General features: G+C 38.4%; 2 protein-coding genes across 2 annotated transcripts; one reads left to right on the top strand and one right to left on the bottom strand.

Annotated features, from left to right (window-relative positions):
* The first annotated feature begins 31,971 nt into the window (after positions 1-31,971).
* Positions 31,972-54,902, top strand: si:dkey-72l14.3 (Glyco_hydro_56 domain-containing protein). The gene is made up of 7 exons (XM_047352371.1): positions 31,972-32,329; positions 44,653-45,262; positions 45,557-45,805; positions 49,345-49,491; positions 49,584-49,670; positions 50,862-51,056; positions 51,376-54,902. Exons 2-7 carry the CDS (start codon positions 44,696-44,698, stop codon positions 51,751-51,753), a joined length of 1,623 nt encoding a protein of 540 aa, XP_047208327.1. The 5' UTR covers positions 31,972-32,329; positions 44,653-44,695; the 3' UTR covers positions 51,754-54,902.
* A 1,224-nt stretch (positions 54,903-56,126) lies between these two features.
* On the bottom strand, positions 56,127-65,767 carry borcs6 (BLOC-1 related complex subunit 6). The gene is made up of 7 exons (XM_047376329.1): positions 65,665-65,767; positions 63,623-64,224; positions 63,240-63,426; positions 62,971-63,153; positions 61,302-61,465; positions 60,971-61,054; positions 56,127-59,897 (listed from the first exon to the last, which is right to left on the bottom strand). Exons 2-7 carry the CDS (start codon positions 64,211-64,213, stop codon positions 59,772-59,774), a joined length of 1,335 nt encoding a protein of 444 aa, XP_047232285.1. The 5' UTR covers positions 64,214-64,224; positions 65,665-65,767; the 3' UTR covers positions 56,127-59,771.
* Positions 65,768-72,089: the final 6,322 nt, after the last annotated feature.

Raw genomic sequence — 72,089 nt, 5'->3', positions numbered from 1 at the left:
TAGAAGAGAAAGACAACTTTCCAGTCTAGAGTATGAAAGAGAGCACATACAATTAGTCACAGTAGAAGCTCAGCCAGTAGCTCTGTCTAGGAGCGAGACAGGGTTAAATACTGAAAGACAGGGCCAAGTGTATCATCTGTATAAGGTGCCACAGCTAAACACAGAGCCAGATCAGATAGTTTCTAGAAATAGAAAAAAACAGAGTGAGAACATAGGGTTAAAAGCTGAAATAAAGTAGGATGAAAATGTAGCAGACAGAGTGAAAGTTATCATTATGTCCTCCATCAGCCTAAGCCTATAGCAGCATAACTACAGCAATAGCTCAGGATAGCCTAAGCCACTCTAACTATAATCTTTATCAAAAAGGAAAGTTTTAAGCCTAGTCTTAAAAGTAGACAGGGTGTCTGCCTCACGGACTAAAGCTGGGAGCTGGTTCCACAGGAGAGGAGCCTGATAACTAAAGGATCTGCCTCCCATTCTACTTCTAGAGACTCTAGGAACCACCAGTAAACCTACAGTCTGAGAACGTAGTGCTCTGTTAGGAACATATGGAGCAATCAGATCTCTGATGTATGATGGAGCTAGATCATTAAGGGCTTTATATGTGAGGAGGAGAATTTTAAATTCTATTCTAAATTTAACAGGGAGCCAATGAAGGGAAAAATAGGAGAAATATGATCTCTCTTTTTAATTTTCATCAGAACTCTTGCAGCAGCATTTTGAATCAGAATCAGAATCAGCTTTATTGCCAAGTTCGTACATACAAACAAGGAATTTGACTCCGGTACACTTTGCTCTTTGGTTTTGTTTTTGTAGGCTGAAGGCTTTTAACTGCATTTTGTGGACATCCTGATAGTAAAGAATTACAATAGTCCAGCCTTTAAGTAACAAATGCATGGACTAGTTTTTCAGCGTCACTCCTGGACAGGATATTTGTAATTTTGGCAATGTTCTGGAGATGAAAGAAGGAAATCCTAGAAACCTGTTTAATATGGGATTCAACTGACATGTCCTGGTTAAAAATAACACCAAGGTTTCTTACTTTATTAACGGAGGTCAATTTAATGCCATCCACATGAATTGATTGACTAAGCATTTTCTTTTTTCAAGATTCTGGTCCAAAGACGACAACTTCTGTCTTGTCTGAATTAAGAAGCAGAAAATTTTGAGTCATCCAAGTTTTTATGTCTTCAAGACATGCTTGTAGTCTGTCTAACTGGTTGGACTCATCAGGATTTATGGATAAGTACAGCTGGGTATCATCAGCATAGCATTCTAAGAGAATATTGTGTCCGACTGTATCAGTTGCAGCACTGATGAGCCCTGAAGGGAACACTTCCTTAAATAATTTGGTTGGGATTGGGTCTAACATACAAGTTGAAGGTTTAGATGAAGCTAATATTTTTGATAACTCAGAAGGCTCCACAGGATCAAAACCGTCCAAACACAGATCTGTTTCTACAGTTACCTCCAATGCTGCCTCACTTACTGAGGTTGAAATAATCATGTTTAGGAGTATGCCAATGATTTTATTTTTAATAGAATCAATCTTATTTAAAAAGAATCCCATAAAGTCATGACTGCTGAGAGTTAAGGGAATGGATGGCTCAACAGAGCTATGACTTTGTGTAAGTTTAGCAACTGTACTAAAGAGAAACCTATGATTATTCTTATTCTTTTCTATTAATGAGAAATAAGCTGCTCTAGCTTGGCGAAGTGTCTTTTTATACAACAGTAGGCTATTTTTCCAAATTAAGTAACCCTCTAGGTATGTAGAGCGCCATTTTCTCTCCAATTTTCTAACACTGTGCTTTAAAGTATGCAGCCCTGATTTGAAACAGGAAGCCAGTCTCCTGTGGATAATTACTTTCTTTTTCAGGGGGGCTACACTGTCTATTGCACCACGCATTGCGGAAGTAACATTATGATCAAGAGAATCAATTTGTGAAGGGAAAGAAACAAATTCATTGCCCTCAACTGTTTTTTTCTGCGATAATGGTAAAATAAAAAATAGAACAGATTCTTTAAAGGTTGTTACAGCATTGTCTGATAATGTTCTACTATAATGAAATATTCTTTCAGGTGGGGAGAATTCAGTTAAATTAAACTCAAAGGTTATTAAAAAATGGTCAGACAGGACAGAGTTATGAGGAAAATATTGTTATTTCTTTACACTCAATGCCATATGTCAGCACAAGGTCCAGAGAATGGAGACAAAGGTGGGCAGGTTGTGGATGGATGGATGGAACATTAAGACTCGTGTGTAAGAAATGAGTTTGCAACTGACATTTCTGCCATAATTTGATCCAGTTGAGCAATCTGGCTGCCATGTCCTAAAATAATCTAGCCTAATATATTTGTATTTACCAGGGTGTAACGAGATCTCACCACACCACCATATTTCTTGTCAAAGTAAAGCTTGTATCCCAAAACGCTACTTAGTTGATGTCAGCCTGTAATACTGTGTCATAGTGTGAGTTCTGATACCTGGATATGGTGTTTGACACCTTGTTGTATCTATATTAGTGACTCCTATTTTGACATAAGACAGGAAATAGTTCTTCTGTTGACCTATGGTGTTGATGGAGATAACCAATTAGGACTTGTCATCATTCTAGATGAGAACACGCAGTAACCAAAACATACACAAGCAATGATCATTGCAAAAATACAGCGCCAAGCTAAATGTTAGTCACTTTTATTCTAAAGTTAGTGTCTACTTTCTAGCCTCCTATAAGCACCTAAACAATGATTTCACATTTTCTAAAATAATGTGGACTGAATTAGATCATGTCTCGTTCACGATCTAAAATATTTAGACTGATAAAAATCTGAATTGGAGAACTGTACAAGAGATTCTTTAAAAGATTCTGACCGGATTTATGAAACTTTTTAAAATATTTGTAAAAATACTAAAAAGGGTATTTTCCATTGCTTTTTTAGGACCACTTTAGGATTAGACAAGCAGAAAAACAATAATTTTGTGATTTCTGAAGCCTTTGCTTTCTTCTTATAAACAAACAAATTACCATTGTTTTCTGAAAAGATAGGGCTAAATTCTTATCACATCTTTGTGATCATATAATATTTTTGAATTGGCAACTCATGAAATTCATGTAATTAGCACAAAGTTAAATGTAAACTTTCACCAGTGTGAATTAGGGTGAGATTTTAACATTAAAGACATTAACTATATTTATATAATCTCTGGTTTATTTATAGAATACATTTGCAACAGAATTTAAACAGACTTTTCTGCTAACATTTGATTAAAATGTAAGGTGTGTCTTTGTAGTCCTTTTCAGTATCAGCCAGGTGTTTAAAAATTAAGAAGCTTTTCTATGGAGGCATGTCGGCTGTTTATTTGGGCTGACACAACAAAGAACTAGATTTCGGTGGTTGCTGGTCATTTTGCTTCTTTAATTGAAGAATTAAACAATGACAACTTATTTATTCACTACTTAATAAGCTACGTTAAAACACTCGGTAACATGGCTTCCTAAATACCATCGTTAGCATATATTATGTTATCTGCAATGGATGTTCAAAATAGGGATATGTTAACATGGGCAGCTGTGGTAATGATTTATATTTTGGGAATATCACCACTATGTTGATAGTGCATGTTTTTAGAGGTAAACCTTCCATACTGCCAGCACACAACATGTGTACAAATGGCTTCTATCCACTCTATCCTACAGCAATAAAAGTATTTGTTGTGTTGCACATGACAGAAAGGACATGGTAAAATGGATTTTATACAGCCTACCTGCTCACAGTACCTTCTCAATAAACCCAAGCTAAGTCATAAACCTGCTTGCAGTTTTAAACTGGATACTGAAAAATCAACATGAAGCCTACATTAAAACTTTAAAATTTGCATGTAAAGTTTATGAAGATACGTTAGACTGGTTTTCTTCCGTCCACCTACATGGCACATCACTAATGAGCAGGGTTTTGAGATTTGTTACAGACTATGCGCTACTGTAATGTTAAGAGACCAGATTGATGATTACAGCAAATACAATAGAAGGATATGTGATGACGGTGAGAAACTAAAAGCTTCTACACAACAGTGAGGTGCCCGATGAAGACCTTAAAGTCTGACTTCTTGCTGGATGCACTGCCGAAGTTGAAGGAGAAGGTCCCCTTAATAAATGATGATCCCACTATACTCTGTCTGTACACTGAAAACTAAAAGGTTTCATGACCTGGGGGCAAAGCAGACCTATTGAAAAGGCACTGTGAAAGGTCATAAATTCATAGATATCAGCAGAGGGAGAGCTGTAGCTTCTCCAGTTCCTGGACAGTTTGTATGTATGTCTGAGGTGTTTTGAAGGTCAGTGCAAAATGCTCAGCATGCCTGGCTGATCCAGCCAGAGGACTACCAGTTCTCAAGCTGCTGCCCTTTGCAGCAGTCAGAAGATTCAGGTAGGATTTCCAACCCAGTAGAAATGTTGCATTGTCTGCTCCCTTACAGTTTATTTTCAGGCATCAAACTCAGCACCTAAATACTTTAAAAAGTACACATAGACTTTTCCTTGAAGCTACTGCAGTGTAATGTATAAGCAGTTGTAGACTGGAAAAATCCCCTAGGTGTCACATTACATTCAGCTTCTGCAGACTGATCACGAATGCCTAGATAAATCTCCTGTTTAGAAAAAAAAAAAAAAAACACTAGACAAAATAAAAAAATGAAGGAAAAGAGGGACAATAGGGTCGGTCGCTGTCATCCCTACCTTGACAAAGCTTCAGGTGAAGAGTAGAAGAACTGCAGAATGATTATTCACTCCTGAGTGGGAAGTTTCTGTGGTAATGAGAGAAACCAAGAGCAAACTGATCGTTGTTGCAGATGAGAAAATATCTTTATTTATACCATAGCTCTTGATTAGTGTACCAAAGCTTTTCTTTGTGTGGGCATTTAATCAGTCTACAGTCCAAGAGTCCAAGAAAATACATAGCAAGTGACCAACCTTAGTATTATTGTTTTTTCCTTACTTCTTTGATTAGATGCCATTTCCTTTTTACCCTTAGCTTTGATTTCACATCCCCTTCTTACTGGGAGCTACATTTGCCAGTGACACAAATACCACTGTTGGTCAAGTCAAGTCAAGTCAAGCTTATTTATATAGCGCTTTTCAGCAACAAGGCAGCTCATCTCCAGGGACCAATGGGTGAGATGAGGGCTTCACCTTGGACAGGTCAACAGTACATCACAAACAAACACTTGCCATGTTGCCCTGTGGAAATGTAAATTGTCTGAAATCCACTAAACTTAACTAAACTTCATACACTTTCTTAATCCATTTGATCATTACATTAATAAAATATATATCTTCACTCAGCAAGTATTTGTTTGCTGCCTTGTTTAAGTGTGAAATATCTTCCTAGAAACATTTGAGAAACTTAAGAGCAACACTCTTCAGTGCTGAAGTCGTTACTGATGGAACAAAACCTTAACTTGACTATTTTAGGTATCACTAAAATGTTTTAAATCAAGTCAGAGGAAGCAAAAAAAGTACAAGTTTCAAGAAAAAAATAAAATAAAGCTTTTTTCAGCAGAGGGATGTTGGCTGTTCATTCAGGATGCCACAACAGGAAATGAAGACATTAGGAAAATAACAGGGGGCTGAACGTATGTTAGCAGAGTAGCTCTAAAGTGAATACACACAGAGACTGTAGTTTATTGGTAATGCTAACTGTGCTAATTGCTAATAGAAGATGCTAAAGGCAGATTCAAATGTCACCTTTATAATCATGCTGTTTTGAAATATTAGTAATATCCTGTTTAACTGCTGATCAACTGCTCTCTTTCACCCACACAATACGCTACTTCACCTCTGCTTCTAATATGAATAATTATTAATTGTTCACAACAAAACGGTTGCTTAAGGCTAATACTTACAACATATAAATGAGCGATTTACCAATCAAACACATAATAGTAAATCAGAGCTTTTGTCCTATAAATGCCAAGTTGGACACAGCTGTTGTTTTAAAATGATTAAATTTTAGCCAGTTTCAATTTGATTATCTTGTGCTTTATTTGATATGTTGGTTGATTTAGGTTTTGTTTAAAAGGCTTTGTGCTACAATATGAGATTTTCCCAAGTGTCGAATGACACAAACAAAGTCACACATGAACTTAAATGCTTTTGTCCTTGACCCAGCTCTGACATGTGGTCCTCCTTCCCTTGGCTTTTCTGACATCATTTATCATCAAACTAAAGCCTTCTTGCACGATGTTAATATCCTTTGAAAGGACATGAATGGACCTCCTCCTTCGCATCTATTCTCACCCTTTTCAAATTTGATCTGGGCTCTCCGTGGTGCATCGAGGCCCATCAGTGCATACAGTAGTTCCCTCTACATGACAGTCTCTGAAAGGCTTTAAATGCATCAACAGAGACATCGCCCCGGTTGGTGTGCAATGCTAAATGAAGCTCCTGGAATTACATTTTGGATAAGAAACTTCAATTGTGCCTCTAGTGGCGCCGTGATGATCCCTATCCCAACTTTCCAGTGATTTTGAGGTCACACTACTTGCCTTCAATAACATACAATCTGCACATCAGTAGACAAATGTTAGAAACTAAAGGAAAGGATAGAATTGTTGTTAGGTGGTTACATTGTACCACAAGGAATCCACCTGGTCCCCATCATCATCTCCCCATCAAAGAAGAAAAACTACAGTTTGTTTGTGTTACATTTTAAAACAATTATTGTCAATCCAAATCAAGAGGCACCAACCACATGCCGGGGTTTTGTATGCATGAAGTGACAAAACAATAAATATAATAGCTAAGACTAATGTTAATTGTGTAATACGTGTTAATCCCATCAACTGTATTGATAATGAAAGCACATTATCTAAAGGTGGATGGTTTTATCTATTAATTTAAATATATAAAATTCTATGTTTATATTATATAGATTATTAACATAACAATGGTTAAACAAATTAAATATTATGAGATTGTTTCATGGTCGTCCTGAAATGTCCTTACCAAAGCAAACCTGACATACCTGAGATTCAGTATTTTGAGCTCTTTTTCTCTGTGGTGGCCTGCTGTGTTTGCGGTAAACAACATTCCTTTCCATTTCAATCCCAGGGAGGAGGGAATGAGCCATTAGGCTCCAGAAGCCAACCAGTTCCCTACTGTCTGTCTGCGAGCGACGAGCTGGCAGGCAGGCAAGCAGGATAACAGCCTTCCTTTTCCATTGACTGGGTGGCTTGATGTTGCACTCTATGGTAGAGGATGCCAACAAAGTGGGCATGGAAAAGCCTTTGGGGCCCAGACAGATAATAAAAAAAAAAGTGTAAGCCTTGTAATTTTAATGCTACTGTGAGTTTCTTTTGTTTTGTCTGAAATGTTTTTCTGCACCAACAATGTGAAGGAAAGCTCGTCTTCAGGAGGTGATGACTCATGTCACGCAATCGGGCTTGACAAATCACTCAAAAAGTTAAGACGGACTGACAGCTCTACTCTACGCTTCGAAAACAACATCATCATTTGTTTTCACACCTTGGCAAAAAAGTCTAAATTATTTAGCATGGACATTTTCTCAAGTAGTACTTGTTCTTAGTTGCATTAATGTGAAGTCTGATGGGAAAGGTGAAAGATATAGCAGTAATGTGCTGGAGAAAGGCACAGATGAGCAGAATGAACAATCTTTTTTACACTCAAAACTAAAGCATAATTGACATGTTTGGCCAGGTAAAAGAAAAATAATACATAATTTATTTAATTTAAATATGAAAAATATACAAAGAAACTAAATTATGTTAATACTGATAAAGAAGGGTCTTCCTTCAAATTTTGCTGTCATCGTGTTTCACAGTGTTGGCATAATAAAAAATGCAAACCTGAGACAATGGAGCCAGATTTTGTGTAACATTACCTCCGTGTCTTTTACTACTGGTATAAATAGTGCATGTGTATTGGGATGAAGGGCGTGGAATTGTGGGTGTAAAGTGACTTGGTAGACTATTGTTGCTGTGATGTCAATAGCTTGTAGTTTTGTTCTTTCCATTTTTAGAGATCAAATAGCATTTGTGAAATACATTTTCATGCTTGAAGAGTACCCCCAAGTAGTCAGACAATAATTAGCAGGAATAATCAGATAGTCGGTCATGCTGCCACATTCAATTATAGTTATATATATATATATACGCTGGTGGGACTATGTCTCTCGGCTGGCCTGGGAACGCCTTGGGCTCCACCCGGAGGAGCTGGAGGAGGTGTCTGGGGAGAGGGACGTCTGGGCGTCTCTGCTGAGTCTGCTGCCCCCGCGACCCGGTCCCGGATAAGCGGAAGACGACGAGTACGAGTACGAGTATATATATATAGTTATATATATTAGATAGAATATTCATTAGCACACACAAAATGTTTGCATAGTGTTGCATGAAATTAAGAAATTATATTGTAATTGCCGCAATATTTGTGTAGCAGTTCAAGCTGTGGAATTCTTCGACGTGTCTAAAGAAATCTGTAGCAGCCTGGTTTAGTAGATGAACAAATTATGTATGCTACAGAGTTAACAATGTCTACAATGTCTAAATGTATGTATCATAAAAAAAACGATGTTTTTGCTGTCAAGCTAAAATGAGTGAGGACCGTTGAATATAGTACAGTCAAATATAATGAATTAAAATATGCATTCCGACGAATGGATGGCAGTAATTTGTACTACGTTGGGTTTTATTTTAGCATCAGGACTACGATTGTCACATTGCTAAAATTTCAAATTCATTACCTATATTAAGGAAAATACTTAGTACCATTTTAATACTGCTGAGAATTTTGCTTAAGGCATAGGCTTCCCAAATGTATATAAACAATAGCAGCATGACTAATTTTATGGTCTAAATTAGTGCAAATCTAATAAGCAATAGGCAGTTAAATGTCTTGTATATAGCTGTGATGGATGTACATTGGATTTAGCTGAACAAGTAATTTGAAAACAGTTTTCTTATATGTGTAAACAAGACTGTGGTCCATACAAATTTATTCACCAGCTGCCCTATTCAGTTTTTGATCTTTTTACATCATATTTTCTTTGATCAACCATAGTCAGGGCAGTAGGTTCTGGCCTATGTGTGTCATCTTCTGCATGGGTCTTTAAAATAAAAAAGACATAAAATACTTAACACTGTTTGTTAATGTTAAAATGTGTAGCATGTATAATGTTTTCTTTAACGTTGTAATCATAGCTGATTACAAACTACCAGCAAAGGATGCTGGTAATTCTGGCCCTTCATCATTGCGTACCTTTGTAGTTTTAGTAGTCTTATACATGATGGAGCTGTCTGTTGTCGTACCAACCGTGCGTCAGTTCTCACCCCCATGTGGACAAAATCGTAATGGATCTAGGAACAACTTACTAATATTTAAACAGATGACATCAGCTTATGCCATCTGACATGTTAAATATTGTTGTAGAAACAGATGTTTCACTGACCTTTTGTCTGAGTGTGGTCAGGACTGCTGTAGGAAGGTGATAACCAACTTGGGAAGATGATAATGGCCCAGTTTGTACTAGTTTTGACACAAATTAATATCATCAAAAATTATGTATTTTTAATCGATTATATTATAATCAGCTGTCCAGCTGGATTCAGAGACATTGCCTTGCAGATTGTAAAAAAATAAAAAACACAGCAGTGTCTTACTAGCTAATTTCTGCACATGTCCTTGCAAAATAAAATCCATTCCATTATCTAGGTTAAAAACAATATCTGCAAAACACAGCAGTGCAGTTGTTTTTAGCTGTCAGTTCTTAGTTGGGCCCAGCAAACGGTCTGTCCCCTAGCCTCTGTCTCCATCCGTCCTCACTTAGTTTACTCAGTTGGGTTTAGTTTACTTAGGGTTAGTGGTTGGAAGCTCAGCTCCTCCTGCATAACAAGCTATCTATTATCTCCAATAAATCAACAACAGTTACTTTTATAAAATATATATAATTTTATTATATATATATATATATATATATATATATATATAGCGAGAGAGAGAAAGAAAGAAAGAGAGAGAGAGAAAAAGAAAGAGAGAGAGACATCAGCTTTGCACAGCTGAGACTTTTGGACTCAGTCAGGTCTGTTACGGGGTCCTCAACGGACCCAGTGGGTGCATAGAGGACTTGGCTATGGTGACAGTATTTACCTCTTCAACATCTCCGTGGTGGTATCCCAGTCAGCGATCCAGCTGGGACAGAGGCACTGAGCAGCACAGGGAGCAGACGTTTGGAGCTGAAATGATTGTAGAGCAACACTGCAAAAGGCCAAAGTGTGGGCGAATGGGTGGCACTCTGCATTCTGGCAGTAAACCTGACTGTTTGTGTTTATAGAGTTGTGGGCCACTCTGGGCCAAACAGTGAAGCTCAACAAAGCATTTAAATGTTGCCAAAGTCCCAGATGGCATTTGGATTTTTTTGTCTGCATCAGGTTTATGTTGAAATTGGTGAAATAAAATGCCAAATAGTATTTATTATTAAAAACGTATGCACTATTCATGCACTTGAGGCCACTATTATTGCAGCAAACAAATAGCGTGCACAGACTAGATCCTTTAAAAATGTTTAATTTATTCTGCCTTCAAGTTCTTTTACCTATATAATTTTTTCCTAAAGTGTCATCTCCAGTAATATAGTTTCAGCCATCTTTTCGAAGTACAGCCAGTTGACCTTTAAATAAACATTTTTTGATAAACCTTGAGCCAGAGTTTCTCTGTCCTGTGTGCAGAGTGTTTTTTTAATCAGTTGAGATCAGTTTATGATCAGTTGTAACTTTAATTATTATAATTCTTTTTACATGGATAATGTGTGTGAAGTTGTTCCTTAAATGGTTTCAAATTCTCATGCTTTAATATTTTACAATGATAGTTATTATGGAGTTTAAACGAAAATTCAACATGGAAGACTCACCATCACCTCCAGCTTCGTCTAATTATTCCTTCGTGCGGCTCTGCTCCACCAAGTGTCAAGTCTGCATTTCTCCCCGGCTAATCATCCTTCAAGGCTCCGCTTTAAAAGATCTTCATCCATGGAACCCTCCGTTCTGCAGCTGAACTTTGACCCTCCTCCACCCCATCTCCACCATTTGGCTTCCAAACTCCTTCCAAATCTCCTCAGGCCTCCGCTCCACCACCAGGATTGGATCCCAGGGGGGAAGACATATCTAAATCTAACTCTAAGATGTTCATTCAAGCGCATGTCATCCTCAGCATTCTCGTCTTCCACTGGGGTCCGAGCGGCAAAGAAATAAACATTCACTAATAAACTTTTCTAATTGCATCCCTGTCTTCTCTCTGTGAGTCTTTCCAGGTTGAATTGTTTATACATATTTTAAAAGAACTATTTTTGTGTATTAACGTCTTCCAGGATTTTCTGAGGTCTTGTCTAAAATAAAAGTCTTCTCCTCGAGGAATGTCACTCAAGCCTTAACATCTCAGTGGTGCCAGCCAGCTCACCGTGTCTCCTCCAGATTGGAGCAACATCTCTGACCGAATATTCTGGAAGATAAATCTTTTTCTACCTGGGTATCTAATGATACTTCATTGTCAAGCTTAACTTCCAACCAAGAGAGATGTGATCAACTTGGCCTGGTGAGTGTTCATTTGTTATGTCAACACGTGTCTGTTGAGGGTTCCTGCAAATTTTTATGAACAGACTTTTTCCTGGCAAAATCCTAAAAGATGGGGATTGTTTATCCTTCCATTAGAAAACTCCTGCAGCTAAAGCCAGCAAGTAGACAGTTTTTTATTCCTCCTCTCTGCCCTTTTGACAGAGAGAGCGATGGTCTGTTTTTGTGGGCCTGTTTGCTGAACTGGCATTTCCAGTCAGACATGAGGTGGGAATAATTCTATGTTAATCTGCTGATCTGGAACTGAATCAGAATGGTTGTGGAATGAGAGAAACCAAACCCTTTTCCCTTCTTCCCTTTGAGCTAGAAAGCAATCAGACAGGTCAAAGGAGACTTTCTTACACAGGTTTTCTGAGGATCTAATAAGATTCCAATAACCATTGGAACTTAATCAGTTAAAAATCATTACATCATGCTTATTCATAATTCAGACATTTACTTTTGTATTTTTCAGCAGTATCAGTGTGTTCTTCACATATATATATATATATATATATATATATATATATATATATATAATATATATATATATATATATGAAGAACACATCAATCAACAAAATGCAGTGAATAGTCAAAAAAGAAATCTAAATCAAATCAATATTTGGTGTGACCACCCTTTGCATATAAAACAGCATCAGTTCTTGTAGGTACATTTGCACACAGTCTTTGAAAGAACTCAGCTGGTAGGTTCTTCCAAACATCTTGGAGAACTAACTACAGATCTTTTGTGGATGTAGGCTTTCTCACATCCTTCTGTCTTTTCATGTAATCCCAGACACACTCCATGATGTTGAGATCAGGGCTCTGTGGGAGCCATACCATCACTTCCAGTAAGTCTTGTTCTTCTTTAGGCTGATGATAGTTCTTAATGACTTTGGCTATATGTTTGGGTTCGCTCGCCTAGCATTTTGTAAATTGATAAAATAAACAATCATCATTTCGCACTCTTTGTTTACAGCATTTTTCACACCTGCCTAAAACGTTTGCACAGTATTGTTTATATATATATGTTTATATATATATATATATATATATATATATATATATATATATATATATATACAAAACATTGTGAAACAACTCCTGAAATGGTTGTCAACAGTCTTGAAAGAGTTCCCAGAGGTAGGAAAAAAAAATATAGACAAACCATTAAATGAGGTGTGCCCAAACGTTTGACTGGAAGTGTAAATAATTTGAAAATACATGCAAGTATATCCTGATTAATAATATAATAGTGGATTTTTTTGAGAATCTTTAGATGACGTGTCCTTATCTCTGTAACTAAACTGTAGCACAAAAAAATAGAAAGAAATCTCCTGGCCTTTGTGAGTTAGTGGAAAAAAAAGTGTTTTTGGGAAGGACAGGAATTTAATTCAGATTAATAAATAGATCAAAAGAATGATTAACTCAGAAATAGAATAAATGAGACTGATATTTAATATACTGATAGTATAACTGTACATCCTGCTAAAATGCACTCCTTTATGCAAATTTTTGTTTTTTACCAACTGATTCTTATGGTGCCAGGCTCAATAAATAATAGATTACAGTTGAATATGTGTGTATTCAGTACTGGTATTATATATATTACAGAATACCAGTACTGAATGATTGTAGTGACAGTACCAAGCTTCTTCCCATGGTAGAGGTTCACCATGAGAAGGTCAACATATGCAAGTGACAGCAGCATCCACAGGGGAAAAGAGGTTCCCTAAGAAATAACTACCTTTTTGTGGTAGATGAAGAGCTAACAGATGCAGGGCTCAAGAAAGGAACTTCTGTCTGACCTTTTCAGTGCTTTAAAGCAAATAAAAAAAACATCTTGTTTGCTGGCAAGTGTTTCGTATCTGCACAGCAGAGATGGGCAGTGCGGCCAAAGCTACAAACGGACGGGAAATTGACCAAATATGCATTGTGCTACAGAGCACTTCAGCGGCGTCATGCTACTCACTGTGAGAGGATCTTAAGCTTGTTTTGTTCCCCCCCTGCAGAGGCACACTGGTGCTACCTTTAATGAAATGCCCTAAAACATATCTCTGTATTGTTTGTTGTAAATTAAGTAGAGACAAAAGCAGTCTCCTGGCACCCTGCTTAAATGTTTCATGCAATCAGCATACATAAATACAAAAACACTTTAACAAATTACAGACTGACGCCAGCGAGCAGCATCTGTCAGAAAGTTTTTGCATGTCTGCTGTTGACGTGCTTCTGCTGAGCCTCTTCATCAAACACACAGATGGGGGATCACTCGCCTGTATCTTTATAACACTGCATAGCCTCTTGAAATTCTCAGTAGGCTTTTATTTAAACTGTGCTTTCTTTCCAGCTCACCTCATCTTTCCTGTTTCTTGTATTTGGTTTGAATAAATTTGACTAATCTTTTCTTGCCTTGGATCTTGTGCAGTAACATCATGCAGGTCATGTAGAAGGCGCAAAACAGTGCTTCAAGAGTTTATGAATTAGCTGAATTGTCTTTTCATGTAACACATCACCAATCACTTCCCACAAAGCTATTGCAAAAAAACAATCTTTATTTTCCTTCATCACAACCTCAGTAGATCAAGTCTTTGTTTCCTTGTTGGTTTATGCCCATTTGAGCAGTTACAAGCCAGTAAGAGTGTATTCAACAGGAAAATATGTTTCCAGTGCAGTGAGTTCTCCCAGTGGCACACATCACTTTTCAGTGCCCATCAGTGGGAGTGAAAAAACCAATACAGCCTCTGTGGCAACCCAACTGAACAGTGATGTATAAAAAAAAATTACAACACTAAAACGAACACAAAAAAATCATCACGTAGGCAATCATTCAAAGTTTTCAGGGAAAGTGAATCAGGGCTCTAATGTTATATTTTGATACTGTTGGTTTTCCTTTATGCTAAGTGGTGTACACATTTATTGCAGATGTTTGACATCTCACTCAATTTTCTTGAATAACTCTCTCAAAATGTATGGACTCCACAGGACCCCTAGAGGTGTTTTTCCCCAATATCAGATACAAGTGTTGGCATCAGATCTTTCATGTCTTGCTGTAAAGTACATCAAAGCTGTTTTTCCAAAAATTCCCTCAGAAGCGAGATCAGGAAGAGATGTGTGCAATTTAAAGGCTAAGTAAACATTTCCACCTGCTTAATATATTCCTAAAAAATGTGATAACATGTTTTGCATTTTGTATTAGAATGAAGTCATGAAGCCACTGGAATGTGGCGCCTTAGTGGTTATGTAAAGGAGTAAAACTAGCTAGAAATTACTAAATTAGTTTTGGGTTTGAATTGTTTTAGGTGATGGACTTCGCTTGGATACCCCATAAGAATGCCTCTCTGATTCTTCAAGTGAAATTGCCCAGGACTCCAGGTAAGGTCATATCCACTGATTAGTACTCAGATCATTCCCTTAAGAAGTTATGTTACGCTATGTTCCATATAAGCTTGGTTGTTTCCTAGCTGTAGACTCAAAAGTCGTAGTCATCAACAATGGCAGTGGCTTAGGTGACCCGACAGTCTAAAGGTTGGCTGCTCTATCCTAATCTACCAATGCCACGTCTAATGCTGTATTTATTTCCAGTCCTCCTTCGCCATAAGCTAAAATGTTGTGCATTCATACCAAAGATTAAGGGTTTCATGATTCTTTTAGGCAGATATGGGCCAGGGCTATCTGGCTTCTCAAACTCAGACTATTAAGGAAACACCTCAAACGGATGGCTACATGTTGCCCATGTAAAAAGGGGTATGTAAAGTTCTCGCAATATTAAATGTCAGTTTTTCTCATCAAAGTGAAGTTTGTCTCACAAAGCGCTACCCATTTGCTGTCATAATGACCTGCCCTGGTCGTGGATGTAAAAGATTCAAGTTTGAGTTTGAGATGTTTGAAACTCTTATTTTTAACTAGAAAGAGAAGTAGTTCTTGAGCTGCTCTGTTGTGTTAACGGAGTTAACTAATTAATACTGTTTGTGGGGTTGGGGAATCAAGAAATCCCCTTCCAAATTGTTTGTGTAGCTGGATTTTGGGTACTCTATTGAAAAAAAAAGTTTTCAGAGTGACAGCACTATATAAGATCTGTGAAAACACAGTAACTACCTAACTTTGCAGAAGATGACATTTGCTTCGCAGCTTCCTGTAGGCATTAAACTAAAGTGTTCTTCCTCAGTTTTTAATTAGTTTAGTTTGCATTTTGTCACCTTGTATAAATGCTGAGAAAGATCAAACCTCAGCTGGATTAGTTTTATGAATTTTTAGTTTTATCTATTTGCCAAAACACATAAAGGAATTTTAAATCCCACTGAGCAATAGAACAAATTTCCACGTTGAAATTCAACGTAGACGTCATTTAGACATGAATCACTGTTACGTCTATGCATAGTTTTGATTTAGATTATATACTTCATCTAGGTTTAGACCAAATGCAACTGCCTGTTCAGTAACAATTTACCTACTTTATTTCGGACACTTCAGAAGAAACAAAACAGCCAGACAGCAAAACAACGAAGCAGAAGCAGCAAAACAAGTAAGTATAATACCAAAATGTGTAAAAAGACTACTTTTGAGAGACAGAAAATGAGAAAATAGTGGCAAATTTGATGGGATTCTTATATATTTGTCTTGTTGGTGAATTGGTGAATGGAAACAGAATGATTTTTAATCAAAACATTTCAGATGAATAGGCTGTGCACTTTCTACATCACCAGAAAAGTTCAGTTGCAGGGGTCTGCACCTGTAGCTCTTTGGGCCTCTACTGTGGCCCTTATAAAACCAAATAAGACATGTATTTAACTATAAAGGCAATAAGAACGGGTGGACACTAAATAACAACTGTACAATATGCATGTGTAAAAGGCATTTTTGTGTAAAAACATTATCAACATGACAAGAAAAGTGATCCATTTACTATTTAGCATGTTTAAAATGGCTAAAATGTATCTGCTGCAAGCACTGTGTATTCTGTTATCCAGAAAATAAAGAACTAAAATCCATGTGTTTAGTATACATATTTCACCCTGGTTTTAATAAATCTAATAATGTAAATGATCAAAGCTTGAATTATCCAGTCTTAAACCTTTTTATTATTCACCTTTTATGTCTTCATATTTGTCTTTCTGTCCGTTTTTGTACTTAATTTCTAAGCTTGAATCAATACATTGGCTGTTAACAAGACAAATAAGACAAAGTGGTTTACAAAAAGTAGTGCCAGCATTTCTTTCATTCCCCTCAGGGTTTAGACCCCATCACCCCCAACCCCCGTCGTCCCATCTCAGAGACAGCATTGCGTTGCCGTTCTGTGCTCCTAAAGAGCTGAAACTGTCGGCTGGGGAAGCGGTGAAATGGAAAAATTTAATCGCATTAAGAGAAAAACCTTCTCTTTTCATTTGTAAATTCCTGGGACACACTTTTTTTCCATCCTTATTCTCCCCGTTTCACTCACCTCTCCCTCTCTCTCCTTGTCCTTACTCTGACACGGCTGCTGAGCTCACTAAACATCCGCCTTGGCTTCAGCGCACACATACAGTACATGTGAGAACACACACACACACGCATGCACACGCACACACACACCCGTCAGTCTGCCTCTTTTCACTCCATCCAAGGATTTGACATACCAGGACGGAGGCCTGTTGGATCAGCACATGCACCAAACACACACACAGACACACACTTTTGTGATTCCTTCCCGTTTCCACTTAAATGAGACAGAGATCAAAGAACATTTCTCTGACTCCTCCTCTGCTCCCTCCCTCCATCTTACTTTACCCAAATCACTCAGTGTACTTCATGTTTTTTCCCTTCCCCCTATTCTCCCACTTATTCTTCATTTATTGCAACTTTCCCTCTCATTTTAAGTATGTTTTCCCTCCCTAACACCTTCCAAAAACTTCCTTCTTCTATTACTTCTAATTAATTTTCCCATTCTCCCCCCCATTCTTCCCTTAAGTACTTTTTCTGAAGAGCTGTGTTCCGGTTTCAAATCGTGTCCACATCCGCCTTCATTGTGATTCAGCTTCACAGCAACGCCTATTTTTCTGACAGGACGCACACACACATTCTTCGTTCCGATACTACCCGCCGTTCCTCCATGCTCTCGCAGATTATTGACCTCCTTCCCCAAAGCACACACTGAAGAGCCTCCTCTGCTTCCATGGGGACGAGCCCACCTGAGGAGCGCTGAGGATTAACAGAGCAGTTCAAACAGTGCTGTGAGCAGTTTTTTTCTCCTTCTCTAACTCCTTGGAAGGAACCCCCCTCCAACACAAAACCACACACACACGAAGTGCAGATTGATTTTTATGTAGCTTTCTTAAAGGGGAAGACTAAAGCGACTAGTTCTCTCTCAGAACACACAGCAGAGATTTAAAGTTGCAACCGTCACCTTTAAGCCTTCAATCAAAAGTTATTTTTTAAAATTTTCATTACAGTCTTAATTTGAAGTTAAATTAAAAAGAAAGCTTCCTTTTCTCCCTCAAAGAAACCCTAAATTCATTTGAAAGCAGCACAAGCAACTTAAAAGCTACATAAATTCGACACTAAAATAAAAGTTTTTCTTTCCTCTCTCTTTTCAACCTTCTTATGCATATCGTAGTTTCAGATGTAAGGAGAAAAGATGCGGGTTTCCCCTTTGCAGATTCTCTCCTTTTTTGTTCATCAGCTATAAACTCAGTGGCTGATGTCCTGCTGAATCTGATGGTATCTATTGTGTGCAGAAAAAAAGACCAGTTAGCTTCACATTCCTGCTAGATACTGTCACTGCAGGAGCTACAATAGAGGTGCTTTCACAAAGCGAATCTTTTAGTTCAGACCCGCAGTGTCAGCCAAACTGTAATACCTCTCACTCTGCAGTGTGTGTGGGTAGGTGTGTGTTCTTCCATTCGCTGTCTCTCTCTCTTTCTCTGTTGCCATCAGGGGGAGCTCCCATGCAATGAGTTCCCTACGTGTTTTCCACATCACCACCAGTCTGGTTGTGTCAGGAATAATCAGCTAAAGATGTCATGTTTGTATGCACCATTTTGGGCTCTATACCAAAGACGATTTTTCTGAATCTTTGTATAAAAATATTGATATTTTGAATGACCTCTAGATAAATGGTAAGATTAAATATTATTTACGTCGTCACAATACAAAACTTTCAAACCCGATATGAATTCTAAGAAAAATATATATCATTTTGAATACAGCAGCAACCTTTTTTTGAATGCAAAGAGTTGTTAATAAAGATCAGAAAAATATAACTAATTACTGTGTTTATTTTTTATGTTATTAATTAGGGCAAATCATTAGTTAGTGAGAAATTCAGCAGCCAATAAAAAAGTAAAAGTGTTTCTTTCCTTTATGGTAATAAGAGATTAATATCCTTTTTGGTAGCGTGTACCTTGGATTCAGTTGTATATTAATTGAAAAACTATTTTTACAGCAAAGACGAGGATCTCCTTAATACAAACAGTTTTTCTTTAAAGTGTAAGACAAAGATCAGTATCATGCTGATATATTCAGTCTTTAAGGGTTGTACTCTGCCTTGTAGCCTCCACTCTTTGGCACAGCTAGCATATAAGGTTATCAGCATGCTTTGGATTTTCCTGCTCGTCAGCTTCATAGGTAAAATGCCTCCAAACAACACTTTTGTCATTTCAACAAAACAGGGGGCACAAAGGCCGTTCTCTGGATCTACTTACCATGTTAACAGAGTTTTGAACTTCCACCAGCAGCAGCAGCAGCAGCTCACCGATTCTCAGCCATTTTTGTTCAAGTGAGACTTTATATGAAGGGAGAGGTCTGGGTGTCTTTGTGTCTGCAGGGCTACTATTTAAAGTTGTTTGCCAACTTTAGGAGATGAAAATGGCTCAGTTTGGACTGATGTTGAAGCAACTATGTATCTTTAAAAGATTCTTTGCTTTTTAGTATTAATTTTATCAAAATAACGATTAATTAGACAACCCTATCCGCTACTTTTATCTGTACCATTCCTATCAGTCACTGATAGGAATGTCCTGATCTTTTTATTTCAAAATGTTTAACAGTGATTCAGTGAGAATTTGTCCAATTTTCAACTTGACCAGCCCATACCAGTGGCCAACTGGTTGGAAATTAAAAAAATGTAAATGCACCATCTCTCATCACCACTAGGTTGCATTGACAACAACACTTATTGCTGTGTGAACTGTTATAAAAGGGTAGAAGACTCCAAATGAGGTATTTTCAGTTAGTTATCCACCAAACCAGTAAAACATCAGCAGATCATGATAATTAATTCTTCTCTTAACGTTGTGTTTACCTTTGCTTTACCATTGCTGCTGGTATTGTACAGTATAAGAGATCAGCTGATTTGAATAGTGAAGCATTCACAAACATCACTTTTTGTTTAAAACAGCGCTAATAAATGAAGATAGTGCTATTACAGAATCTGTCTGCAGGGAAAAAATATGATTTGTGAAGTTAAACTGTCTCTTTTCACTTTGATTCTCCACAAACAGATTGAAGAATCAAACATTTACAAGGATAAGGCTTTTATAGTAAAGCAATGATGAGGCTATGACCTAGTTTTTTAGAAACAGTTAAGAAATTTCTCTGGCAACACCCTTGATTAAGCACCAATTAAGATTACCTTAAAAAAGATGCGACTCTGGTAAATCTGAACTGGCTTGATACATACAATGTAGCTGGGCATGGACCAGTTACTGGTATCATAGCACACTAAGGTTTTTAAATGATTTAAGAATCTGCTAAAACTTTGAAGTGCCGTTCTGATGGTTTAAAGTCATTTTAACGAGAAAGTGTGGGGGTGAGTAGATTTTTCTCCAGCTCAGTAGAGCAGCAGTGTGCAGCCTGAGCTGCAGAAAATCATGATGTGGAAACTAAAGGAGTGCCACCTATCACTGCTATTAAGGTTTGAAACTACAGCTGGTAAGATACAAGCAGCATGTCCGTTAAGCAGGTGAATGCTGGCTTGTTACCCTAGCAAACAGACTAATTAACCAGCTAATGTTAGTTTGTCAGACTTATAGTATTACTCTTTAAAGAAGAATGACAAAAATTAATAATATTATGCGCAAAAAGCATGGCAATTTGAAAAGTGCTACTAAATCTGGGCTGGGATTATTCAGTTTTCTTTTTTCTGGTCTTTGCCCACTCTAGGCATCTGTTAAAAAATTTAAAAATACCATCCTGTAAACAACCTATATTTAGCTGACTTGTATTTAAAACATCTTCAGGTGAAACTCATTGGTTGTCTTGAATACATAAAGAAGATTCTTAAGTGCAACACACATTAAACAATACATACCCCTATTATGTAATAGCATACACCGAATGTTGAAAAAAGAAGAAGAATGAATTATTAATTTAAAAATGTATTAAAATAAACAACCCACACTACTGCTGTCTGGAGACTGCATGTCAAGATGCTCAGTGATCATTTTTGAACCTTTTCCATTCAGAAGCATCGAAGCTTATGCTAAAACTATTCTTGGATGAAGTCCAGTAACCTGCTTAGTATCGGTGCATTTCAGCAACACACATGCAGGATGTTTAAGGTGCCAACTGATGTGTGCCATTTACACCACTGCCATCCTGGAAGGCATTTATTTTTATTTACTCTCAGTGTGTCTGTGTATTAAAATTAGTGATGTTTTTGATATGGGCCACATGGGCAGTGTCCCAGGGGAGCATTCGAAATGGGAATGCACAAGCACAAGACAAACAAATATGCCAGTTTCACGTTTTCTATTGCTTTTATGCATGTATGATCAATGGGGAACTGGCACGCCTGTTTACTGGATTTTACTGCCAGATTTGAACAGTCCTGCTTAAAACTGCCCACTTGTAACTAAATCAGTACAGAGCTACAATGTCAGGTCTGAACAAGGCCTCAGTGAAGAATTATAATCAGATCCATTAAGGCAACATTTAATGAATTTCCAGACAGAAAAACAGAATGGCCTGAGGCTGTGAATGATTGCCACAATCTTATCTGACTGAAAAGCAGCTGTTTAAAACAAAGAACACAATTATGTGTGCATCATTAATAAAATATATGAATTCGGCACCCCTTTACGTGTAATCACTAGTTGGTTTTGAGATTGCTTTGTATGTTTGTGACCATATCAATGCATGGTTTTATTACTCCATATTCATTACTTAAGGATAAAAGATGAGTTGCTGTCCTCCCATAGACCAGCAAGTATACTTTTTTTAATCTCTTATTCAGTCTGTTCTATTGAGTACATTATTAAAATTTTAATTAGCTTTGAACCCAGAGAACTATTTACTGATATGATTTTTAGTATTTAGTAATTAATCAGCTTCTCATTTTATAAACTTTAGCTCATTCTTTGCTGTAATTTTCATACACATAATACTGAATGGTGCAAATGGCATGTTTTATACAAATGAGTGTTCAGATCCATTCATAGCTTAATGTCAGAAAGAAAATGAGGCCTGCTCAAAATTTTGCAACAGCTATTAAATAGAAATCCATATGTGTCATATATATGATATATAAATATCAAGAGAAACAAAAAAAAAAATCAACATTTTGTGGTTTTAGTCAGATACACAGTTTACAACATCTTCTCTTAGTTCTGAACAGGCCTTTAGATCACTTTTGTTACAACCATATTGCATCACCTCTTCTTTAACACCTTTTAAATGCTTGGGAATGGAGCTTTGAAGTGATTAAAGTTTCATACTGCTCTTGATTTAAATAGGAAGGTTTTCACCCTCTTGCATTATACAATTGTAGTTATAAGTGGCACCAAAGGAACCTTTTAACTTTATTGAGATTTATCAAAGTAATTTACCAAAAAAATGCATCCTATATTATTAGCAAATGCAGCATTTCTTCATATTTACTGTATATACTGATAAGCAAATCATTAGCTATTATTGGTGTATCATGCTCCTAAAAAATGTAGGAACGTTTTTGATATTTCCATCTCCTTCAAGCAGATAATGTGATTGTAAGGTTTGTTTGCAAGTTAGATGAAACACAAATTGACCTCTTTTTTCCCCCTCCACATTAAAACTGCATGTTTGGCAACGTCAGTACCTGTCATCAAATGGTGAACAGCAGTCCACAGCAAAGCACGGTGGTGGCACCATCAAGTGGCAATATTTGTCTTCAGCTAAGCCCCAGGCCTTTTCTTCTGATTTAATGTAATGATGGATGATAGTAAATATTTGCTAAACTTGTTTCAGACTTCTAGATAATTCTAACTAAGGCTGAGGTTTGTTGCTCAAACTACGACAAGCAGTATGTAGGTAAACGATGCTTGATTGATTTACAAGGAAACATTTACAATAGAGATGTGCCAGTCACAGATTTCTGGCCAACTTCCAATCTCAGTTTTTTGCAAAGCTCTGATTCCGATTTCTCTTTGAGAACTTTCACTATTTAGCCTTCCCAATTTAAAAACATTTTAAACTGTGTTTAGCATCTTATAATTGTGATGAGCATAATTAGATTTCATAACAAACATCAGACTACCTGTGTTTTCCTTGAAGAACGCAGTAAACTGACCAGCCCCCTTAGAAGTCTAACTATAACAGCCTGAATGAAAGACTGAAATGCCTCTGTAGAAACATAGACTTCATCTTTTAACACTTCACATATACTGAAAATGGCTAACTTTAGGTTGTTTTCACTTAGCAATAGCATCCACACCAAAGAGGGTTTTTGTTAGCATAGCCTGACAGTGCTTACATTTGCTTTTTTTTCAGAACAAGATCTGAGCTGTGATTGGTTGTTAAAACAAACAACAAAAAAACAAAACAAATACACTGCTAGTAATGAATTGGAGAGAAATTAACTGATGATAGAATTGAGACTGGATTCAGAAATGTGTAAAACATGATGATAAAACTTAGCAAAATTAAATTAATTGTCACACAGCATCAAAATGTTTGAATCTAGCTTATTTACATGCTCTTAAAACTTCTAAAACTTTTGACCAGTAGTGTATATGCTCGTACTCAACGTCTTCCGCTTTATCCGGGACCAGGTTGCGGGGGCAGCAAACTCAGCAGAGACGCTCAGACGTCCCTCTCTCCAGACACCTCCTCCAGCTCCTCCGGGTGGAGCCCAAGGCGCTCCCATGCCAGCCGAGAGACATAGTCCCCCCGGCGTGTCCTGGGCCGCCCCCCGGTGGGACGTGCCTGGAACACCTCCTGAGGTAGGCATCCAGGAGGCATCCAATACAGATGCCCGAGCCACCTCAACTGACTCCTCTGGATGTGGAGAAGCAGTGACTCTATTCCAAGCTCCTCCCGGAAGGCTCCTCACCCTATCTCTAAGGGAGTGCCCGGCCATCCTGCTGAGGAAGCTCATTTCAGCCGCTTGTATCCGGGATCTTGTTCTTTCGGTCATGACCTAAAGTTCATGGCCATAGGTGTAGGAACGTAGACCGACCAGTAAATCGTGAGCTTCGCTTTTCGGCTCAGCTCTCTTCACCACAACCGACCGGCACAGCACCCCCATTACTGCGGCAGCCGCACCGATCTGTCTGTTGATCTCCCGCTCCATTCTTCCCTCACTCATGAACAAGACCCCGAGATACTTAAACTCCTCCACTTGAAGCAGGAACTTCCCTCCAACCTGAAGAGGACAAGCCACCCCGGTCGAGAACCATGGCTTCGGATTTGGAGGAGCTGATCTTCCCAGCCACTTCACTAGTTTATATGTGTATATACAGGGGTTGGACAATGAAACTAAAACACCTGTCATTTTAGTGTGGGAGGTTTCATGGCTAAATTGGACCAGCCTGGTAGCCAGTCTTCATTGATTGCACATTGCACCAGTAAGAGCAGAGTGTGAAGGTTCAATTAGCAGGGTAAGAGCACAGTTTTGCTCAAAATATTGAAATGCACACAACATTATGGGTGACATACCAGAGTTCAAAAGAGGACAAATTGTTGGTGCACGTCTTGCTGGCGCATCTGTGACCAAGACAGCAAGTCTTTGTGATGTATCAAGAGCCACGGTATCCAGGGTAATGTCAGCATACCACCAAGAAGGACGAACCACATCCAACAGGATTAACTGTGGACGCAAGAGGAAGCTGTCTGAAAGGGATGTTTGGGTGCTAACCCGGATTGTATCCAAAAGACATAAAGTCACGGCTGCCCAAATCACGGCAGAATTAAATGTGCACCTCAACTCTCCTGTTTCCACCAGAACTGTTCGTCGGGAGCTCCACAGGGTCAATATACATGGCCGGGCTGCTATAGCCAAACCTTTGGTCACTCATGCCAATGCCAAACGTTGGTTTCAATGGTGCAAGGAGCACAAATCTTGGGCTGTGGACAATGTGAAACATGTATTGTTCTCTGATGAGTCCACCTTTACTGTTTTCCCCACATCCAGGACAGTTATGGTGTGGAGAAGCCCCAAAGAAGCGTACCACCCAGACTGTTGCATGCCCACAGTGAAGCATGGGGGTGGATCAGTGATGGTTTGGGCTGCCATATCATGGCATTCCCTTGGCCCAATACTTGTGCTAGATGGGCGGGTGACTGCCAAAGACTACCGAACCATTCTTGAGGACCATGTGCATCCAATGGTTCAAACATTGTATCCTGAAGGCAGTGCTGTGTATCAGGATGACAATGCACCAATACACACAGCAAGACTGGTGAAAGATTGGTTTGATGAACATGAAAGTGAAGTTGAACATCTCCCATGGCCTGCACAGTCACCAGATCTAAATATTATTGAGGCACTTTGGGGTGTTTTGGAGGAGCGAGTCAGGAAACGTTTTCCTCCACCAGTATCACGTAGTGACCTGGCCACTATCCTGCAAGAAGAATGGCTCAAAATCCCTCTGACCACTGTGCAGGACTTGTATGTCTTTCCCAAGACGAATTGACGCTGAATTGGCCGCAAAAGGAGGCCCTACACCATACTAATAAATTATTGTGGTCTAAAACCAGGTGTTTCAGTTTCATTGTCCAACCCCTGTATATATATATATATATATATATATATATATATATATGTATATATATGTATATATATATATATATTCGTATATTTGAGTTTTTCCAAATTAATTTTTTGAAAGCATTTTACAGTCTGTAAATATTTACTGTACTTTACAAAATTGTTTGTAATTTTCTTCACTTTTTATTCATGGGTATTTATTATTGTTTCTATTATTTATTTATTCTTCCTAATACTACCTTACTAGGGGTGCACCTTTAACCTCCTGACGCTTAAACTATTTAATTCTGCCCTAGGGGGATGATAAAGTTAATCTTATCTCTATATTAATAATTGTATGATTTTTATAGAAGTTTATGTGCCCATTTACTCAATTATTAAGGAAGTGGATCCCTGCGCGATCAAGCCGGTAGCATTTTATTAATTCGCTGTTATTCATTGTCCGCAGAATATCTCTCCTTTCTATTAGTCTTTCAGCCATCTTCTCTGCTTAAGACACTCTTAAGCTCACTAAATGTTCTCCTCACTACTCTTAACATCACCTCACATTAAGAGCTCTCTTAAGGCCTACTGTGCTTTGTGAATTTCTTTTACCGAGGGAAAATTCTAAGAAAAATCATAGAATTCGAGAAATTCTTTGAATTTTCTTAGAACGACATCACAAGGAACTACTTTTAGTCTTAGGATTCTTTGTGAATATGGACCCGGATTTTTGAAAATTTTCCACTAGCCAGTCAGGCTAAGGGTTAAAAAGCTGAAAATCCTAAATCCTGACAGCAGCTAATTTTTCTGTTGATCTCCAATTTATGTATTTTGGAATGGACAAGTCAAAGCACAGACCGCAATCCTAAAGACTTAAAAGGCTGCTGCACACTAGCAGACAATATGTAGCTTGAAGGAGAATGTGATGTTTTGAATGAATAAATTAAAAAACATTTCCTATTCCACAAACACATGCTCAGGTTCTGTTTCATCATAATTCATATGTATATTATTATATATTAGTATAAGACCACTGTGCAAACAGTTTTATCCCCGTCACTTTACACGGTTTGGCAGCCTTAACCCAGCAGCACCTCCTTGTTATAAATTAACACTCCTCTGGACATCAGCTCTTCATCAGTAACATGCAGTGCATAAAATCCACATCCAAGATGGTGTACTCAGCGTGACTCTGGTTTCTGGGGGCTTTCAAATGCCACAGGAAAAGGACTTGCTGGTTGGAGCTCAACAGAATGTACTGAGAAATCTGTGCAGCTTAATGGTTAGAATTAAAAGGTGTGTAGATTAAATAAGTCATGATGAGACAATATTTTAAAAGTATGTCCTGCAAGATGTTTTTTTTTTTATTATTTAGCTTGCTCTAAATCCTTCTTCAGATTGTTCAAAGCATTCTTTATTCTTTTATCAGCTCAGTGTGGCCAGTTTCTATCCGAACACACTGCTTTTAAAGATCTCAATCTCTTCCCCTTTGCTAATCCGTTGTCAAGGAAACATGGCTTCAGAGCGGATGATCTGAGAGTATTGAATAAATATAATCTATATGATGTATTGTTCTATCACCGATGGTCAATGTGAATTGTCCGTGACCTTTTTATAATTACTGCGGTCTTAATGCTCGATCCATCCCTCCTTAAAGATGACAGAGACACCGGCACAGGTGTTGCAATTTAATAGAGATTTGTGCTGGCAAAGGAAAATATAGCAGACCAAAAGGAAAAAGCATCCCATTACTTTGAAAATGTGTAAGAAGCCACAAAATTACACATACTTTCCAAATAAGGACATCAAGTTACTTTGTACTTACATGTAAATTTGCTATTCATCATTTTTGTTGTACTCTAAACATATCTGGGTTCAAGACAAGAGATCACATTTCAAATTACCGCAAGCATTTAAAAAACTATGTGAGATGCACCAATCAGAGACTTTGTGGCTGATTTCTAATCTCCTGTTTTGTAAACAATAAACATCAGTCTCCCTCAGAAAATACCTAAAACACTTCTCACTATTTATCAGCTAAACATTAATTTGAAACTCGAAGTTCAACTACAACTAAACTCTAAAAATAAATATGATGAACATTATTAAAATTATAAAGGAAAAAGAAACTCCAACTGCAATTCTTCCAAATCTGGAGCAAGACCAAGGAGCATAAGGTCCTTAATACCTAAAAAAATTATTTTATGAAAAATATCTGGAGATAAATGGTTAATACATGGGGAAAAAAAAGTAAAGGAAAAAATATGTACAAACACAGGAAAGCTATGAGGCACAAAAATGTATGACACAAAAACACTAACTCATAGATAAACTGTATGGCATGTGTTGAATGCTTTTATGCTGAAGTCCCTGTGGGTTAATGCATACATCTTTGTTGCAAAAACCCTGAGCTGGAATAAAGAGGAGGCCATTAAATGTAAAAGGAACAAGTGTATTAGATACTAAGACTAATAAAATAAAGAAAAAAAAATCATGACACACGTGGAATAGTGAACTATGCTCAATTATACATGATACATTCTTTTAGCAGCCACAATCTGCCAATCAATTCCAAATAGATATAATGGTTAAAGGGTTCATTACTTATCATCTATGCCTTGTTTTCATTTCTTTTGTGAAAAACAAAAATACTCCAAAATTATTTGAGAGCCATTATCTCCAACATTTAGCCAAGACAAAGAAGGGTCAAAACAAGGATTGCATGAAATCACTGAGATCATTGTTAAAAGATTGAGCAGCGTCAGTAATAATGATGGTTATAAATCCTAATAATCTTTTTCACCAAGAGAAACTGAAATTCTGACAGTTACTGTGGAAATTTGCCAAAAAAAACCCCAACAAAAAACACAAGCTACAAAGAGATGGACAGCAAAAGTAGCGCATTTATAAGAAAACCAAGAAAGCACAAGTGCTAGTCTTTGACCAGGTTATTTAGGTATTGTGTGAAGGTGACAGCTCAAATGGAAAAAATGACAGGCAACTTAAAAGATAGAGATCAACTGAGAAGGGAGTGGGACCTAAATAAAGGGTCTGGAATGGAAATATATACATATATATATATTTATATATATATATGTTTATATATATATTTATAGTCAGTCAGTCATTTTCTACCGCTTCTTCCATGGTGGGTTGCGGGGAAGCTAGTGCCTATCTCCAGCATTCTATGGGTGGGAGGTGGGGTACACACAGGACAAAACCACCATGCACACACTCAGTCACACCTAAGGGCACTGTAGAGAGACCAATTAACCTAAGTCATGTTTTTGGACTGTGGGAGGAAGCCGGAGAGACGGGCAGCACGGGGAGACCATGCAAACTCCATGCAGAAAGACCCCCAGCCAGGAGTCGAACCCAGGACCTTCTGGCCACTTTATTAGGTACACCTTGGTAGTACCGGGTTGGACCCCCTTTTGCCTTCAGAACTGTCTTAATCCTTCATGGCATAGATTCAACAAGGTACTGGAAACATTCCTCAGAGAGTTTGGTCCATTTTGACATGATAGCATCACACAGATGCTGCAGATTTGTCGGCTGCACATCCATGATGTGAATCTCCCGTTCCACCACATCCCAAAGGTGCTCTATTGGATTGAGATCTGGTGACTGTGGATGCCATTTGAGTCCAGTGAACTCATTGTCATGTTCAAGAAACCAGTCTGAGATGATTGGTGCTTTATGACATGGTGCGTTATCCTGCTGGAAGTAACCATCAGAAGATGGGTACACTGTGGTCATAAAGGGATGGACATAGTCAGCAACAATACTCAGGTAGGCTGAGGCATTGACACAATGCTCAATTGGTACTAAGGGGCCCAAAGTGTGCCAAGAAAATATCCCCCACACCATTACACCACCACCACCAGCCTGAACCGTTGATACAAGGCAGGATGGATCCATGCTTTCATGTTGTTGACACCATATTCTGACCCCACCATCTGAATGTCACAGCAGAAATCAAGACTCATCAGACCAGGCAACGTTTTTCCAATCTTCTATTATCCAATTTTGGTGAGCCTGTGTGAATTGTAGCCTCAGTTTCCTGTTTTTAGCTGATAGGAGTGGCACCTGGTGTGGTCTTCTGCTGCTGTAGCCCATCCACGTCACGGTTCGACGTGTTGTACATTCAGAGATGCTCTTCTGCATGCCTTGGTTCTAACGAGTGATTATTTGAGTTACTGTTGCCTTTCTATCAGCTCAAACCAGTCTGGCCATTCTCCTCTGACCTCTGGCATCAACAAGGCATTTGCGCCCACAGAATTGCCGCTTACTGGATATTTTCTCTTTTTCGGAGCATTCTTTGTAAACCCTAGAGATGGTAGTGTGCAAAAATCCCAGTATATCAGCAGTTTCTGAAATACTCAGACCAGCCCGTCTGGCACCAACAACCATGCCTCGTTCAAAGTCACTTAAATCACCTTTCTTCCGCATTCTGATGCTTGGTTTGAACTGCAGCAGATCTTGACCATGTCTACATGCCTAAATGCATTGGGTTGCTGCCATGTGATTGGCTGATTAGAAATTTGGGATATCAGGTGTACCTAATAAAGTGACCGGTGAGTGTATACTGACCAGTAACATTTCACCCAGTTGGACAGGAGATCCAGCACACATTTATATACAGTATACATATATATATATATATATATATATATATATATATATATACAGTATACATATATATATATATATATATATATATATATATATCCCCAAGCAATATCAGCATCAGGGTAATAATATTCATCTATCCGTCAAAGGTCAGCCCTCTGTCTGCTGTCCCCAAGTGCTTCAATCCCTCCTGGCACAAGTTGAAGCCAAAGAGAGTGAGCCTATAGGAGCTTCCACAAGGACCATGGAAGTAAGACAGGTGAGGCAGGAAGTCCATTTATGGCTTGCTGCCGTTACTCTCCTTTTTTGTGTATTTTTTTTAATTTAATCCCTCCTCATATTTTAATTATCCTTATCTACTGAAATAAAAGCTTACAACACTAATGTTAGTGAGAACTTTTTGGGGTGTTTTTGAATAACCTGTCACACCTTTTTCATGTCGGGCTGCACGGTGGCGCAGTTGGTAGCACTTTTGCCTTACAGCAAGAAGGCTTTGAGTTCAACTCCCAGCCAGGGGTCTTTCATGGAGTTTGCATGTTGCATGTGTAGGTTATCTCTGGGTACTCTAGCTTCCTCTCACAGTCCAAAGACATGCCTGTTAGGTTAATTGGTCTCTCTAAATTGCCCTTAGGTGTATGAATGAGTGTGTGCAAGGTTGTTTGTGTGTTGCCCTGTGATGGACTGGCAACCTGCCCAGGGTGGACCCTGCCCATAGACCAGCTTCCCCACGACCCACTATGAAAGAAGCAGTATAGAAGATGACTCACTTACTGACCTTTTCATGTCTATAGAATAGACTTTATTGTCATTGTACTGGGGGGTACAATAAAATTGAGAGTGCTCGTGCTAGGCTACCATACACCACAGTATGATAAACAAAACAAAAAAAAAGGGATTTAATGCAAAATTATAATCTTTCAATTAATTCATGTATTTTGATCACTGATCTTGAAACTGCCCTGTTACTTGGTTAAGTCTTCCTATTATATGCTAAAAATGTTGCTCTCCATCGCTCTCTTGCAGCCCGAATGAGCCATGCTGAGACATAGCTCGCTTTTTAATACGCTTCGGTGTGATTCGTTTAATGACTGGAAAATGATCAGACTTTTAATTCTCAAACCAATCAATCACCGATCAAGGCTACGGAAGCTGAACATCATCAACATCTAGTCACCAGCTACTTACTTGGTGCACCTCTAGTTGGAATTTTTTGCACCGGGATAAATATAAAGTTCTAATAACGGGTTAAAGAGTTGGTGTCTCCATTGTATGAATATTTTCCATTGAAAAACATCAAGCACTACCCATTCAAGGTGAAAGGATCACTTTGTCCAGAATACAAATGAGAAAATGTTAACCAAGCATAACTGCTTCTAGGTTTCATTGTGGTCATAAAAGGTGTAACTTCATATCTGTGGTACTATATTACAGTGTTGTAAGCACGAGTCAATGCACACAGCGTCAGTGTTACCAAAACATCCAAAGAAAACAACTGATTCAATCAAGGGGTAAACTAGATTAGGGTGATCAGGATTTGTGAGGGAGGAAAAAAGACGCATGGGGAGGAGGGAAGTTTGAGAAACTTAAAAACTAAATTTAATTAAGAAAGAAGATGGTCTTTCTTCAGCCAAGAGCCCCAGTGGGAGAGCAGCGGATTACTGGATTACATGGAGCGTCGCTGGTCATGTGAGGCAGCATGGTCTACACTGACCCCGCTTACCATCTCTGAGGAAGGCAGCTAAGCCTGGCTGCGAACATGAACACACACATGCTGCTGTCCAAGCATCCTTCAATCTCCTGGAAGGACCTCAAATGACTTCTCGATCTCTGCTTAACTTCCTCTCATACCTCTTTTATATCTTTCCTTCTTAGTTTTTCACCCTGTCTTCCTCTCCCGACACCTTTTAATTCTCTCGACTATTTCTGTCCCCTTATCTCCTTTTCTTCCTCCTTGTCTTTTCCTGTCTGCCTCCTATGTCTTCTAGGAGCCTTTTTCTGTTGCATGTTCATCAATGCCTTCACAAATCAGGCAGTGTTCTTTGCTTTTTCTATCCAGGGGAGTAAACAATGAAACTAAATATAGAAGAATAACCCATTTCAGAACCAGAAGCAGAAACTTGCTTGTCCTGACTGAAAGACACAGGAATGTTGGCCTGGGTAAGTTTAACTTTCTTTGATTTGTCAGCAGTACAACGTTTTATTATTACTGTTTTATTTTAGTATAGGTCCAAAATGTACATGCACAAGCAAAGCCATATGAACAGATGTTTAAAAATGGTTTTCTTTTGCAGATTGTGCATGAATATATAATGTAGATTGGAAATTCAAACCCATGTGATCTAGATACAGCTACTTGCCTTTCTAGATTGTACTGCAAAAATATAATTTCATTTAAACTTAGTCAAGCTGAGTAAAGATTTAAATTTTTTTTCAGTGGCAAACCTTTAACCCACTGAAGATTGTATAAATTGGATAGACGTTATTCTCAATCAAATCAGTTTTAGTAACAACTATACATTGTATTTTACAACAGCAGAATGCAAATGTAGAACGTAAATCTTTGGATCAAAAATGGAGCTTTATTAGGAGGTCTGTGGGTGAAGGATCAAGAGAGAGAACAAACCCAGACACGGTCCTTAAAAAGATAATGGACAAAGCCAAGAAATGTGTACTTCCTTACTTAGACAGAGACAATAACAAAAGGTTAACCAGGTAATTGGGAACAGGTGAAAGCATTTAAATAAGCACTGGCAGGAGAACAACAGACTGGAAGTAAGAGCCAAGTTAATTGAACACAATTAGATGTGCCATTTATTGTGAAATGTTCCTTCACAATAAATGGCACATCTAAAAAAGCTAAATATTAATAACAAAATAGAAAATCTACAGGTGTAACTTCAAAGGACACATGAGACCAAAGCATAGGTTAGGTTTAGTAGTAACTTAATTCAATAAAAAAGATTAACAATATAAAAGAAATCCACAATTATATACAAAAAGTTGTATAACCTGAATAACTTGTGTATTTAATTTTAAGTTCAATTGTATAATAATATAGTATTCAATATTAATCAGTTTCATTTTCATCTTTATTTTTTCATTGACTGTTTTTTTAAATGTTAAATGTTTTATAAACACTTAAAGAATAAACACATTAAATGTACATTTTAAATTATTTAAATATTTTTGAATAAACCTAAAATGTACTTAAACTTAAAAATTTCTATCAGTCAGAGCTCCGGCTCCCTTCAGTGACAAACAAAAACAATTTAATGAATTATGTATACCCAATGTTTTCTACAGAAATATTACACACAATCCTTGTAAATTATATATTTTGATCAAAATTGATCTTTTGAGGGATTAGCTTTATAGATAGTCAATTATGGTACCGTTATTGGGAGGAAAAAACAAACTGTCGGGATAAGAACAGCCAGTTGTCATGATGATAAACTAATTGATGTTTGCAAACCCCAATAACTGATATTGTTACTTTTTCAACATTTATTTTTTATGGCTGTGTATGGTGACATATGTGTAGCCAGGAAGAAATTATTGTGTTAATTTCAAAACACTTTTATCACATTAAATGACACAAAATATTCGGAAAACGTCCATAATGCTCATCCCAACTTAGTGTGTTCACTATTATTTTGTGTGTGAGCTAAGGGCTACACATTCTTTTGAACTGCTATTAGATATTGTATTTAAATTTCACATTTTGTTATTATAACTTAAGTATATCATCTTTTTAAATAATTTTTTATATTTATACTTTTGTACATATTATTATGCAATGTTGCTTTATCTTTGTAAATTACTTTGTTTGGTCTGTTTGAACTAATTTATGTTATGCACAATTATTGTGAGTGAAAAATTTCCCTCCTGGGATAAACAAATCTTCCTAAGTATTAGATGTTTCTAATATGCTTAAATAGATACATCTAAAAGTCTAACAAATAATTTATAATTAAGTGTTTTGTGTATTGTTGGCGTGTAGGTTGAAGTTTTATACCAGTTCTCAAGGTTTTTGTCTCCACGTGATGTTTTAGGCACATGCCGGGTTGCAGTGCAGCCTTTTTTATAGCACGATATGCATACAATGTCTACGCTTAGTCGGATGTGAATCATATTTTCTCCAACGATAGCAAAGGTGTGAAAATGTTTTCCCTTTAACCAACTAATACTTGATAGTTTCATTGGAGGAGCAGGTTAGATTAAGGCATGGTGATGTTGATGTCTTGAAGTTAGGGTTAACAAATGACATAAAGAGTAAGAGGGGTCATGCCATCCACAAGCTGTTTGTGTGTAAACTTTAGCAGGCCATCTGGAGTATTCAGGAAGTTTTCCACTTGTTTGCAGGACAACTGGGCAAGTGTGCACAGTGGTGAAAGACAGCAACATAAGTGCCTTTTAATAATCATATACTTTGTAACCTAGGTGTAAGGTAAGGTGGCTGGATTCCCTGACTCTGTGCCTTCCTTCTCTCCTTCAGTTTCCTCTGCACTGTCTTTTTTCTCTCTCTGACTCTGAAATCTTCTCATTTTCACCTCTTACTCTAACATCATTTTCCTCATCTTCACTCATTTCTTGACCTGTTGCACTTTCAGTGGCCTCCTTCACCTGTGACCCTCCTGGTCTCTAGCATTCTTCTTTCCTCAAATCTCACAGTCTTTTCTTCCTTCTCATTCCTCACTTTTTTGCGAAAGGAACTGGAAATGTCTCCACTTTTAAATTTCCTTTTCATTGTCATCTGCAATGGGCAAGCATCAAGATTTGGAAGAATTAGCCCATTTATTACCATAAGACTAACTATATAAAACCAGAAATGATCACATTGACACAGGTCACACAAGCAGCTATATTTAAAAATCTTATTCTCAAGGCAGCCAATTTTATATTTTCCCGATCTGACGGATGTGGTTTAACTGTACCTCATTGCCGTGATATTAATCGTATAGAGCCGTCAGTGAAACTGCAGCCCCTTTTTTCATAGGTAAACCTCTCATTAACTGTTATGGTGCTTATTGTAAGCTAAACTAACAAGGGAAATATGGTAACACCCTTATAAATCACACGTGAGTCACCGTCGTCTAATAAATGTATTACACGGTGAACATCGGTCACTTCAGCAGAAATTTAATTCATTGCAAACTTAAGTTGACTTTACTGTTGTGTTAAAACATCACCTGGACAAACTGACAGAAACCTGGACACCTTGGCTGCTCCACTCTGCTGGTCTGCAGACAGACTGCCTCTGGTAGGCAGACAGTGTTTGATGCAGGGCTGCAACTAAGTTTTTCAGGGACCTCTGATGATATCTACAATTATATAATTTTGATGGATTAATGTTTAATCTGAAGGCTGTAAGAGGCTTTTGAATAAACAAGCGATTAGTAATTACAAGTATTTTAAAGACATAAAAGTAGGGGTCAGCTGGGGGGCAAGGGTCTACAGTACGGGGGCAGTTACCCCACACCTTGCCCCAATGTAGATTCGTCCCTGAGTTTTCAGTGGCAAACTTTCAAGGGTCACAAATGGGCATGTGTCAGTATACAATTCTCTCAGTATGTTAACCTTGAGTAGAAATACCACAAATCCATAGAAGCAACGAAATTTATTTTTAAGAAGAAATGTATAACATACTGTAAAAGCTTTTATTTAAACCAAATAAACAGTAGCCGTTCCTACCACTGCTAATATAACAGATTTATTATTAGAGTTATAATAATACGAGACTAAAGCAAAACTATGGAACATCCTCTAAATTTAGTAGTAGTTTTCAATTGCTTATAGTACAGAATATTATACCTTTTTTTTTTTTTTTTGCTTTTCTGCTTTTTATAGAGCATCACAACTACAATAAGCTGATATTAGCTGGTTAAATAGTAGGGCTATCTGCTCTATGGGTGCTTACCAGGAAGCAACCATATCTATCTTTCATATGACCGTATTGTATAGCAATAGGCAGGGGAGGAGGGATTGTTGCATTACTCTATTTTCCATTCAGTCTTAGAACATTTTGATAACTTCAACCCTTTCTCTAGAATCTCATTAAATGGACATTGATCTGTAAAAAATTTATAATGGTTTTGGAATCTTAACTTTTTAAAGCAAAAAATAAAACAAAAAAAATCACAAGAAAGTTGATGGTATTGTGAAATATCAAGGTGCTCAAGGCAGGATAAATCAAACATTATACTTAGCCAATTTGGCTACTTTGCTGAGAAGGCAGTGCAGAGAAAAAGTAGAGTGGAGGGCACCAGTCCTCAAGGCATAATCCACCAAGACCCCCAAACACCAGGTCACCTTTTACAGTAGACTGAATCAGACAGAGGAGAAAATGGGTGAGTTACTTCATTTTTTAAGCAGTGATAAACAAACAGTGTAGGAGTCAAAATCTTGTCAGGTTGGTTTGTATATATGTCATTTTTATTTTCTTAATCTTTTCAAATACACTATTTTTTATTGAATGTCCTTGCTAAGTATTATGTGTTGCTTTGTATTGGGAATACCTTTTTTTTTTTCCTTTCTAGCAGCCTCAAACACATTAATGGGTGTATATTTTTATTAAATAAATTATTTAGATTAAAATAACCTTTATGGGCTGTATATCAACTTTACCTTTGCTCTAATTGTGGACTCCTGTGAAGTACTACTTTGCCCAAAAGGATCTTAATAGGTGGACCTAATTGCTAAATACAATTAAATACGGTATTAATTCAATTACTTAATTACAAAAATATTGCAGCAGTCCAACGTCTGAGTGTTTTTTACCCTCTTTGGACAGCTCAAAAATTACTGCAACAAAAAGGAGCATTTTATTGAAATTTTATGGATAACTGTTTTTTAAACAGAACAAAACTAGCAATTATTACTCTTTGGGCTGATGTATATCTTGGCCAAGGCACTCCCATGTAACATGTTTTTAAGTATGCGGCACTTTATTTCCTTGTAAGAACTACAAAAACTACATTTACTAAAAATATACTTTTTATTTTATGGATCAGGTAATATTTAAGGACATGCTGGGATAAAGGCCAGTGTAGATACTACGCTTAACACAGTATCTTTACACCCTCATATACAGTACTTCAGTGCATTTCATCGGGTTTTAATTAGATAGACCAACACAAAGTAGTTCATAATTGTCAAGCAGAAAGAAAATATACATAAAAATTTAAAAGTGTTACTGAAGGAAAGTCACATGAACATATGTTTGCAGTTTGTTGTAAGCCATGTAGGAAAGAAGGTGCTCTAGTCAAATGTGACCTGAACTTAACTTTTTTGATCTACATAAAAAACACTACTTTGTAGTGGAAAACGAACACTGTGCATCATGAGTGTAAAATATGGTGGTGACAGAATCATGCTCTGGGGATGCATTTCTACATAATGGATAGGGAAGTTAGTCAACACAAGACAACCCTGAATGTTAAGCCAGAGATGTGTTAGAATGGTCCAGTCAAAGTTCAGACCTTAATCAAATTAAGAATTTGCAAGGCCAGCGAATTTAACTGAGCTTGAGCTATTTTGCAAAAAAAAAAAAAAAAGGGTGTAAATGTTGGTCTCTAACATGTGAAGTTGAAGTTGAGCCTGAGCTGGAGACATAACATATGAATATTACAGCTGTAATTGCAGCAAAAGGTTCTAGAAAGTATTGCCTCGATGGGCTGAAAACAAATGTACATCAAACTTTTCACATTTTTATAGGTAAATGTCTATTACATAAAATCCCAATAAAATATTCTGATGTTTTCTCTTTTTAATGAAAGAAAACGTGAAAGAAGTTCAAGAGGAATGAATAGTTTTGTACCATATGTTGGTATTTAATAACACATTTTGGAACAAGTATCATGTCCATATTTTAATAAACCTCATGGACCCACAGTCTTCTCCTTACAGGCAAATAACCCTGGACTGTCCTTGTTTTTCTCAGTTCCAGTTGTACAAACACTTCTTATGGAATTAACCTTGAAAACCTCGAGCATTTAGTGCTAGATTTGGTCTGCACTGCAGTCTGATCCAACCTAACCTAACCCTTCCCACCTGTCACCCCAACCGTTCATCCCGCTGCTTCCCAACGACTGGCACGATAAAGCCGAGCGCTCTTAAAATTCGTTTTTTGCTATGGAAATTACTTTGCAATTGCAACTAAGCATCCATGACACTATTCAGATGAACATTTCTAACCCTATTCATAAAATTGTGAGAGTAAGAGAAAGACGAAGGTGTTATTTTAATCACATCTGGTATAATTTAGTCAGAATCACTTGGCCACATTTAATTAACTAAATTGAAAAGAAAAACGTTGATGCATTGATGAGGCAATGCTGCAAAAACAAAGAAATTATTTAGTGTGCAAAAGATTTTCTTTTGATATAAATCATTTCAGAATACATTCACGTCCTATAATGATACTGATTTAATAATTCTGATACTAATATATATAATTCACATGAAAAATTTGCAGGTTTACTTGATTTCAAATATTAAGTCAAACAGAAGTGCAACGTAATATTTAAGTGTTCAGATTACTGGTGTCTTAATGTGCAATAATAAGAAAGAGCCCAAGTAGAGAATAAGTAGGTCAAGCAGCTAAATGATATAAGACTGATAGATAAAATAAATAGTAACAAAGTTAAAGCAACTCAGAGGGCCCTAGGAGCTGATTTCCTGCCTCTTATAAACATCATGTGAATCTAACACTAAATCATTACAAATAACAGAGATCTCTAAAAACAGGCCAGCTGGTCCTACATTTAAAGTAAAAAAACTAAATTAAGAGTCAGCCATAACTCTGTACACACAGTCCATAAAAAGAAAGATTGATCCGGCTTTCCTGTACGCTCTTTATTGGTTCTTACTAATTGGACCTGGCCAGGTTCACCTGAGGAGAAAAAGCAGAGGACATCAAGAAACACGTGCAAAACACAGAGGAAATCTTTCAACGGTGTTTAAATCTGCTTCATTCCCACCTTTAAAAGGGTGTTACTACAGCTGTTTGGTGTTGCATTGTTTCTAGTCTTAAAATATATAACCCAAAATTAGGTTGTTTAGCACATTGTTTTAATCCCCCTATTAGCATAATTCTAAATCCCTCTGATGTTTGCAATAAACAAATGATGTCAAAAACGTTTTAATAGTTAAATGAAACTAATACTACAAGGATTCGATCAAAATGCCACATAAGAGCACACGTTTGCAAATCAGCCATAGTCTTAAACCAAGCTGATGTAACCAATCAACGGCTTTATTTGCTGCATTAGGCGAGCTTCAGACAGAACATTGTATGGTTACACTGTATGTTAGAAATAAGGCTAAGTCAAGAAAAATCTCAAAAAAGATTAAAAGATAGTAAAAGTGCTGAATGTTCCTAGAGATGCAGTTGGAAGGATCGATTGAAAGTTTACAGTTAAAGAAACAGTGGCTACATCACCTGGATGGAGCAGAAGGAGGAAGCCTAAAATGACGGCCACCAGATTCCTAAGGAGTCAGGTGGAGTCAAGACCTGCTGCAAGACTTGGTGCCAACAGCAGGCACTGAGGTTGTAGTCTTCACAGTAAGGTACATACTGAACACTGAAGGGCTTCATGTCTGAACTATAAGATACAAACACTACTGATCCAAAAGCACAAGACAAGTGTGCTGCAATTGGCTCAGAACTTGTTCAGAAATAAGGCAAAGAGGTTTTGGGATTCTGTTCAGTGGAGCGATGAATGAAACCTGGAACTTGGCCCTATGGCTCAGCAGTCCTGTATTTTTGGAGGAGGATAGAAAGAAGCATCTGCTGAATAAAACACCATTCCTACAGTGAAGCATGGTGGTGGCTCAGTAATGCTAAGGGGCTGCTTTGCTTCCTCTGACACATGCAGGGTTTGGAGGGCTATATGTATTCAATCCATAATCAGGAAATCCTGGGAGAAAATATCAAGCTGTTGGTAGCAAAGCTGAAGCATCAAACAGGACAAAGATCCCAAGCACATCTCAATGTCCTTCAAGGCTTGATTTCAGAAGAAGTCTCTGAAGATATTATGGTGGCCATCATAGTAAGGTTTGAAAAAATCAGCTGCAGCACACAAACTCAAGTATATGAATGGACTGGAGGCTTTTGCCCATGAGGAGTGGGTTGAGGTTTCTCAGCAACGCTGCCAGAAGCTGGTATCTGGTCATGAAGTATGTTCGCAGCAGGTCATGACAGCAGAAGGCTGCTCTGGTCAGTACCAGAGAGGCTCGTCATGAAGGGGGTGAATTAGTTTGAGGCCGCAGTAGTTATTTAAAGTGGAACTAGTTATGTTAGGCCGTTTAAATTGTTCTGACTTGATTTGCTTATTGGAAGTGTGATATTTAAATCTGGAACATTAGTTATATTAGCCAAAAGGGAACTTTAAACTGAGATAGCTATAGCTATGAATAAACTAAAAACCGAAGGGGAAATAAAGAAAGCTGAAGGAGGAAATGCAGCCAAATATGTTAAAAGAAATACATTTTTCATGAACATGAAGGACCATAAGGTGACTCCTCAAGCTAAAGAAAGAGATGACTAGTAATTCATATAAGATGTCATATTGTCGGGGTTAACTTTAAATAAACAAGTTTCTAATACACACATGTTGCTATTGTAGATGCGTCAAAGTACACGAAAATAGAGAAATAAGCAGTAAACGTCCAACTGGCGACAGCTCCTGTGCGAACGAACAGCTCTATGACTCCCACCTAATCCATTTAACTGGTAAACATTGAGTTGTTGCAGCCTGGCTAAACTGGTCCTTTTGTTGGCTTTGAGATGAAGTGACGCATTTATCGTCCTAATCTTAGCTGCTTTCACACCATTATTGGCTCCTTATGCTCATTTTCTCCGTATTTATCGAGCAACGCACTGCAGGAAAGAAACATAAATGGCGCTGTCAGAGAAAGGCAGTAATAACATGTTCAAGGCAACAAATATGAAAAGGAAACATCACAGAAGTTCTTTAATTTAGAATGAAAAGGTTAGATTTTTGTCTTAAAACACACTACATCGGTTTGAAAAAACTCTACTCCCAGTAAGCAATAATAATGTTTAGCAGCATGACGATGATAGCATTCAGCTTCCATTTGCAAGTGTAAGGATTATTTAAAAAAAGAAATCAAATTCCCAGCAGGTCCGACCTCAGTTTATTTCTTATCTAATTGGCACAGATTAGAGGCTTTCATGGTGGAGAGGCAAACACATTAAGTGTGAGGTGTAAGTGAGCAGGAAACATTCTCCGAGGAAAAATCAGATGATTTTCTCTACTTAAAATTACTTAGGACAAAAAAGTATAATCCTGAACTGCTTTATTGATAAATAGCATTTATAAACTATTAGCTACCTAACCCAAATAATAAATTTTTCCTGAATTATATCAATAAACCATTAAAAAAATAAAAATGTCTTAACAACAGACGCTAAACTACCAGGAAAAAAAAATAAGGTGCATTTTTAAAACTTTGAGCAGAGGAGGCAGCAGGCACAGGATCAGCGTTTGAACAAACAGAAAAGTAAACACAGAGAAGAGGCTTATCCGGAACAGATTAGCCACTTCTCACATTTACCACTCACTACAAGCAGTGAGATAGGGATTACATCTACCATAATGGGATTACAGCTATTGCAATACAAAAAGGTAACACGTTCAGGCTGGATTAATGTCATTTTGAAAACAGAAAATGCTGCTGATGAGAATGTAACATTCTTTTTTAAAAGTCAAAACTTCGTTTATGGCAAAATTACTGAAAAACCCGGTAATCTGGGTCGTTATTTATTCTCAGTAGCAAATCTTTTAAAACCACTAACATTTCTTCTAGAATACAGCTGGCAAACTAAACTCTAAATGTGATGCATAAGGGTGTTAAAGGACATACTTCTTGGCAAATTTTACTTAGAAGTTGAAAAGTGTATTAATTAAAAGATTAGTGTGTTCACAGAGCATCCGACCACTGCTGACAAAAAGGGCAAAACAAAGGCCCAAAAAACATCTGCATGATCCCCAAGACTTTTGAAAAAATATTCTGTGGGCCGAGAGGACAAAAGTGGAGTGCATCCTATCACATCTTATGCAAACCAAACAGCATTTGAGAAAATGAACACTATACTGAAAGTCAAACATAGTGGTGGCAGTATGATGACCTGGGGCTGCTTGATTAAGGTTCGATTTTTTGACCTTAGCTCAAGCACATTTGGGTTATGTACCAGTGCAGTTATCCAAAGCACACCAGGTAGTCCACCTCTGAACGGGTCTAAGAGAACAAAATAAAAGTATCAGAGTGGCCTAGTCAAATTCCAGACTTCAGTCCTATTGTGATGCTGTTGGATCGATTCCCTTAAACATGCTGGTTATGCTCAAAAACCCTCCAATGTGGCTTACTTAAAACAATTCTGTAAGGAAGAGTGGGCCAAAATTCCTCCACCATGACGTATAAGACTTGTTACCTATTATCCCAAACACCTGCTAAGGGTGGCATAACCAGTCATTAGGTTTAGAGGCTAATTACTTTTTCACAGATGGTCAGATTGGTTTGAAAGGCTTTTTACCCTTGGTAAAGAAAAACATCATTTAAAAACAGATTTTGGTATTTATGCAGGTTATGTTGGTCTGAAGTTGTAATTTGTTTGCAAATCTGAAACCTGAAAGTGTGACAAAAAAGTGAAAACAGAAGAAATCTGAAAGGTGTTATGTATTTTATATGTACTTAGCGTTTTCCATTTTGATTCAATTTGAGTAATAAAGATATTGTAGAATCATTTAAACATTAAAACATGAAAAATTGACTGTGTGTGTTCCTTTCACCATGATTGCATAATACTTAATATACCTAATAATATTTAATAATTTTAGGTTTTTTTTACTCACATCCAAAGCACTCTTTTCAATTCCCCTGCATGTAACATGCATGCAGTATTTTGTTTTTCTGGCCCATAATAAAATTATGTCAGATCCATTTATTTTGTGAACAAAAACAGAAATAGCACTACTGACATCATCTTTATATTTCCTTGATTTGAACATTTCAGCAAGAATATGCACCCAACTTGCTATTTCTTTTTTTGTTTTGTCCACATTTTTCTACATAATCGGTTTAGAAAGAAAGAAGGCATCAGCAAGACACTATGCACAGCATGACCTCTGACCATGGTAGAATTATTGGCTTATAATGTTGAGTGTCTGAAGGCTTATTTGACACCTGTCAACATTCATTACCACAACTGTTCTTTTGCTGTTACACTGACATTTTCACTGGCACTTCCCTAAAAAAAACTGGATTGATTAAAAAGATAAAAATATATTTAGCATAAGTTATTACATTTTAAAGGAAAGGTGTGAGTTACACTAATTTATCCAAGACATGTTGTAATCAGTCAGAAATCAATTAAGCAGTGTTAAAAATAAGATTTAGATAGAATGCACAAGAATACAAACAAATGTGAGCGATGGCTCATACATCTTCACTGACACATAATTCACTCCCCAGTTAGGTTGCAAGATTACATGATGTTTTCTATTAAAAAACACTAAACCACCTATAAAACAATGTAATGAGGCAGGATTATTGAAAAGGTGCTTCAGGGTATGAGAGGAGGAGAATGATGGTGTCTCCTGTCTGTTTTTTTGTCAACGAGCAGGATTTTGTGTCGTGTTTTGGAGGATTTCGTGACATTTAGAACTGTATCTATTATATCTCTGCCAGTCACTTCTCACTTAGAGGGACATTTCCTTTTTTAATGGCTTGTTAGAAAGCATGCAGCTATTTGTGCTCTCGATGAGAGTCGTTACCACTAACAAGCGCTTAGCTTTTGTCACCAAAATGTGAGTTTCCTGGTGAAAGAAAACAAATGAGAAGACAATAAATATTGACTTTTTATGTTACCAATTTAAAAAGACTTTAAATTGTTACAGAACAAAAAAAAAGGGCCCGTGTCTTTTACTGATTGCACAATACTGGTAGTATGTAGATCCATTTAAAGACATTTTGCAAATGTTAGATATATATATACCACTTAAAAAATTAGCCAACTTTAAATTGATCAGTTCTAATAAGTTTGTAGTAGACAATGAAACCAGTGTGATTCTGAGCTAAGGAACACCACTATAATTTATCCAAAGCAGTTATAATACTGTACATAGAAAAACATGTCATTTGAATTTCCTTTGTCCCATTTCTCAAATTTCTGAGAAGATATTTGTGTTTGTTGAAGAGGTGCAGCTTGCAGTGGAACTGTGGAGAGCAGTAGTTCTGCCTTAGACCAGCTAAATGTCTAATATAACTCAATAATGTTAACTGTATTTCTATGATGAAAGGCTTTCCCTGTGGATTGGTTTGTTACAAGGTCCTAATCTTGCTATAGTGACATGCTGATTAGTTGGCCGATGATCCAAAACAGCTCTGACTGGTGATGATCCTGTTTTTCTGTTCATTAATTGCCTCCATCATTAAGCAAAAGTGACTTTGTTTTTCAGCAACATGATTGACTGCGAGGGCCTGAACAGCTGAGCTGCTTCAATGGCGTGGAATGAACCACAGTTCCATCCAGATCCACAGCCGCTACCAAAACAGACACAGTGCAATTTTCTATTTTATTCATCCACACTGATCTTCATCGTGATTGGTTACTTTGCTGGTCCCTGTAATCCTGGTCCAGCAAAGCCTGCCCGTCTTCCACTCCTGTCTGGACAACCTTTCATTATCTTCTGGGGGATCCCAGACTCTTCCTGCATCGGCCGCCTAAACCCCACATCTTTTGGTATGGAACGGGAGGGTCGAGTAGCTGTCTTTTACGAGGATTCGCTGGGTAACTACCCATATTTTCAAGACAAAAACACACCAATCAACGGAGGGATTCCACAGTACACACGACTGGATGGCCATGTCCAGAAGATGAAGCAGGACTTGGAGGCGGCTTTACCTGCCCCCAGGTACCTGGGCCTGGGGGTCCTCCGTTGGGCAGAGTGGGTCCCCCAGTGGTCAAGAAACCAAGAAAAACAGACAATGTACCTGGAGGCATCCAGGAAACTGCTCAGGAGTTTCTTTCCTAAATGGACCCCAGAGGAAGTGGAGAAGTGGTCACAGGTAAGCAAAGATCAGGAAAATGTTTTTTACAGGGAGAGATAAAGGATGAAAAGTAATGTAAGAAAAGAAAGAAAAGGTGGTAAGAAAAGGTTTCCTTATCAAACAAGAAGGAAAGCATGAAAATAGTATTTATAGAAATAAAAAAGTGATAACAGAAAATAAAAATAAAAAAAACAGATGTGAGAGTACACAAAAGACATCATAGCGATGATGTACCTTTACAATTTACAATTTTTTTGTCATAAAGTAGGAAATGATTAGACATTTCTGACAGATGCTCCCATATTGCTACAGGTGGACTTTGAGGCAGCAGCCCAGTCAGTCATGGTGGAGACTCTGCGTGAGGTTAAAAGGTTGAGACCCAAGGCATTGTGGGGTTTCTCTCCTTTCCCTGGCTGCTATAACAGCGACCCCACCCAAACCCAGTTAGCCAATTACACCGGCCAGTGCCCTCCTGCAGAGATGGATCTCAACGATGAGCTTCTGTGGCTGTGGAAAAGAAGCTCCGCACTCTTCCCCCTCCTGACCCTGGAGAAGCGGCAGGTATCATTTATGCAGTTTTTAAATAACAGATTCTATTTTTATAGTTTATTTCAAACGTTAGCAAGAGACAAACAGGACACTTTGAGGACAAAAAAGACCAGAAGAAAACATATTTTTGCTTGAACAAAATCCTGTTTTATGTGTTTGTGCTAATCAAAATCATAGGCCCCTTTCACACCAGATTCAGATCACAATACAGTCCCAAAAACAACCAGAATATGGATACTCATTGCAAAGTATTTGAAAAGTGTTCTAACCCTAAAGAGGTGCAGAAACTTACCCCCTATCACACATATAATTAGATATGATGGAAATGGCTTTAACATGGTGGTAGGATAGCCAGGACAGCAGCACATACCAAGTACCAAGAAGTTAGATGTTTCAGGATTGGTTCTTAAATGATATTAACATTCAAAATTTGTCACGAACCATCAATGTTCCACTGGCTGTGGAGGTCCTAGGAACTGTGGGGTGGTCATCACATACTGCATAACAGACTTCATTAACTTCTGTTTAGACAACATTGTGCCCCCATGAAGGTACAGTCTTTCTCCACTAACAAATACTGGATCAACCAAGAGAGATTTAGATCAGGAAACAACGAGGAGATGAGAGCTGTGCAGATAGTACTGAGAAGAAAGATCAGGGGTGGAAAAACAGGAAGATGTGGAGGACCAGCTGGAGGTGAACATCAGTGGGGGTTGGAAGAGCCTGAAAACAATATTAGGTTACAAACCAAACAACCAAGGTATAGAAGATTTATGGTGGATGAATAATCTGAACCAGTACTTCAATAGGTTTGATCAGACACTCATCCCTCCCCCGCCCAGTCTCCCCTGCTGTAATCCCCCCCTTACCTTCAATGTCTGCCTGCTTTACTTCACATCTCTCAGATCTCAGCCATCACCCACCCATCCACTTCAAAGAACTCCATCCTACAACCCCCCTCCCCCACCACCATCCCATACCTTTCAACACTTCATGTGAGGAACAAGCTGCGAAAGATCAAGGTGCGAAAGGCTACAGGTCCAGTTTGCATTAGCTCCAGGCTCCTGACAACTGTGTGTCATCATTGGCTAGAAGTTCAACATGAGTCTGAAGCTGGGGAAAAGTACCACATCTGTGGAAGACCTCCTATGTGGTACCAGTGTCTGAGACCACACATCTGAAGGAGCTCAGCAACTACAGGCCAGTAGCATGGACCTTGCATCTGATAAAGACCCTCAAGAGATTGGTCCACAACCATCTTCACCCCCTGGTGAGATCTTCATTAGATCCGCTGCAGTTCGCCTACCAGCCTGACATCAGGGTGGATGATGCCATCATCTACCTATTGCACTGAGCTCTGCCCATCTGAGCATTACCATGTCTCACACTGCCATAGTCGGTCTCATCACAGGTGAAGACGATTTAGAATACAGTGGACACAGGACTTTGTGAACTGGTGCCAGTGGAACCATCTTCTGACCAACGCAGGGAAAACTGATGCTGTTGATGGATTTCCACAGTAACAGACCCACCACACTCACATCGGTCCACATCCAGGGAACAAGATTGTACACATTTTTTTTTTTTTACATATTTTGTTGCGGCTATGCAGGAATACAATATGGAGCAGATGGTTGTCTACATGTGCAAGGGCAGTTTTGTTCTACAAAAAGGATATCTCAAGACAGTATCCTAATTGCGTGAGTAGATATAAGTGTGTTTGTGTTGAGTGGGTGTGTGTGAGTGCAGGTTTGTACATTTTTAAGTGTGGTGAGAACGGTAGAAGGCCTGCAATCCACGGCACATAAGAGCAGCAAAGGACAGGTAGACCTGGCTCCAGAAGGCTGCTGTAGGGCCCGACAGCCATATGCAGAGCATGGCAGTAGGTCGCGAGCAAGGCACAGGGGCAGCAGTCCCAGGGACAAACAGGTACAGAGTGAGACGCAGGACACTGAGTCCCTCAGACCCAGCCACGCCATCACCCCAGCCGTGCAGGCAAGCCTGGGAACAGGTCCCCCTCAGGCCCAGGACCGCACCAACGCCGGCAGCAAGACCGCCTGGCACCAAGCAGGGGAGACCCCCCCCCCAGAGCTCCCAACACGTCAGGCGCGCACCAGCTCACCACAGCAGTCGGAACCCAGAGGGACTAAGGTAGGAGAGGCAAACATTGTATTTCACCCTGGGGGGCAAGTCCCAAGAGGTCTAGAGGGAGGGATACCCACCAGAGTCCAGCGCGGCCCGCGCAGCCCTCAACCAGCCTAACACACCTCCGGTAGCCATAGGCCACTAGACGGGGGCTCACTACTATGGGAAATGGCATGAGCACCCACACAGATAATACCCCACCAAGAAGGGCAGCTTCCCTCCCCTGGTGGTTGTGTAAGTGTCTTTGGTAATGTGAATTGTTGTCATTAATGCAAACGTGTATGTGATCATGGACTCTCATAAGTACCTGGGTGTTTACTTAAACAATAAACTAGACTGGAGTCACAACACTGATGCTTTTTACAGAGAGGGTCAGAGCAGATTCTATCTGCTAAGGAAGCTGAGATGTTTTGCAGTGCAGAGGGCATTCCTTAAGACCTTTCCTGACTCCGTGGTAGCATCAGCCATCTTCTATCGAATAGTTTGTTCGAGCTGCAGCTTATCTACAGCTGAGAGAAAATGATTAGATAAGCTCATTAGGAAGGCCAGCTCTGTCCTAGGATGCCCCCTCGAACCAGTGCAGGTGGCGGGAGACAGAAGAACTCTAGCAAAAATAACATCACTGTTAGACAATGTCTCCCACCCTATACATAAACCTGTTGCAGAACCGGAGAGCTCCTTCAGTAACAGGCTGCTGCACCCTTGGAGCACAACAGAGCGTTATCTTTATAACCATCACTTCTCCCAACAAGCTCAATAAGTATTCACATCCCTGCTGTTATTTTCATTTTATCAATTTCTAGTAAATATTCTGTTCTTTTTAAGCACAAATATACACAAACATTTTGTACATTTTCAGAATTACCCTACTCAGTTGCACATTTCTTTAAATCTGAGTATGTTATTTGTAATAAATGTAAATTATTTTTTCTTGTGCTATAAATGTTTCCCTTACTGTACAGTCTCCAATTCTTATTTTTTACTTTTATGTACATGCTTCCATTTGCCTATCACTTTTATGCCAATACACCTGAATGCCCCCACTGTTGGACAATAAAGGATAAAGGTTCTTAAACGTGGGTCCTCTTAGCAGGTAGAGTCTGCTCTGACCCTTGATGTTAATAGCATCAGTGTTGTGACTCCAGTCTAGTTTATTGTTCAGGTGAACATCCAGGTATCCAGGTACTTACACCTGCAGAAATCCACCCCCAGCTCCTTAGTTTTCCTTGCACTGATCACGAGATAGTTCTGCTGGCACCAGTCCACAGAGTTCTGTGTCCACTGTCCATACTCTGAGTCATCCTGAGGGGCCATAACTGGCAATAAAATATAATCTAAAGAAGACAGTTATGAAAATAATAATTTTTTTTACTTGGTTTATTGTGTAAATATACATTTTTCTGCAGGGCGGGACTGTGGCAGCCAGGTCCTTTTTATCAAGTCAAATAAAAGAAGCACTACGATTAGCATCTGTGGCTGGAGCAGACTTCGATCTACCTGTTTTTCCTTTGATAAAGAGTGTTTATGCTTCCACTAAAACTTTCTTATCACAGGTAAGAAATAACAGTAATCCAGTAGTTGGTCCAGTGCAATACCACAAAGTGATCAAAACTTACTTTGGGAAAATTTTGCTTTTTTTTTTAAGGCTGACCTCATCAACACTATAGGAGAGAGTGCTGCCATGGGAACTGCAGGAGTTGTCATCTGGGATAGAAGTGAAATGAAAACAGAGGTACTCGATAAAACAAAACCATGTAAAATCACTATAAAAATTGCTTATAAAGGTATTTCCCCCCACTTTGAACATTCTTAGATTTGATCACGTTACAAGCACAAACCTATATATATTATTGGTATTTAATGTGGCAGAATAAAACAAAATAGGACATAATTGTAAAGATTAATAGAAATGAAACATGGTTTTCAAAGTTGTTTTACAAATCAAAACCTGAAGTGTGGAGTGCCTTTGCATTTAGTTGCCCTTACCACCTTTCACTACAATTATTAGTCTTTGAAGGTTTGTCTCTACCAGCTTTATGTTATCTAAAGGTTGAAATTGAATAGTTCTGGCTGCCTGTTTAGAGTTTTCTTGCTGGTAGGTAAATATCTGCCCTAGTCTTTTGTAGCCTCAAACAGGTTTTTGTACAGGATTACCCTCAATGTGGCTCCATCCATCTTACCATCAACTTATCAGCTTTGTGCTCTTGCTGAGGAAATGCAGCTCCACAGCATGATGCTGTCACCATAGGATGGTGTATTTAAATTGATATGCGGTGAGAGAGTTTTCAACAACAAAGCAAAAAGTTCAAATATGTTCTAATCTGACCACATCTTCCACATGTTTGCTGTATGGATGGCTTGTGGTAAACTGCAAATTGGAAGTTTTTTTCTCCACATTCTTCAAATGCAGCAATACTTAGTCCTGTTAACAGATTCAACCACATGAAACCTCTCATCAACCTGTATACACCATCCCCAGCATGAAACACAGTGGTGGGGACATTAGGCTGTGGGGAAGATCAGATTTTTATTTGTAAAAAGAACTATGTATCATTATGCCTCCACTATTTTCTGTTGAGCCAGTACATAAAATACATTGAAAGGTGTGGCGGTGAAATTGCAAAATGTTCAAATGTTTATGGGGTTTAGACATTTTTGCAAGGCACTGTGCGGGGCTCATAATTTTTTAAGTTAACAGCTCAGCATACAGCTTTACTGTTTTATTTTTTTCTTTCTTTCTTATTTATGCTTCAAACCTTTTTTCTTGTGCAATTTGTGCGTCAACCGGCATGTCTACCAGAGTTCACTAATCAGGGCCTGTCAAACTTCGATCTTTATAAATGAAACTTGCTTTTTGCATCTATCATCCTATATACCTTTGTTTCTATCATCCACTCATGTAATTCTGCCCATCTGTCCCCAGAGAGAATGCCAAGACCTGGCAGTGTTTGTTCGTAAAGTCCTGGGCCCTTACTCCGTCAACGTTACCACTGCAACTCAATCCTGTTCAGTCTCCCTTTGCCAGGGGAAGGGTCGGTGTGTTCGTCAAAATCAAGATAGCTCTGCTTATCTCCATCTTCCAGCCCAATCCAGTGCAGCAGAGAAGGCAACGGAAAAGGTAATAAAGAGGAATATTTAGAGCACAATTTAGATGACGTGCTTCTCTTCTCAATTACTGTCAGAATAAGCACATACAAACCACTGCTGCAACAGTAAACTATACACAGAAGCAGTCACAACCTTGCCTAGAGATAAACATTTCTTTTTTTCTTAAGGTCTTTTGTGTGATAAATTCAATTCAGAAAAAACTAAAGATACAACTAAGCATGCTAGAATGTGAGTTTTTCATTTCTACTCTAGCGTGGATGGATATTGTAAAATATAAAATAATGACATTAATCTTTGAAAAGAACCACTGTTATTGTTCTCTCTCTCAGGCAGAGCGAGCAGAAGCCACCGAACAGCCTGATGCAGGGACTAAAGCAGCTGAACTGGATCCAGCTGAGATCTGGAAAAAAGACTTCCAATGCCAGTGGTACAAGAGTGCAGATGTGGAAATCTCTGAATGGCAGGCCCCCAAAGACGGGGCGTCTAATGGAGGAAAAGCTGATGGAAGTGCTGGAAACACAGCAGAGACCAGAACAGCTTCCGCAACAAGAAGTGCCTCTGAGACTACTTTTGGAGGAAGAGATTTTGCTGGTACGGGCAGTCAAACAGCTTTACAGGAAGTACAGACAGACAGTGGTACTGAACTGAGTGGCCCAAAGCTACATGCTTTGCTTCTGCTGCTGGGAGCTGGATGCTTATGCCTGTAACCTTAAAGTAAAAACTAACCCAGTCTTCATCCAGGGGGGTCTGTAGTATAACTGCGAATACAAACCACAACAAAGTGACCTTTAAATAGACTTGTCTCTAACAGCTGTAGGATTTCTGCTTTGTAACTAAATTAGGTACCACTTAACAATAAGTCTCCCCTTATAGATTGCTCATAAATAGTTTACAGATATGTTATTGATTAATCTGTAAACACATTACAAATCATTAATAAGTGTTTATTATGCATTAATTAGAGGGGGAGAAAGAGACAAAACTGACTGGTTTCTTGCCAAATAGTGTGTCAAATCTGTTCACCTGTATATTTAATGTAGAGTTGCTATTTTAAACATTTGAGAATAAGTTATCACCTTATAAACACAATTTGTAAACATGTTTGGTAGCGTATAATATATTCTACTTAATCATTGCATTATAAATACTTGATTTTGTAATGTGTTAATTAATAACATATCTGTAAACTATTAGTGATCTATAAGGGGAGCCTTATTGTAAAGTGGTACCCTAACTTACATACTTAATTTTCAAAAAAGGAATTCAAATTATATTTGGAGCAGATATCACTGAATGTGCCAAGGCACGGTGGTAGAGACCTTAACACTGACAGAAGGGAAGGGAAAGTAAACACCTGTTGAGTAGACTATGTAATGTGAAGGTCTATGCACCATGGCAGAACTTCAGGAAACAGGTCTTTATCTCCTCACATTCAGATTCTTGTTAATATTTGTATCGGGCTGGTAATGCCTCTACTTTGCCACCTACAAGTTATCCAAAATTCATTTTAAGATGTTATCGCTTTTTAACTCTTCAAGGACTTGCACACCACAGTGTGCTGATGATTTAAACATGCCTAACGAGGATTTGGGATTGTTGAACCAACTCTTTTTATAAGTTCCTAGGTCCTCACTGAAAAGCAAGGAGAAAAGTGCTGCTTCGGTTGCTTCACCAAAGCTCTGGATCTGTTTCCAAGTTCCTATTGACCCAGGGTTATTAACAATTAAAAAAAACTTATGAAATGAATTGTTCAGCTGTTTTAAAGTGATGTCTGTGAGGTTATTATCACAATTAATTCCCTTAGCTGTAGAAGAAAGAGGTCATATTGTAGTGGGTTTAGGGATAAGTGAAGAAATCCCGAGCGGCAGAAGGCTAACTGCTATTCAGACTATGTTTTATTTTCATTTATTGTGTTGTTTCATATGGCCTGTCTCTGCATTTCAGGCATAACACATGAAGAGTTGGTTGCCTACATGCCAGTATTTGTATGACCTTAGGTCATTTGGATGATGTGTAAAGGTGTGTGTGTGTGCGTATGCGTATGTAAATCTATTCCTTGGAGGTACAATGTTGGGTGAAAAGGGCAGAAACCCTACAACACTCAGCTCCTAAGAGTAACACTGGGCCCCTGAAAGCTGCAGCAGCCCCAGGCAGACAGACACAAGGCACCTCCACAGGATAGACCTGACATAGAGGTAGGTTCACAGAGAAACACAGAAGCAGCAGTCTCCAGGTCAAAGGGGCAAAGAGACCCACTCCAGCAACGTCCCGCACTGCAGGCCAAGCCCAGAGCCTGGTCGTCCCTGCAGCTGGACACACCCCCAAAAGCCCCCGAATCCAAGACTGCCTAGTACAAATAGAGGTACAACCAGGGCACTGTAACACAAATGTTGTTCAGCTGAAAAAATATCAGCAAACATAGTTAATATAGCGTTGAAGCCCATAGACCAGGAGAACTCTTTACACAACTGAATGCGCACAAAGAGAAAGTAAAAGTACAGTCTTTTTGAGGATAGATACCGAATAGATATTTTACTGAATGAATTGGAAATTCTTTTATCTAATACTACAAAGAATGAGTTTCAACAGCAAATCAATAGACATAATAAAAATAACATATAATGAACCCACAGCTAGATTAAAGATAAATGGAAGCCTGACTGGAACAGTTTATTAAGATCAAATTCAAGGCATCATCCCTGTCAAGGTATAAGACAAAATGCAGTAACGAATAACTGGGGTGTCGAGGAGACAATGGACTACAATAGCAGAGGACATATTTTCAAGGGAAAAACACAAAGGATGAAATTACAAGAACCAGAAATGGACAAAAAAAATGGACAAGTTACATGAAGGCATGAATCAAGTAAAAGGTATCGCTCCAAGGTAAATCTTTCCTTTTAGTAGAATGTAACCACTCAATAACTCGATAACAAAACATAGGTAAGGGGGAGTCAGTCTGACTAACTGCTAGCCTTCAACACTGAGGACTTTTCTTTTCTACAGATTTTATGCAATATGACATATGAACTACAAGTATGGGGATTATTAGTATAAATTTATTTTGTCTGTACAAAACTATACTGGATTTGAGGTTGTTGTAAATGTGCTTTAAAAACCAAATAAATAAAATGAAAAAATATTTTAAAAAGGGGGCTCAAACAAACATGCAGCGGCATTTACATATACTAATAAAGATATCTAGTGTCATTATACATTATAAATACAGAGGTTTAAATGAATTCATTTGTTTTCTAGATATTATGTTATTACTGAAGGTGATCTCAATGACATGTCATTGGCAGAGAGGCAGGTCACACGATGGATAGATCATCAGCCTGTCACAGAAAAACAACTTTCATGGCTCACTTACTCCAAAGTTAAATTTAGCATCACTAATGAACTAATGTTGAGAGTAAGCTGGCATTTCCAGAGTAGACTTAAATCAAGGGGCATTCTAATTCTGACAGCCAGTAATAAACAGTTCAGATGTTAAAGTCATACAATGCGAACATCTGACACCCCAGGGCTACAGATTTTGCATAACTGCGTATAAGGTGCATAAAAAAGGCTCGTCTATTAAAAAAATACTGAATTTCTAAGATCTCTGGCCTCCCCTGCCTGACTTTTGGTGAAACTACACCGGGACCTTGTTGAAACATCAGCGGAAGCAGGTGTAGATAGTAAACAGTTTCAGTACGGTGTACAACAGATCATCAGTTATGCAAAAAACTGAAGAAAAAAAAAATGTTCTGAGTCTGGTCCGTCAACACGGTCACACGCTCCTCGAGGGACAACATTGTTAAGGAAAAGGCTAAATGTTTAAATGTTATTTATTCTTTCATTTTAACATAAACTCAAAAAATAAAAATCTATTTAATTATGTACACAAATATACACCACCCATCCATAGTTTGGAGACACCCTCTCATTCGATGGTTTGTCTTTATTTTTATTCCTACCTCTGGAAACTCCTTCAAGACTGCTGGAAAACTATTTCAGGTGATGACCTCATGAAGCTCATCAAGAGAATGCCAAGAGTGTAATCAAAACAAAATGGGACTATTTTAAACAATCTAAAATATTAAAGATCTTTTAAATTATTTCGCCAGCTTTTGCTTGCTACATAATTCTAAATATTTTGCTTCATAGTGTTAATATCGTCACTCTGTATTGATGAATGTAGAAATGACAAAGGTGTGTCCAAACTTTTGATGGGCAGTGTAACTGTACAACAAAAAGCTAATTGATATTTCATTATGTCCAAGGACAATAGAGGGCCATGTCTTCTCTTCTCAATTTAAAAAAGATTAACAAATTAAAACAAACACCACTAAAATGTCAGTATATCTTTCAGGATCATCAAGAAATGTACAGTTAAATACTCATTTATGCTTTTACATTTTAATGGCTTCTTAGTTACTTATTTTAACTCTCTTTTCCAAGCTTTAAAAAATTTCTTCCATTACTGTTTAAACAAGTGTGATAAAGCCAATGAGTTGGCTTTAGATCAGCTTACAAAGTATTTAATCTTTGTCTATTGGATCATTTAAAATAGAAGGCCCTGCGCTGCATTTGCTGCTGAATGTCGGCCCTTCATCAGCTTTGACATCAGTATTTCACGGATAGTTTAACAAAAGCATGGAGAGCAAAGAAATATCAAATCTGTTTTTTATTTAAACCTACTTTTCAGGTACACTAAAGGCAGCACAAACTGACACCAAAGATGAAAATGCCACACAACGTTCAGGTAAATGTAAAAAAGAATAGGGTGTAGATGTTTGCATAATGCAATTAGGATCAAAATACTTCACGTGTTCAGCTAATTCCATAGAGGTTATGTAGAACAGTGCAACAAAAATATTGAGATATCAGCATCATGTTCAGAGACCAGATTAACGAGTGTTCAGATTATTGGTGTGTATGTATGCAGCCATCTTTGACATCAGTTTAATTAAATCTAATGTGTGTGTGTCTGGACTTCATCCTGAAAAATGGGATTTCCAAACAATATGTGCAGCTTTTCCCATGTTGAAAAAACCAAAAGTTATGAAATGACAAATGTGCAAAAGACAAAAAGTTAAGTAGTTTTTGGAGTTTGTTTTCAAAGTTTTATTTACAAATATAATAAACGGTAAATGAATGTAGACGTGAAAACAGCAACCATTTGACAACTACAGCAAAAAACAACAATTTATTAACGCCAATTAGAAGGTAATTTATGATGGCAAAATGACAACAGGCGCATCGGATGTAATTTACTGTGTTTTGAAAATCTAACACAAATTATTTAATTTAGTTACATTTTATATCATATAGTTTCAGCTCTGAATCTGATCAAAATCAAACTAACACGGTGGAGGATGACAATGTAGATAAATCCATCTGATCTTAAACTGGTTAGATCTGTTATTGATGATTAAAATATTGAAACCAAGCTTTTAAATTCAGTTTTACATTTGATAAGCTGTCTGCTGAGATAATTAGTTACATTTTAAAAGGACTGTGAGTAACATTTCCGCACAACGAGAATCAATTTACCAAAACATGAGAGAAAACAATATGGTTTCAAATGTAAACAGAATATATTTTAGGACCTTAAACTTATTTATTTATATAATAACGTAGGATGTCTTGGTTTGTGCTTGTTGATAAGAGGCAGCGGAGTGACTGGAGACTAAACTCAACTTTCTGCAACCTGCAGATCTATTCAGATCAGGCTTATCAACACAAACAGACCAATTCACATTTCAGATCCAACACTCAAGTGTTTTCAGGGGTCACAATGATTTTAAACTACACAGAACATAGCAGGAGCAGTTTCATTTCCATTTTTTACCTGACACACTTGAACTGAACTGAGGCAGCTCGTCTTACTGCGCTCTTTTTGGGAGTGAAGGTGCTATATACACTGAGAAACCTTTATGGCAATCCTTAGCTTCTGTTTGCAGGAAGAGTCGCATTTGCCCAAAAACGAATGAGCTAGGTGACTGTCATGTCCGTGCATATGTGGTCAGGTTTCCACACAAACATATCTGTCTTTATTGGATAACATACACCTCTCCCCTCACTTTAAACTTAATGTAAACAAAAGGCAAATGGCCCAGACATCAAAGCAGTAGTTGCATCTAAACAGTTGTTTTTGCACTGTACAAGAGCCTGCTGCAGGCAGGGATTGAGTTTAGGTGGACTCTATCCTCACCTTAATGGATTCTGTCACTTCTAACTTTGCTCTCTGACCAAGTACAAATTATTGCCAAAATAACAGGACAGATGTTCAAATCAAATCAAATCAAATCAAATCAAATCTCCTGTTTTAGGTCAGTTGGGATCTCCAAAATTAATTATTTCACCAATTTGTTTGCAAAATGTCAGAATAATGAGAGAGACTATTTTTTATTACTTTCCTCAAATCCAGAAGTTGACATATTGTAAGAGTAATATGCCTTTAAATAATTTGAGAAAGCCCAGATGTTGATGTCATGGCTTTGGAAGCTTCACCAAATTAGCATTAAAGGAAGGCACCCCTGTGAAGTTAAGGCGACACCTCGAACACACTGCCTGCTTGTTTGACATCATGGAAAGATTAACTCACCAAAGATACCACAAAGAGATCGGTGGACCTCCACAAGTCTGGTTCATTCTTGGGGAACAATTTCCAGATGCCACATTTATTTGTTTAAATCACTATATGCCAGCATAAACACCACGAGAATGTCCAACCACCACAGAGTCATTATCAACAATGAAACAAGTCCTTTTCCAACATTGGCTGTAAGGCCACTCAGAGAGAAAGAAACCATTCTGCAAAAAGCAAGATAAAAAGCCAGATAATAGATTGCAGAAGAGTCACATTTTTTTAGATAAATCCTGTGGTCTGAAACCAAGATTTAAGTGTTTACCCACAATGACCGTCGTTACATTTGGAGAAGAAAGGGGAAGCCTGCAAACCTGAGAACATCATCCCACCTGGGAAGTATAGGGTTTGAGGTATCATGTGTTTGGGTGTTTTGCTGCAGAAAGAACAGATGCCCTTCACAAATTAGATGGCATCATGAGGAAAGAAAATTGTATGGAAATATTAAAGCAAAACCTCAAGATATAGCCAGGAAGTTCATAGCTTGGGCACAAATGGACAATGACTGATTATACCGCCACAATACTTACAAAGTCACTTCAGGACACCAACGGAGGTCTTCTGAAGTCTTCATCTCAAAACCCTGAAATCAACCCCACAGACCCTTATTGGCAGAGCTGAAAAGGTCCCCCCCCCAAAAGAACTCCCTGTCATTATTCTGGCATTTAGAGAATAGAAACATTCTTTTGTCTAATTTAATGTCAGATGGAGAGAATAAAATCTCACGTGTCTTTTTGTACAGTTTATGTAAACAAATGCAGCAACTAAATGCATATATATATATCATTTGAATCTGAACTATTTTATGTTATGTTGTGACTGTTTGTTTTAAATGTTTAGGTGGTGAACATTAATTCAGTTTTAATTGTCACAAGCTGTACTTAAAAGTAGGTATTATTAAGGATGAAGTTTAAAACGCATGGTTAAAAGGCTGTTTAGAAAAAATAGAAATCATTGGGGCTGCAGTGAAATTTACAATCCCATGAGAAAAAAAATCTTGACTTCAAGCTTCAATCATGCTGAAACATAAAAATGATATCTAGTTTGTCTGACGATGACATCTAAACTTTAAATCAAGTCAAATATTTGATGTTTCTTAAATATTTTATTATTTGGACAATATTCAAAGACAGTTTTAGGATCAATAAACATACTTTTCCGGTTATGTTCCTCATGTCATCTTGTATTACGCTGCCACAGATGAGGAGACAGAGGTTTGTGGCAGATTCTGGTTCAGTATTAAATAAACAGACCTGTGATTTAACGGTTGATACCTACCTATTAGGTGACAGGAGAGAGTCAGAGTGGATAAAGTGAAACAGTCTCAGTACAGATTGGAGCTCAGACAGCATACATTACTGTTAGCTGGCTCCCCACGACACACAGACACAGTGTTTTTGAGCAAGCACGCATGCTGAGCAGACTGAATAAATAAAAACATAAAGAGACACACTCTCACTGCACCAATTTACACTGCAGTGAAAAAACCTGCTTGTTGCATAAGATTAAAAAATAGACTTTCTGTTCCAGTGCAAATCTCACCATCTTCTGGGCAGTTAATTCTTCCCTCTCCAGAGACAGAAATATTGCCCCCATCTGTGGAGGAGAGGTTAGTGCAATCTGAACCACACAGGCTGGACGGATAAAAGCATCACACCTCTCAGACTTTAACGAGGAACAATGATGAATGCGTGCATCCCACCTTCATGATTTGTGCGTGGGTGCGACCTATATAGAATCCAGGGCAAAAGAGTCACCAAAAAAGGTTAATTTGTGGGATTTCCTTCTTGAAGTTTGGATGAGAAGAAAAAAAAAAACAAGGAACAGCTCATTTTCAAAAGTCGACAATTCTTCTTAGATTCCACAACACAAAACGGGTCATCTTCAAACGGCGAACAGTAGAGCTATCACTGAGCATGCCAGGCAGCGATGGGTTCCAGACTCCTGAGCTGCACCAAATCTTTGCTGCAATGTGTGTGTGCTACCTGCGAAAGGGTTGCATTTGCTTGCCGGCATCCTTTTCATGGATGAGCTTTACTGTTGAATCTTTGCAGGTTGGAGCTGTATTCGGATCTGGCAGAAGAGGGATTACTTGCAGATTGCTTCTAGAGCATCCAGGGTGCGTTTGATGTCACGGATCTGAGCCGCCAGTGTGTGTATGGGCTGCATGGAGCGATCCAGCTCCTCACAACGAGCCATTAGTGTGTACATACCCTGCACAAAACAAAGATATATAGCAATGAAAAACGATATGTCTAAAAATACAGAGGCTAAACAAATTCGTAGCCCTTGAACTTTTTCACATTTTGTCATGATGCAACCACAACCTTTAATATATTTCAATGGGATTTTCTGTGGGAGACCACCACATATTCCTATATATTTTTCAAAAATTCCAAAGTTTTCCACATTTAACTTTGCAGAGCTCCAGGTCCTTTGCATTCACCTTAAATATAAAATACAAACGTTCACAACAAAACTATAGCAAATATTTCTCCAGTGGACAGCCTTTAAATACAAAATCTGCAAAAACAACAAGGACATAAAGAAGGAAGCAAGGTTACAACAAAGGAGAGAAGGATGGACACAGGGAAGGGAAGAAGTGAAAAGGAAGAAACGTAGGAAACAAGGTGAGACAATGAAAAAAAGGGAACGTATAAAAAAAGTAAGAAACGCAGGAGGACAAGGAACACAAGGAACACAAGGAAGGAAGAAAGGAGTGAAGGGAGGATACAAGTAGAAGAGGGAGCAAGGTCAGAACAAATGAAGATGAAGGACAGAAAGAACCAAGGAAGGACAGAAGCAAGAAAGAAAGGAGAACACAAGGAAGGAATAAGGTAGAACACAATACAGTAGAGGGAGGGAGGGAAGAAAGGAGGACACAGGAAGGAAACAAAGGACACAAGGAAAGAAAATAAGGGAAGACATAAGGAAGAGAAGGAAGGACAGATAGAGGGGAGATAGGACAGAAGGAAGAAATTAACATTTAGACAATGAGATAGAAGAAAAAGTGTGGAAATGGAAGCATCATACTGTGTGGATGACCAAATTTTTATTCATAAAAACTTTCACAAGCATTCATTACTTCCTGCTGACCCAGGACGTGGAATCTGAATAAATCACATGTTTGTGGTTGCAACGTTGTAACCGTGAAAAAGTACAACTGATGCAGTGTACAAGTCTGCAATTTAACAAAGAACACTATGATGCAGTAGCACATGAACTTTCTAACTTTATAAATCAGTTCCAGGCTGATTTATACAGATGTGTTACACACTACGTTTCACCTTTATACTCATGTCTACAGACTCTCCCAGGCTGTCAACAGAGTCTCTGTAGGTCTGGATGTAGCCAACACTCAGAGCTGTCATCTGAAGAAACAAAGAGTCGGAGAGACAGATTCGTCAATTTTGTAGACGCACAAAATAAGTACAAGTGAAAAAACAATTAGGCACAAAGAGATTCTGTGCAGCAGCAGCAGCAGGAACCAGCAGAGTGGATATGAGCACTGTGTGTAGAAATGATCCAGAGACAAGAGTGATTCACTGTGATGCACAACCTAAAATTACAACAAATACTAAAAATGAACTTGGCCGTTCGAGCATAAAACCAACTCACATTCTGAATAGTTCCGTTTAGGCTCTTCATCATCATCTCCACACTGTGCGCCACCTCCTGAGTGTGTCTCTGGAGGTCCAACAGAACTGTAGGATCAATAGGTGGGATGTCTGCTGGTCTCCGTGTCATCCCTCGGCTTCGGTAGATTGGACCTGAACAGTCAGCTGCAGGTATAACATTGGGAAATTAGACATTTATATACAACTCCAGGGTTATATATACTCTCTTTAAATCAACATAATAAAAACCAAGAAGATAACCCTAAAACACAAGAACAACATATCAGTTATGTTTGTAGAAGCACTTTAACTGAACAAACTCTTTCTACATATCAACACATCTTAAAATACAGAAGTCATCTGAGGTTAGAGTATGTTAAAAAAAATAAAAAGCAACAGCTTTTTTCATCCAGGCAACAGCAGGACCTTAATAGTAAATCCTTCTAGTCTAAACAAAGTGAGTCATCCATCTTAATTGAATCAGCAGGTAGAGGGAATGAGCTGTCACACAGGGCATATTGACTGTGTCGCTGTTCCTAAATTAAATGTCTGGTTTAGCCGTCACTCTCATCCGGGGGAGTCTCAGAGTGAAGGGCAGCGTTTCAGCGTGTTCCTCCATGAAATTTAAACATGACAGATAGCTGCTAATGGACCATCTATATTAGGTCAGGCTGCACAACTTCAAGGGATTAATTTATTTCTGGGCTAGATTTACACATATCGCTTTCATGCTTGCCGTGTTCTACAGCGGGCCAAAAACAGCTAAAAATCATTGTGAAGAGTTTTTTTCTATTCCTGTGCGTTTATAGTAATCTGATGACAACCTTGCAAAAGTATTCACGTCCCTTGAAGTTTTCCAACTTTACAGGATTACATGTGACAGTGCAACAATAAGTAGTGCGTAATTGTAAAGTGGAAGATTTATTCTAGAGATTTTCCTAAGATAACCCCACAGCATGATGCTGTGGGGTTATGATCCCAACAATGTCTCATTGTTGGGATGGGGTGTTCAGGGTGACGTGCAGAATTGGTTTTCCACCCCTCAGTGTCTTGGTCTCATCTGTCCAGAGCACCTTCTTCTGCATGTTTGTTGAGGCTTCCACATGACTGTGAGCAAACTGCAAAATAGGACTTCTTGCAGCTTTCCTCTTGCTACTCTTCCATAAAGGCCAGATTTGTGGAGTGCATCACTAATAGCTCCCCCATCAGCACAAACTTGACGCCTCTAAATACGCTGTCTTGCAAAAATATTTATAGCCCTTGGGATTTGATGCAACACAACGTAGTGCATAATTGTGAAAGGAAATTGGAAGGAAAATTATATATGGTTTTTAAACTTTATACAAATAAGTGAGCCATGCAGTTGTATTCAATTCTCTTTACTTTGATCCCCTATAAAATCCAGTTTAGCTGAATCCTCTTTGAAGTCACCTACTTAGTAAATAGTAAAGCCCTCAGATGTTAGTTAGAATCCCAGCAAAATAGAAGTATGTAGGTGTACATTGGCAAAATGCAGAAGGTTCACCAGGATTCAATACTTTCTCACGGCCACTTTGTCTGCTGGATGTAAATCCTCTTCGTTTAGTTTGTGTTTTCTTTATACATTTAAACAAATTCTATAAATGATATTAATGAAACAAGAAAACCTGTGCCTTTAGAATGTAACTCACAATCACTGCAGTCCAGACTGGGCTTGGAGCTCATTTTAATCTTCTGCTCCAGGTTCTTTGTGATGAAGTTGGTGAGGTCCCCTTCATGGCTGACCGTCCCCTCCAGTTCCAAAGCTGAGGAGATTGTTGCCCTTCGGCCCTCTGACTGCCCACCTTTGCCACCTCCTCTGGCTCCTGGACCACCTGGGAAAAAAAAACATCATCATCAACAATGGAAGAAGGAACCAGACTGCTTAAAACATATAATCCAAACCGTGACAGAAACGTACCTCCACAGGCTTGACTGATTTCATCCAGACTCTTGCTGTCCTGCATCCCCCGATTGTTGCGAACCCACACCTGAGCCATAACATGAGGAGGGCATGGGGTGTCATCTGAGGCGAGAAGAGCAGGTTGAGGAGTGGAACAGGAGGAGGTACTAGGACCAGGGGCTGAAGAGGAGTAGTGTTGTGAGGGCTGCAAATACATGTACGAAGGGGAAGTTTAGGAGAAAAAAAGAGCAGTAAGAGAAATTAATAGGTTGTAATCATGCATCAAAGATTTAAAAAAAACTCAAACCAGAGCTGAAGCACAATGTTTATTTACACAGTAAATCTTAATTCATATTGGCTCAGCTACAATGATTTTGAACCTAATCCTACTCTCCACTTACCGCCTTCTCTGTTCTTCCTCCTGTGTTCCTCCAACTGTTCTCATTCTTCTCATCAGTCTCCATATCCTGTTTCTCTTCCTCTCCATCATCCTCTTTACCTCTGCTTCCAAGCCATCTCTCTACACTCTCAGCCTCTGTCTGGTGTATTTCTGCAATGTCAGACCCTCCCTGCTGACATGGGTCTTTGGGCTCTGCATGCTGTGCTGAATCCCACATGAGAACCATATCTTCAGTCCTGGGGGCCTCAGAAATGTCTGTGTCTTTGGGTTCGGAGCTTCCTGTGCCTGTCCCATCATGGACAGATGGGTGTACCACCTGAGGGCTGTGTATTGATAAACTAGATGTTCTTTCAATAATATTTGTCTCAGTGTCAAAGGTGCTTTCTACTGTGTGCAGTCTGTTTCCCATATCAACGTGGTTCTCTGTGTGTCCAGAGGACCCGTCCATCGACTCTGCTCCATTACCAGGTAACCTGCTCCCACCATATTTTACTGAGACCGGTGCATGAGGGCCGTTCTCCAAAGACACAGGTGTCGCCAATCCATTAGCTGCTTCTGGCACTTCAGTGCCAATAACAGGGGAGAGACTCATCCCTCCCCCTGCTGGTGAAAAAAGGACAGAGGTGTTACTGAAATCCTTCTCAGGGATCAACTCTGTCTATGCAATCAGGTTGATATTAATATGTTTTATAGTAATTCTATCAACTGCCTATACCACACTTAATAAAATGCATCAATTGCTTTGAATGAAAAAATATTCTTACTTACTTTATCATTTTCAAAGTGGCATAACATTCAATGTGGTTCAGGGATAAATGCTAGGAAAAACAAATTACCTTCGAAAAACTAAATGCGAAGGTTCTATGTTCCTTGAGCACAACAATATATTGAAATGCAACCTAGTATTCCAGAAACAAGACAGGCTGAAACACAAATCCCACTGCTTTAGTTTTAAAGCACTTCTACAAACAAACTCATAACAAGTTTAACCATGAAGATGGGGTCAGGAAAAAGATTGTTGGACAGATCACATTCATAAAGTGACAGTATAATAGTAAATAGTATATGTTGTATGTATATTAGGAGTAACTTGGGGATTGCAGGTTTGTCTAAAGAGAGGTCAACAAAATTAGGTTCAGTGGACTGAACTGCAAACGTTGTGCATCACTTAAGTGAAATCCACCCGTGAAACCTGTACAGATGTGCAAGCAAGCATGCATCACGCAATGGCTCTAAAATCCAGATGCTGAGGTCTAAACCGGTTAAAACCATGAAGGTGGATTTCTTGTGTACATGTAAGATCAAAGTGAAAAGCTATCAATCTGTCTGAACAAATTTCTTTTGAAAATTCAGATTTGGATCATTTGGAAAATAAGATAATTAATTTTTCCCATGTTTTGTGCCGTTTTACTCTAACATTGGAAAATACCATAAGAAAATTTCTGAATTTCAGCTGAGTAGGAACCCTGTGATCTTTCCCAATAAAAGGAAGTAAACAAGCAAAGTCAGTAAGAAATGTGGCCGTTGGGGTTATGACAGGGCGTTGTGCAACTGCATTTTACTGCCACAGTTCAAGATCAGATGATCCACTTTTCTATTCACAATCCCCAAACATGACCTCGATCTTCCACTCATCCATAGATCCAGACGTTTCCGTGTTAACGAAAGCTGTAGGATCCTGACAGCCATTTAAAACCCTGATATATTACCGTTAAAATAACTAGTGTACATTAAAACTAGTTGTTGTGTTCATTTTACAAATTCACGAAACGTGAGGACTTGGCATGACACAAAAACTCAGGCAAAAACATAAAGGGAACCAGTGTAACAGCCTGTCATCGATAAGGAAGTAGCTGCGCTGCTGTTTTGATGCGGCTAACGTTAGCTGCTACGGCCTCCGGCTCACAAATCTGACCAAACTTGCTTTTATTTAACTGACACGCTCACAAAGCGGTGTTTAATTAAAGCTACGATTCAAACTCATGTCGTAAAGGCTTTAGATAACGAAGTCACAGATCTCAATTCATCGAAAGAAACACTCACCAGAGCAGTTTCTTTTCTGTAAGATGTAGGTAACAATCCCGTCCGGTCAATATATCGTTCCCTACAAGTCCCCAAAGAACCGTTCCGCTTCACGAAACCTTTCCGTGGACGTTAACCATGCAAACATGTAAATATCAACTATTAACTATCGCTAAACTTTATCATGTAAACATAAATAGTAACTCTGAAAATTATTGCAAAACTGTTTGGATTGAAGTTTAATAATTCAATTTCTGTAATCAAAACCTTTCAATGGGTCATTGTTAATTATCTGTATTTATGTAGTTACATCATATTTCTGTATCAGAAACCTGATGCATTGTGTGCCACTAATATTATAACCATCCGTTTATGTATGCTATTTAATCCTGGATGAGAAGAGATACAGGTCCTTCTCAAAATATTAGCATATTGTGATAAAGTTAATTATTTTCCATAATGTAATGATGAAAATTTAACATTCATATATTTTAGATTCATTGCACACTAACTGAAATATTTCAGGTCTTTTATTGTCTTAATATGGATGATTTTGGCATACAGCTCATGAAAACCCAAAATTCCTATCTCACAAAATTAGCATATCATTAAAAGGGTCTCTAAACGAGCTATGAACCTAATCATCTGAATCAACGAGTTAACTCTAAACACCTGCAAAAGATTCCTGAGGCCTTTAAAACTCCCAGCCTGGTTCATCACTCAAAACCCCAATCATGGGTAAGACTGCCGACCTGACTGCTGTCCAGAAGGCCACTATTGACACCCTCAAGCAAGAGGGTAAGACACAGAAAGAAATTTCTGAACGAATAGGCTGTTCCCAGAGTGCTGTATCAAGGCACCTCAGTGGGAAGTCTGTGGGAAGGAAAAAGTGTGGCAGAAAACGCTGCACAACGAGAAGAGGTGACCGGACCCTGAGGAAGATTGTGGAGAAGGGCCGATTCCAGACCTTGGGGGACCTGCGGAAGCAGTGGACTGAGTCTGGAGTAGAAACATCCAGAGCCACCGTGCACAGGTGTGTGCAGGAAATGGGCTACAGGTGCCGCATTCCCCAGGTCAAGCCACTTTTGAACCAGAAACAGCGGCAGAAGCGCCTGACCTGGGCTACAGAGAAGCAGCACTGGACTGTTGCTCAGTGGTCCAAAGTACTTTTTTCGGATGAAAGCAAATTCTGCATGTCATTCGGAAATCAAGGTGCCAGAGTCTGGAGGAAGACTGGGGAGAAGGAAATGCCAAAATGCCAGAAGTCCAGTGTCAAGTACCCACAGTCAGTGATGGTCTGGGGTGCCGTGTCAGCTGCTGGTGTTGGTCCACTGTGTTTTATCAAGGGCAGGGTCAATGCAGCTAGCTAGCAGGAGATTTTGGAGCACTTCATGCTTCCATCTGCTGAAAAGCTTTATGGAGATGAAGATTTCATTTTTCAGCACGACCTGGCACCTGCTCACAGTGCCAAAACCACTGGTAAATGGTTTACTGACCATGGTGTCACTGGGCTCAATTGGCCTGCCAACTCTCCTGACCTGAACCCCATAGAGAATCTGTGGGATATTGTGAAGAGAACGTTGAGAGACTCAAGACCCAACACTCTAGATGAGCTAAAGGCCGCTATCGAAGCATCCTGGGCCTCCATAAGACCTCAGCAGTGCCACAGGCTGATTGCCTCCATGCCACGCCGCATTGAAGCAGTCATTTCTGCAAAAGGATTCCCGACCAAGTATTGAGTGCATAACTGTACATGATTATTTGAAGGTTGATGTTTTTTGTATTAAAAACACTTTTCTTTTATTGGTCGGATGAAATATGCTAATTTTGTGAGATAGGAATTTTGGGTTTTCATGAGCTGTATGCCAAAATCATCTGTATTAAGACAATAAAAGACCTGAAATATTTCAGTTAATGTGCAATGAATCTAAAATATATGAATGTTAAATTTTCATCATGACATTATGGAAAATAATGAACTTTATCACAATATGCTAATATTTTGAGAAGGACCTGTATTTATCTATGACCACATCTGCTAAATTCAGGTTGTATTTACCACAGTTTTCCCAACAGATGGAGACAAACACCAGGGCCCCTCAGGCTGTGACTTCCTGCTCTACTGGTTATTATGCGATGCAAAGTGTGGGAAAGCAGAGCACAGAGCAGGGATCTGTGTTATGTAGCTGGCCTGTTACACTTATCCTATATATTGTTTAATGGAAACCTAAATTAAAAAATGTTAAGCTTTCAAATTGTTCCAAGATCCTGTAAGTAAAAAAATGAATTGTTATAGTGATATATATTAAACCTCCAGGGGCAAAGAAGGTATTTGGCATTAGGAGCTTTAAACATAAATAAACGGACTATTAGGCTGAATATCCTCTGGAAGATGAGCCTTTTTTGTTGGACCTAAAGTACGAAGGGTCACCATAACTACATTCCTGGTTATAGGGGCACTTTTACGGATCTTGACACCTGCTTAGAACAATTTCATTATCTCCATTGAACTATTATATACTTACCCCTCCGTTTGCTTTTCAGATTTGACGTCTTTTAACAGTTAACCACAGACATTCTGCTGCAGAGGCTTTTCAATTCAAATAGTGAAATACTTTTCTTCAGTTGCCCTGACCTGTGGGGTTGCTCAAGGGTCAGTTATAGATCCACTGCTTTTTGATCTCTCTCTCTCTCTCTTTATATATATAGCATATTTTTAGAAAACACACCATTGCCTTCCATTGCTTTGCAGATAACATCCAGATTCTGTCAACATTCATTCACTGGAACTGCTGAAGTGAACTTAAAGGCTGTTCTGTTTCCTTTTTTTTCTCCGTCTCATTGAAAATACATTTGAAAAAATCTCCTGATTACTGTTCTAACACTTTTGGCCCTCTTAATGTGGCTCTGGAATCAGGAGTCTGGCATTTGCTTTTAACAGCTCATTCAAATTTGAAAAATAGATAAATGCTGTGGTAATAATCAGGTTTTAATCAGTTAAGAACCATAGCAGAAGTTGAACTATATATCCCTTGTAAAGACCTTGTGGGAATTATTCATGCTTTCATAGTGTCTTGTCCAGAAATCTGTAATGTTCCTTATTTTGGTCTTGATAATCCCTCTCTGCGTTGTTTGCACTCTTCTAAATGCTGCATCACATCTAATAACTGTCACTAAGAGGTGTGATCACATAATTGCTGTCTTGTTAGCTCTTCCATTGCTTCCTATTCAATTGACTTATTTTACAAAGATTTTAACTGTTAAATAATCTAGCCCCATCACTGACTTACTTTGACCGTGTTGCTCTTAAATGTTCCACTATCCAAAATAAAAAACTAAGCTGTTTGAATTTGCAGAGCTCTGTAAAATCTTTTATAGGTTCTCTTCATATACACACTGCACATAACCTTTAAATTTCAGAGGTTCCCATATAGGTGTCTAATCTATTTTTTTTTTATCTCAAGCAAGTTATTTAATTAGTTGAAATATAATGTCAGTAAAGATTCTTGTAGCCATCTACCAGTATCTGACATTGGTCTGAGAAAGGTTTACCCTACTCTTAACTTTCAGCTCTGAGGGATATTTTGCACGTACAGTTAGTATCAACTCACCCCACATGTCAGTTCGATCAAGATCTGGGCTTTGACCCGGCCCAGAACTTCCCATTTCTTAATCAGCCAGTCATTGGAGCATTTGCTGGTATGCTTTGGTTCATTCTCATATTGCAGGATCCAATTCTGCTTCAGGTTTAATCTTTTTACAGATGGTCTCACATTTTCCTAGAGCTCCCTCTAATACACGGTTGAATTCATGGTGGATTCTTTGATGGTTAGCTGGCCAGGTCCTGCTGCAGCAAAACATCCCCAAACCATATCACTTCCTGCTCTATGCTTCACTCTTGGTATGTGGTTCTTTTTCTGAAATGCACTGTGACTTTTGATCACTCAGGAGGCACTGCATTAAAAACCTACATCCTTCTGTAACAGATATTAGTATGTGGGCTCAGGAACACTTTAGAAAACCATTCTCAGTTAACACAGTTCTTCACTTCATCTACAACAGCAAGTTAAAACTCTACCATCCAAAGTGAAAGCCATGGCATGAGTAACCTCAACATCTGTGAAGGCACCGTTAAAATTGAAAAGTCCCATACAGGTTTTGGAGCAACATGTGCTGACATCCAAGCAACGCCGTTTTCAGGGACGTCCCTTCTTATTTTAGCAAGACAATTCCAAACCACATTCTGCATGTGTTACAACAGCGTGACTTCATACTAAAAGTGGCACATTATGAAGTACAAAATACAACTATGGAGACCCTGGACTGTTGAGCAACTGAAGTTGTACATTAAGCAAAAATGGGAAAGATTTCCACCTACAAAGCAATCAACAATTAATGCCTCAGTTCCCAAACGCCTGTTCAGCGTTGTTAAAAGAAAGGTGATGTAACGCAGGGGTAAACATGCCCCTGTTCCAAACTTTTATGGAATGTGTTGCAAACATCAAATTCAAAATGATTGAATATTTAAAACAACAATAAAGTCTATCAGTTTAAACATTAAATATTGTCTTGTATTGTATTGTATTCAATTGCATATAGGTTGAACAGAATTTGCAAATCACTATATTCTGTTTTTATTTACATTTTACACAAAGTCCCAACTTTAGTGGAACTATGGTTATATGTGATAATATGTTAGGTAAACTCATAGGCCATCCTGAGTTTTTCTAATGACTGCAATCCACTCATTTAAACAAGTACCATATGTGCAAAAAGACAACCCTTGTGAAATCTGCATGTCTGAGTCTTTTTCAAACACCCAGTATTTTTGCTTTAGCACCATGACCTAATTCATTTGGGAATTGTTCTATAACTTATTTCAAATGACAGCAAAATAACCTGCCAAGAGGCTTAAAATAATGAGAATATCTTGGTTTGGCCAGTGTGCCTCCACAGTGGAAATAAAGCCAGCATCTTGTGGCTTTTTGAGACCTTTGAATGACAAACCCTGCAGAAGTAAATAGAGGACTGAAAAACCCACATTGCAGCCACATCTAAAGTTCTTGTAAAATATCTAATCCACCTCATCCATTCAGGCCAGCTGCGCCCTCAGTGGGGATTCAGCAGTTTTATCCAATTTTCTCCCTCTCCATCTGCAGCAAACATCAAAGCTTTAGAAATCTACCTAAAGACAGAGAAGGTTCAGACAAAAGTCTTTATTTCAGAGCTCCCATATAGAGTGCTCCATTACTTAATTTTTTCTCCTATTTAGGGATCTTACAGTAGAAAAGAAGCTATTTTAACAGATAATGCATTCTCACATGAGAAGTAGAAGTTAGGACGAGGAGGTATATGAAACAAATTGAGAGCGTGTGGCTTCATACAGATGTGGTTTTTCATTATAGAAGTTGCAGACTGCATGGTTTACGTCGGTGGCCAAAATTACAGTAAAGGATCGTAAATCAGCAAGCCACCAATTCCTGTTGCTAATTGTATCCAAGTTCGGAGGCAAGGCTTCCCATGACCTGAACTTGATGTGTTGTTTCAATTAAACAAAGACAGTGAAATAAACGGCGGCTTCTCAGCGCTCCATCGAAACCTCTCAGAAAAGTAATAACTGCTGCAAAGTTTGCTTTCATTGTTCTGACTCAGCATCAATACCACAAATCACAAATGTTGAATGAAATTCTGGTATTTATGAAAATGCACTTGAATTTAGAACCAGAAATGCTGTTAGGGAGGCTTCCAAAACCAAGAGTTCAACATTTTATGTTCGGCTTGGAAAGATCGATTAGGATTAATGTTTAAAAGGCTGTTGTGGTTTGTGTGCAGAGAAAAAAAAATAATACATCCAGTGGTTTTACAGAGGAAAGGGGATAATTAAAAGTTTGTGGAAAGCCGATCGGTCTCCAAAAACCTTGATTTAATTTTCGATGGAAGCATGGTGGAAGAGCCCTACTGTAGAAACCATCTCAGGCATCTGGCAATATAATTAGGTTTTAAACATTTAAGCAGATTCTGTTCAGCCTGAGAATTTAACGGAGGGGGGTGCTGTGGTGACGTAAAACAACCTCTTGTTAGACCTAAAGGACACGTTTATGAGCCAAATGGTGTGAAAAACCCTTTGTGGTTATCAAGACAGAATTTTTTTTTTTTTAAAACAAAATAAAAAGGCTGCATGAAGCAAATGCCAAAAGATTTCCTCTAAACCCAAGCGTTCTATAGTGCTGTCACTTCCGTTTTTTCCATTTACTTTGTTTTTATTGAGTTATTAAGTGCTCTCAAAATGCCAGAAAATGAAAAGTTACTTTGAGCTAACAGTTGATTTAGTGCTTGCCTGATTTCGGTACCAAATTTCAATATTCATTGTCACCCAAAAATATGATATGTTTTGATGCCATGACAACAGGAAAGGATTAATATTAGAAAAACTAAATTGATTTACT

Source organism: Girardinichthys multiradiatus, chromosome 1 (genome assembly GCF_021462225.1).
Source record: "Girardinichthys multiradiatus isolate DD_20200921_A chromosome 1, DD_fGirMul_XY1, whole genome shotgun sequence".
NCBI classification, from domain to species: Eukaryota; Metazoa; Chordata; class Actinopteri; order Cyprinodontiformes; family Goodeidae; genus Girardinichthys; species Girardinichthys multiradiatus.
Note: the sequence above shows the minus strand (reverse complement) of the source record. Positions and strands in the feature narration are given on the sequence as shown.

What these genes read in the sequence shown, in the direction of transcription:
- si:dkey-72l14.3 (XM_047352371.1), top strand. Translation starts at nt 44,696, where the DNA reads ATGGCGTGGAATGAACCACAGTTCCATCCAGATCCACAGCCGCTACCA. An exon ending in TGACCCTGGAGAAGCGGCAG is followed by an intron (nt 45,806 to 49,344) that starts GTATCATTTATG and finishes ATTTTTCTGCAG; the next exon opens with GGCGGGACTGTGGCAGCCAG. An exon ending in CAGAGAAGGCAACGGAAAAG is followed by an intron (nt 51,057 to 51,375) that starts GTAATAAAGAGG and finishes TCTCTCTCTCAG; the next exon opens with GCAGAGCGAGCAGAAGCCAC.
- borcs6 (XM_047376329.1), bottom strand. Translation starts at nt 64,213, where the DNA reads ATGAGTCTCTCCCCTGTTATTGGCACTGAAGTGCCAGAAGCAGCTAAT. An exon ending in AATCAGTCAAGCCTGTGGAG is followed by an intron (nt 63,154 to 63,239) that starts GTACGTTTCTGT and finishes TTTTTTTCCCAG; the next exon opens with GTGGTCCAGGAGCCAGAGGA. An exon ending in TAAACGGAACTATTCAGAAT is followed by an intron (nt 61,055 to 61,301) that starts GTGAGTTGGTTT and finishes TTGTTTCTTCAG; the next exon opens with ATGACAGCTCTGAGTGTTGG.